Source organism: Periophthalmus magnuspinnatus, chromosome 6 (assembly GCF_009829125.3).
Source record: "Periophthalmus magnuspinnatus isolate fPerMag1 chromosome 6, fPerMag1.2.pri, whole genome shotgun sequence".
Classification (NCBI taxonomy): Eukaryota; Metazoa; Chordata; class Actinopteri; order Gobiiformes; family Gobiidae; genus Periophthalmus; species Periophthalmus magnuspinnatus.
This window is the reverse complement of record NC_047131.1, coordinates 31,766,053-31,832,816: the sequence shown is the minus strand read 5'-3', so window position 1 is coordinate 31,832,816 and position 66,764 is coordinate 31,766,053. Positions and strand designations below refer to the sequence as shown.

Here is a 66,764-nt window from a genome sequence, read left to right as displayed (position 1 = left end):
ACACCAAGAACACGTCAACACAACACACCAAGAACACGTCAACACAACACACCATGAACACGTCAACACAACACACCAAGAACACGTCAACACAACACACCAAGAACACGTCAACACAACAACACAACACACAACAACACAACACACCAAGAACACGTCAACACAACACACCATGAACACGTCAACACAACACACCAAGAACACGTCAACACAACACACCAAGAACACGTCAACACAACAACACAACACACAACAACACAACACACCAAGAACACGTCAACACAACAACACAACACACAACAACACAACACACCAAGAACACGTCAACACAACACACCATGAACACGTCAACACAACAACACAACACACAACAACACAACACACCAAGAACACGTCAACACAACACACCAAGAACACGTCAACACAACACACCATGAACACGTCAACACAACAACACAACACACAACAACACAACACACCAAGAACACGTCAACACAACACACCAAGAACACGTCAACACAACACACCAAGAACACGTCAACACAACAACACAACACACAACAACACAACACACCAAGAACACGTCAACACAACAACACAACACACCAAGAACACGTCAACACAACACACCAAGAACACAACAACACAACACACCAAGAACACAACAACACAACACACCAAGAACACAACAACACAACACACCAAGAACACAACAACACAACACACCAAGAACACGTCAACACAACAACACAACACCCCAAGAACACAACAACACAACACACCAAGAACACGTCAACACAACACACCAAGAACACAACAACACAACACACCAAGAACACGTCAACACAACACACCATGAACACAACAACACAACACACCAAGAACACAACAACACAACACACCAAGAACACGTCAACACAACAACACAACACCCCAAGAACACATCAACACAACAACACAACACATTTCCTGAACATATAGATAAAAATGTGAGCTTGTACTTTTTCATTTGTAATTTGAAGAAACAGGCTCTTACTTTTATTTTTAAACACAAAAGTAATAACGTTGCGTGTCCATCACAGAGGTAGTACTCAGCAGTAGTACTCAGCAGTAGTACACATATACCTTTACTTCTGTTTCATGAGTATATTTTACAGTGTAGCAGTACTCTTACAGAAGTAAAAGTTTTGGTTACTCTTCTCACTGTGAGTTTACACATGAACATAATCTGTTAAATACGAGTCATTTTTGTGTCTGTCCTTTGAAAATATCAGATTTTGTGCATTATTATGTTTCATGTTTTGTTTTTCCAAAAACATCAAGACAAGAAAAGTTTATCTGTAAAACACAATTTACACACAAAGTAATTCAAAGTGTTTAGTCCTGGTTTAGTCCTGGTTTAGTCCCAGTTTAGTCCCAGTTTAGTCCCAGTTTAGTCCCGGTTTAGTCCCGGTTTAGATCTGGTTTAGTCCTGTTTTTAGTCCTGGTTTAGTCCCGGTTTAGTCCCGGTTAAGTGCATGTTTAGTCCCGGTTTAGTCCTTGTTTAGTCCTTGTTTAGTCCTGGTTTAGTCCTGTTTTTAGTCCTGGTTTAGTCCTGGTTTAGTCCTGGTTTAGTCCTGGTTTAGTCCCAGTTTAGTCCCAGTTTAGTCCATATTTAGTCCATGTTTAGTTCTGACTCTGGGCACTAGCAGGAGTCCAGGACTAAACCAGGACTAAACCAGGTCTACATCCGGAGGCTGGTCCCTGAGGTGAGATGGTTCATGTTGCACTAACATCTCGGAGATAAAAAACATAATAATTCAAATAATGTTTCTTTGTAACAGTTTTACTTTCATGTTTTACTTTTGTGCCGTGACTTTTATGCTTCTTTTTTTCTTCCATTTGAGTCAAACTCGTCTGAAGTTCCGTCGCTGTTACTCGATAAATCCTCTGTCTGCTTCTCTCTCCTCTGTATCTGTATGAAGCACATTCTCAGCTCTAGACTCCGCTGTGATCAACCCCCCGTGTGGAAAAATGGTTTATCCCGTCCAGGGCCTCACCGCCGAGGCCCGAGCGTCTGCCAGACTTTCCTTAATTCAGCAAAATGAGGTTTAGACAAAGGAAAAACGTGACGGCTTCTGTTTCAGACTGAAAACAATCAGCCTGAACATACCGAGACTCTCAGACTTACATAACGGAATGAAAAGACTTTGACTCGGAGCTACATTTTATTATCGTTGCGTAATAATGTTTGTTTCCATGATTTGTTATTTTAGAAGAACGGAAACAACTCAGTATTTTATTAACAAAACAAACAGAACAGAACAGAACTCAGAAAAGGTTCATCTGAGTTTATTACTTCCACTTTGGCCTGACGGAAGCTTCCATTTTTGTCAAAGTGCTGATAAACTGGAGCGGCCATATTGCAAAAGTATAAAAAAAAATGCTAAAACGACTCACTTCCTGTTAGCATCATTAGCTTTTATATGTGTGTGACGACAGAGGGCGGAGACTTCGACATCAAAAATAGACTGGATCAAAACAGACCTAAACCAGGACTAAACCAGGACTAAACCAGGACTAAAACAGGACTAAACCAGGACTAAACCAGGACTAAACCAGGACTAAACCAGGAGTGAACCAGGACTAAAACAGGATTAAACCAGGAGTGAACCAGGACTAAACCAGGACAGAACCAGGACTAAACCAGGACTAAACCAGGAGTGAACCAGGACTAAACCAGGACAGAACCAGGACTAAACTAGGACTAAACCAGGAGTGAACCAGGACTAAACTAGGACTAAACCAGGACTAAACCAGGTCTAAAACAGGAATAAACCAGGACAGAACCAGGACTAAACCAGGACTAAACCAAGACTAAACCAGGACTCATCATTCTGGTCTTAAATGTTCGTATTAACCCTCTACATGATCCTGGGGTTTTTATTTCACTTTTGTGTCTGTAAATCAAGATATGAACATTAATAACAGACAAATCAGGTCCTTCTTTCCCCGAGGTCGCTCCCGTTAGCGTTAGCAACAGGTTTGATTGACAGCGTTGCTAAGCGCTCACTCCCTGCTAAACCAGTGGCGGGGGCGGGAAGGGGCGTTACCTTCAACATCCTCGCTCTGGATTGGCTCTTTGGTTGCTATGATACTCGTATTCAGAGTTCCTAATACGCGACTCGACTTCAGATTCGCCGCTCCACCTGCTCTGGCCTCGATGAGCTTCATTTGGAGCCGGACGTTGCGGGTGACGTCCAACTCGCTCAGTCCGTGTCGACCAAACTGTCCGAGGTTGCGTTGGAGTTTCAAATCATCTCCTCCTCACGGTCGCACTCAACCGCTTCACAAACAATCGTAACACCTCGTTTAAAAAAAACACCGCGTTTCTCCGTGACGTCACTCTTTTAACCTCGACCTAAACGCCACACCGCTTCTCCGAAAACTCAAAACACGAGTCTTGATATTTACTGCGACCCGTGACCCCTCTACCAGCTCGCTCCCGTGATTCAGCTGGAGCGGCCATCTTGGACACAGTAAAGACCGTTGTTTCACGCCGCGGCAGCCTCTCGCTCTCGCTGCCGGAGGTCGAGAGGTCAGCGGAGAGTGACCGTAAAAACCAGGCAGGATTTATCATCGACACTTAAGTTTGGACAGACGGCGACGCGGGTGAAGCAGAAGCACATGGGACCTCCACCTGCAGCTTATTACGGAGGAGCGTCCACAAACTTAACAACTCCACAAATGGTTTAGCTTAAAAGCGAACGATGCAGCTGCGACGGAGGAGCCGCCACCTGCTCGAAGTGATGTTGTTCAGCCTGGAAAGTTCCTCAGTATGGCTTTAAAAATGGTCTATCTCTCATGGAAGCTGTGGAACGTAATAAAGATTAAGTCGAATTTTTATGTATCTGCGCTTTACTTAAGTATATTTTACAGTGGTACTTTTTTACATTTACTCTACTACTTTTCAGAGCAGTATCTGTACTTTCTACTCCACTACATTTTTGAACTGCAAAGTAAAAGTATTTTTTGTTATAGTTTGAGTCCCGCTGAAAAGGCTGAGGGTTTATTTTTTTTAACACGTTTCGTAGTTTAAGCAAATAAAAACAAAATCACCACATTTGAATACAAAATACTTTTACTTTTTACTCTTTAAGTACATTTTTAACACTTTTACTTAAGTAGATTTTTTTCTCATGATACTTGCGATACTTTTACTTGTGTATTTTGTTGCTGTAGTATCTGTACTTTTACTTATGTCACAAATGCAGTACTTCTTCACCGCTGAAAACTACAATATTAGTTTAGTTGTGAATAAACAGGATTATTAGGTCATTATTCAGATTATTAGATTTACAAACTACATTTGAAGTATTATAGTACCTCAAGTTGTTGTGTACAGTATAACTACCTCTATGACTAATTCATTTTTAAGCATATCTTTTTTAAATCTTTTTTAACTTTATACATGCCCTTATTTGTATTTATAACAGCGATATTTCCATTTATTATTATTATTATTTTTTATATTATTATTTAGTGTTTTATGTTGCACTTTATCACCGAAGTAAGTTCCTAGTTTGTGACTGACAACGGCAATAAAAGTCAGAATACTTTTACTTTTTACTCTTTAAGTACATTTTTAAACAGGTACTTTAATACTTTTACTTAAGCCGTTTTTTTTTTTTCATGTGATACTTTCAGTTTTGAGTATTTTTTCGCTCTTGTATCCGCACTTTAGTACTTCTTCCACCTCCGTTCCATGGAGACACACAGACGACACCACCAGGCCACAAGTCACAGCTCAGATCTGTGGACTGGCGACCCCGATAAGCCACTAAAACATTCAAATTAAACAAAATCCATGTTAGAAAAGTTCAAAAAAGCTTTACTGTGGAACATTCCAGGTGAAGCGACAGCATCTCCCGCCCGCAGTTTAAAACGTTAGTACTTTTACCGTTGCTATGGAAACGCAGGCACACGCTGTGGTCGGAGTCGAGGTCTAATAGAAACGTAGCAGCTCGTTTGAACTCTGTCGGACGGAAGCGGACGCTCTTAATGGCGCCTTTTTAACGGAGCGTGTGCCTTGTGTTTTTAAAGGGGAGGAACAGGTTTTCAAACACGGATCCTGGGGTTTTGCAAGAGCTTTGATGTTTACGTTTACTGGGGTGACAGACAAACCGTCGTATTCTGTGTTAACCTCCTGAGACCCGGTGTCCTCATCTGTGGACAACACATTTGGGGATTTTTAGGCCACAGTGCAAATTTTTAGAAGAACAGCAACAAGAACATGTTCAATTTTGGATATTTCTAAGAGAATATGTATTTATTTTTTATTTTTATTTATTTGTATTTTATTTTTTAATTCAATTTAATTATTTTTTATTTTATTTTTTCAATTTTTTCAATAATTTTTTAGTGTATTTTATTTTATTTTATTTTTATTGTATTTTATTGTATTTTTATTTATTTATTTTTATTTAAAGGCGTCTTCCTGCTCCTGTCAGCAGCACAAATGAGACACATTGTTCCTAGAGGCACAATTGTTTCTCATTTTGTTTTGTTTTTTACACAAAATGTCTGTGTTCAAGCACCTAATAGTTTTTGTAAATAAAGTCCTGCAGGAGCTCGGGTCTCAGGAGGTTAAACGTGTTTTAAACTACAGTCGTTTACACATTTTACTGTTGGTGTCTGACGCTACGATTATAAAGAGGTTTAGCTGCACAATCTGGAAACCCAAATCATGCTTTTTATTGTTGCAAATAAAAGTAAAAATCTGTTTACTTTGTTTAGACGCAGACAGTGCTTTACGTTTTACCCAAATTCCACATCACGTTGTATTTCCTCCACTGCGTTTATCCAAAATTCATATGACCCACTTTTAAAACCATCAGCGAATTTAGTTTTTGGGATTTTTCAGAACCACAAAGTCGCACAAAAGCTGCCGCAAAAAAAATTCCATCGCGTTGTGAAATATTCCAGAGCGATCCGTCAAAGTTTTTAGTTTCATTTCGAATTTAGTTTGAAAGAAACAGTGTGAAATGAAACTTTTCTTTAAGCTCCGCGGGGGTAAAGCTCAGCGTGAGGTCGACGGTCGGATCAGCCATTTCTGCAGTAGATGCCGCCGCCGCCGTTGTATCGAACTGTCGAAAGGGAAAGCTCTCGATTTACAGGTCAGTTTACGTTCCAGCCCTCAGCTATGGTCATTTATTTATTTATCTTTATTTATACGGGGGGGCTCTCTTTTTCTTTTTCACGGGCGTCCTGTTTAAAATAACACAAACCGAAAAAACAAAACAAATAAGTGTGACCGGTGGACGCGCTGAGGAGCCACAAAACACCGCGGGAATTTTTGAATCGCCTTTAATCTGTTTCATAAAAAGTATAAAACTTTATCAACACGGTCCAGCCCAAACTATACAACAAAAGACAATAGAGAATATCAACAAACAAAAACAACGAAACGACACAGTAGATCAATATTAACTTAAATACAAATAAAATATAACCACAGATGTAAACAAAGATAAAGACGATTAAAAGAGGACACTTGGGATCACAATGAATGACTGAACTCTTCCCAATATTGGTTTGCAAAGGGAAGAGGCGGGAGCTCGGAGTACAGCCGCTGCTCCTCCACGTGCATCTGCATCTCCGTTTGCTTCTCAGACACTTCCCTGGAGAGATGTAGGAAGAACCAGGACAATCTGTAGGGACCGTATCTCTCGGCTGGTCTTGGAGCGTCCCACTAAAAGGAGCTGGAGGACGTGTCTGGGGTGAGGGAAAGTCTGGGAGTCTTTTGCTTTTGACTCCTGCCCCGGATAAACATAAGAAAATGGACGGTGATTAAAGCGTTTCAGCGAGAGGCTCCCTCCAGCTGTCTTCTGCTCGTATCTCACGACGGGTCAGTGGAGTTTGAACGTCGTTTTTCCTTATGTCTTCTATCGTTCTACTTTAATCCAGACGCTCAACACATCACAAATGGACCTGGAAGAGCCGTCCCACGAGACCGAGCGCGGTATGTGCGTCTTTACATGGCCCTTTTCCACAGAGGACCTTCAGAACAGAGTGTGGAGGCCAAAAGAATGAGCTCATGTAAACAGTCCCACAGACAGAAAATGGAACGCAGTTGTTGTTTTGGAGCTGTGCGACTTTAAACCGTCTTTTTATAACATTTAATCAACATCAAGATTATGTCGTTAACTGTCAGTGATGAGTTTGGCTCTTTCTAATGTCCATCTGAGTTGAATTGTGTATTTTGTGTTTAACTTAATGAAGTAGAAGACTCAATTTTTAGATGAGTATGTAAATTTAAGACAAAAATCCACAAATTTAAGACGAAAATCCACAACCTGCTCATTGATTTTAGGTTTATTGCTACGAATTGAACCCACAAACCCATTTTAATCCCATATTATCATCGTCCAAGGTCCTTTCGACAACAAAAACACCTTGAAAATGCCACAATTTTTTTAAATCGAGAGCTTCACGGTCAATCCTCTATCGGGAATTTAACTGTTTTTCGTGTTATTTATCAAATTCTGGTTGTTTTTCTTCGGAAAATTAATAATGCAGTACATTTTAGTTGTTTTTAATAAGATAAAATGAAATAAAACTTTAAAAAATCACGATCGAACACGAGACCCATGTGATAAAATATTGATTATTCTGTTGCCATGGCGCCCAGGCTGAATTAGAAGTAAATTATCTGTAATATCTATTTTAAAAACCTGCAAAAAGCCAGACAGAGTTAAAGATGAACACAAATTGGCTGCGTTTTCAAACAAGGATACAGAATAAAGTGATATTTTGCCGCTGCTGTGTTTCATTTTACAATCCGTTCTTTTTCTGGGGAATATTTGAACCTAAACCGAGACATTTACACGCGTCATTTAGCACAATAACGACGCCTCACTAAAGGTTCACTGTGCAACTTTTCAACTTTTCAGAGTGTTTTTCACCTGCTCGTATCTGTGTAGATGTTATTGCTTAGCTTGTGTACCTGTGTGTGGCATTAAACGTATGCATTACCATGGAAACAAACAGGTGACAGGTCAAGTCTGTGGAAACGCGACGCCGCTAACAGTAAGAATGTCTGTGTTTCAGTTTATTCTTGCGCAATAAAAACGAAAAGAAAGAGATAGACCCTGTAGATTTAATGTTAAATGTTTAATGTTATGTGTTATGTCTCAAACGCGTGGCCCGGGGGCAAATTGCGGCCCGCGAGACGATGTTTTGTGGCCCGCGGGACACTATGAAAGTTTAATGTTAGTGCGGCGTTATCGTGTTGCGCATAGAAGGTTCCGCCAAATCTGTAAACCCCAAACACTCGCTCCGTGTGCTCCCGTCACAAAAGATTCAACAAATAACGACGTGTATCCATAAAATCCACAAGAATTGGCGTATTTCCTCACGTTTGAGAAGCCCCACACGGTCTCTGCCTCCTGCGGACCTCGGATCATTTGAGTTCGAGACCTCTGTTCTACGCAAAGCAACAGCATCAGTGGATCCTCTACCCGAAAAAAGTTACAGAGCGTGTCTTTAAAGGTCCTATATTACACAAAATTGACTCTTGTGAGCTTTAAGTCGAGTTATAATACTGCTACCTCATCGAAAATCAGGTCTGAAATGATCCAAATGAGTTTAAAAGGAGTTTACAGACACAGTGGAGCACTTCCTGTATCACCACATGACATCACAAGGTGGAACAGAGTGGTTTTTTTTCAGTTTAAGAGAAGAACTCAGCGTAAATATGCAGCGTTTGTGTGAATGAAGCAAAAAAAACACAACTCCAGGTCTGTTTGTGATGAGGAAACATTATAAAATAGATCAGAAAATCGCGTAATATCATAAAATGTAAACATCTTTTTTCAGATATTGAGTTGTGTCATTATCCGTAGCCTGTTCTTAGCGTATTAGACCGTCCCCAGACCCTTTCATCCGCCCTCCGCCCTCCCGTCTGTGTACCCTATTACCCTCACCTCTTAGTCTGCTATCTGCCCTCTCTGCCTTATCATTACTTCTTCTTCTTCTTCTTCTGCAGAACCACCCAAGTCCTGTCTCTCCCTGGAGTTTGAAGGCGTGGAGAATCCCGGGAGCGTTCCATATGAGCCAGTGGAATTTCCTCTGCCCTCCGCTTCCCTCCCCTCGGACACGTGCAGCCAGGATACGGACCGCACAGATCGGACTTGAGATACGAGCGCCGCAGACACGTGGAGAAGAAGAAGAAGAAGAAGAGGATCTGTGGGTGTGAGCAGAAACATCAAGACTTTACAAAAACGTGACTTATATTTGTGTTGTTAATGTACAAATCTCAGCGCACAAATGCAAGAGTTTCTGTGATGCGTTAAACTACTTTGTACTAACTCCATAAATTTAAAAAAAAGTAATAGTAGTAGTAGAAGTTAAAAGTAGTTATCCAAAACAAATATTTGAACGTTTTTTCTCTCCAAATCTGCTTCAAAACGGCACAAAAAAATCACCCAACTTGACCTTTACATGAAAAAAGCCAGACATTTTTTGAGAATTTATTGTTTATTATACAAGCCTTAAAGCTGCACTGTGTAACTTTTTTGAACAAGGGTCCACTACCTTCTTTTGTTGATTTTATTTCTTTGCCTAAACTCCACCAAAGTATAACACTAAACATCTATTTTGAGTTCATTCTGTTCCATTTGAATTACTTTTATTGATCGAAAAAACTGAGCAGGCTTGCCTCACCACAGATCTGACCTGTAACTCAAGGCATGAGGCGTCGTCTGCTTCTGTCCACGGTGATGGAGAAGTGAAAGGAAGAACTGGCTTGAAAACTGAAGACATGAAGACACGGAATTAGGATCTACATGGAGACAAGCAGGAGGTGAACTCGCTCAAAACAAAAAGTAATGACCCAAAAACAACAATAACCCTAAATCACCCTGAACCCAACCCAGTCCTAACCATAACCCTAACCCAGTCCTAACCATAACCCAGTCCTAACCCAAGCCTAACCCAACTGTAACCCAACTGTAACCCAACTGTAACCCAGTCCTAACCCTAAATCATCCTGAACCCAAGCCTAACCCAGTTCTAACCATAACCCAACTCTAGCCCAGCACAACACAAAGGTCCATATTATTCTATTCTCTGTTCTGTTCTAATATTTTTTCCTCGTCACACACAGACCTGGAGTTGTGTTGTTTGTTTTTTTTGTTTCATTCTCACATGTTTAACACACAAACCTGCATGGCATTAAACGTACGCATTACCATGGAAACAAACAGGTGACAGGTCAAGTCTGTGGAAACGCGACTCCGCTAACAGTAAGAATGTCTGTGCTTCAGTTTATTCTTGCGTAATAAAAACGAAAAGAAAGAGATAAACCCTGTAGATTTAATGTTAAATGTTTAATGTTATGTGTTATGTCTCAAATGCGTGGCCCGGGGGCAAATTACAGCCCGCGAGACGATGTTTTGTGGCCCGCGGGACAATATGAAAGTTTAATGTTAGTGCGGCGTTATCGTGTTGCGCGTAGAAGGTTCCGCCAAATCTGTAAACCCCAAACATTCGCTCCGTGTGCTCCCGTCACAAAAGATTCAACAAATAACGACGTGTATCCATAAAATCCACAAGAATTGGCTGGTTGGTTTCATTCTCACATGTTTAACACACAAACCTGCAGATTTAGGCTCTCAAGGTTCTTCTCTCAAACTGAAAGAAAACACTCTGTTCCACCTTGTGATGTCATCATGTGGTGATACAGGAAGTGGCTCCACTGTGTTTTTAAACTTATACCATCAGAATTATTCGGATAATTTCAAACCTGGAATTGCCAATTTCTACAGAACAAAAAGCAGCAGTGGATGAAGTACTCTGAATACAGATACAGAGATAAAACGTTACTCAAGTAAAAGAATCTACTTCAGTAAAAGTATTTAAGTACCTGTTTAACAAATTAAAAACACTTGTGGGAAATGTTTTTACTTTTTACTCCAAAAGTACATTTTTAAATCATAAATGTAGAGATATTGATTAAAAATGTCACATATTTTGTTCAATAGTAACAATATGAACCAATTTATTCATTTTCTTATGAATTTTGTGTATTTATTACTCGAACATGGTAAAAATACTCCCTCAAATCAGATGAAAAGTACTTTTACTTTTCAGTCCTGTTCAAAAATGTAGTGGAGTAGAAAGTACAGATACTGCCTCTCAAATGTAATGAAGTAGAAGTAAAAAGTACACACTGTAAAATGTACTTAAGACAAGTACAGATACCAAAAAATTCTACTTAAGTGCAGTACTTTACTCCTTGTACTTCGTTATCTTCCACCACTGACAAAAGATAAAAGGTATTTGTGAACTTGAAAACTGCCACTTGATGACATCACAAGGTGGAACAGAGCGTTTTGAGCTTTGGAGATGTTACAGACTAATAATAAAGTGTGTGAATGAAACAAAACACAACTCCAGGTCTGTTTTTGATGAAATAACACGACTTAAAGCTACAAGAGCCCATTTTGTGTAGCACGGGACCTTTAACATACAGTATAAACCAGCGAATAAACACGGACACGGACTGTTTTCTCTCCCTTTTTGGTAAATCTCCCATCACTTTATCTCCCGTGAGCCTTTGCGTTTGTTTATTTGATCTCAGTAAGGACATGACACGCTGAAATATGCGTGGGATAAACAAACGCTAATTACGCTGCGGTCGGTCGCGGTTAAACTGGTGAGAAATAAAGGTCTTGTAATTGCCGCTACACCATTATCATTAGTTGAGAATTGTCAGCTGATTGGCCATTAGTCAGCTGCCTGCGATGTAAGACCCAACATGAAAGCCCTCCGAGCCTAAAGTTCAACGCCGGATACTAAAAAATCCAATTAGTTTTCCAGAACGTGAAGCCGTATCCCGCGGAGATCCACATCGACGGACCTCCCCGGTTACACGAGTGCTTGACCCGGGTCGCCGTGACAGTTGGGGCATTGTGGTTTTTGCGCCAAACTCCCTCTAATGTCAGTCTAAGTGTGTGTATTCGTGGTTTTTGTGTGTATGAACGCTTGGGGAAAAATGTTGTTTGAGTCCAAAGCGCTCCGAAAATAAACCGCAGGGTCAACAAACAAGCTCGAGGAGAAGAAACGGTTCGTCCATGCGCTGCCGTGTTGCGAAGACGAGGGGGATAAAATGTGCTTTTCTCGTCGTTTTTTTCCTGTCAGCGGAGAGAACTCGGTGACTCTTGAGTGAACTGTCCGAACGTCTCGGTTTGACCCGGGGAAGGAAGACGGTCCTCTGGGGAGTGACCCTTCGAGGAGTCAAGGAACTGGAGGTCGAGTCGAAGCGAGTCTGATAAACTCAACACCCACAAATAGGAACGAGGAGCATTTAAAGAAGAATGTACGAATATGTGAAGAAGAGAGAAGAGGAGGACGACTGATACGGCTCATGTGAACAGATAAATCACGTAAACAGCTGGGAGTTCAGTCGTGTTTCAGAGAACTACTGTTACGTAACTCATCCATCCTTTTTCGTGTTTTCTTCTGCTTATTCTGGGCCGGGACTCCCAGATTTCCCTCATCCAAGACCCGTCCTCCAGCTCCTCCGACGGGACTCCAAGGTGTTCTCATCGTCCCTCCAGCGATATCGATTAAAAATGTCACGTATTTTGTCCAGCGGTAACAACACAAATGAGTTTTTTAAAATTTAATGAATGAATTTTGCGTGTTTGCTTTTGTTTTGCTCAAAGTTGAAGCTTAAACTCGAAAACTTTAAGGATGTTTCCACGAACACGGTAAAAATAACCCCTCAAATCAGATGAAAAGTACTTTTACTTTTCAGTCCTGTTCAAAAATAAAAGTAGAGTAGAAAGTACAGATACTGCTCTAAGTAAAAGTATAAATTACACACTGTAAAATGTACTTAAGTGAAGTGCAGTACTTTACTACTTACTTTACCTTCCACCATTGACAAAAGATAAAATGTAGTCGTCTGTGCGATCGTTCAATCGTTCAGGTCTGACCCAAAGCAAAAGACGAAGTTCCGAAGAAGCGGCGAAACATCTTCACTCCTACGACGATTTGTCCAGTTGACAGATTTAAACTTCGTCTTTTGCCATAAAACATAGTTGTTAACTTGAAAACGACCACGACGTGACATCACAAGGTGGAACAGAGCATTTTGAGCTTTGTCTCCGGCGGCGTCCTGCAAACCTCCTCAGGACATCAGGACGACATCATCTGCAAAACACAAGAGATGAGATCCGGTGGTCGCCAAAATGGACGCCACCCCGGCCCCTGACCGCGGATAGAAATTCTGTAAATAAAAACAATGAACAGAACCAGTGACAAACGGTCCTGCTCCGGTCAAACAGGAACCGAAGAGTCCTTAGCAAAAGACCCTGGACCCGGTACTCCCTGAACAATCCCTAAAGGACACCACCAAAGGACACCACCAAAGGACACCACCAAAGGACACCACCAAAGGACACCATGAGGGACAAATGTTTTCTCCAGATCCATAAAACACAACTCCCATGAGCCTTTGTGCACCTGATGGAAAGTTGAGCTGGTCCAATGTTCCACAACCAGGACGAAAACTGCACCGCTCCTCCTGAATCCGTTGTCCATCTGTTCGGCCGGATTCTCCTCTCCAGTCCACAGAACAGACCTTACCGTTCCATAACGTTCTACCAAACTCTGAGCACGGTGTAGTATTTCGAGCTGAGAGTCCTCAACCTGTTAGTCTCCGAGGAAAATGTTATTCCTTTGTCTAGAACGTTCCACGGCACAGCTTAAACCTGTCGATAACAAAGGAGACAAGCGGGTTACAGCACTACGCTACGTTACAGCTCAGATCTGTGGAGAGATGCTGCTGTTCACAGAAGGAATTGTTGTATTTTTGAGCAATAGAAACACCCGGAATGACTAAAACGCTTGATGAATATGTTTAATGTTGCACCATGGGATATTCAAGGCAAAGCAATAACATCTCCACGGACAAATGTAGATCGCAGACCCTCCTCCAGAAAAGTTACGCAGTCCATCTTTAAAAATATCACTCCTCCTGATGCCAAACAGACTTTCATATCCACGTTTTTGAGCTGTGCTGGGTAAGTTCTTGTGAAACCCTAATTCCAAAGACCTGGAATCGTTCGAGCGCTGGTTTCAATCTGGTGTTTCTCAGAAAAGCACAGGTGGTATTTGGTGTGAAATATTTGAGTCACTGAAAACGCAGACTGACACGCAGAGTCCAGGTCAAGAAATAAAAACTTGACAAAATAAACTATTTCTCGCACCGATCCTTTTGAGCTCGTTTTTTTGTGGTTTGACCTTTGAATACCAGAAATGTGTATTATTATTGTCCATCAAATTAACTCCAATCAGGTGTTACATTCAGACAGTTACTTCTGCAGTAGTAGTTTTTTTACTCGAGTAATTTCCTGGACCACTACTTTGTATTTCTACTTTCTACTTACCCATTATTTATGTTTTGATTCATTGTATCATGGTTTTAATGTAAAGCACTTTGAGTTACTTTGTGGACCAGTTGTGCAGCTGTACAAATAAACTCGTCTTGTCTTGTGTACTTGAGTAAATTATTATGAAGTAATGTTTGTCTTACTTGAGTAGTAATTTCCTCAAATACTTTTACTCTTCCTGTCCTCAGCTGTGGTCATGAGCTCAGGGTCATGAGCCAAAAGGACAAGATGGCGGATACAAGCTGTCCAAATGAGTTTCCTCCTCCGGGTGGATGGGCGCTCCCTTAGAGACAGAATGAGGAGCTCGGAGTAGAGCCGCTGATCCTCCACGTCGAGAGGAGCGGCTGAGGTGGCTCCTGGACGACTCTCTGGGGGAGGTGTTTTGGACATGTCCCCAGACCCAGGACACAGTGGAGGGACTATATCTCTCGGCTGGACTGGGAACACCTTGTGGTCCCACCGGAGGAGCTGGAGGACGTGTCTGGGGTGAGGGAAGTCTGGGAGTCCCTGCTTAGACTGTGACACAACCAAGAACAACATGGATGGATGGACTTTTTACTCTTACTTGAGTGATTTCCTGGACCATTAGGCCTCCTTTGTACTTCTAGTTGAGTAAATTATTATGAAGTAACGTTACTCTTACTTAAGTTTTTGTCAAGATCCCAGTTTACGGTCTTACCTGGACTAAAGCAAACAACCCCGCTCTCAACTATCTGATCAATCTACCTTCATTCTCACATTTAAAAACTGTAAAAGCGAAGTTTCTTTCGATTCCATCACATTTCAAACTAGAACTGTCACGATAATCGACTTTGTTCAGTTTATGAAGCTGAAACTGTACATTTTTTGGGGTCAGTATTCATCACGTGCACATTTTCTTTGCACTACTGGGAAAATGTTTGTTATTTTTCAGCTTTATCATCAGATTTAAGCCAAACAAGATTGAATTAATAACTTTTATGACTCATTACAGACTCAAACTAACAACTAAAGTGTTTCTTCTGCTGTTTATTTATCGCAGCTCATGATTTTTTAACAACATTGTAGATTTATAATAGTTTTCGTGGTTTAAATCTGCCTGGATTGTTGCGTCAGTGTCATAAATTAGCTTCAATATTATCGTTTATCGTCTATATTTACTTCAGCGATATATCAAACTTCAAAATGTGATATCGTGACACAAATTTTCTGAAAACCAAGCCCTTTAACAGGAGCATAGATGTTTATATTGATCACATTCTCTTGAAAATGACATAAGATGGTTTGAATATGATCGTTTATCGTGATATTTCTCCGTGGCGATGTATCGTGACAGCCCCAATCGCAGTAGTGAGAATGATCCAGTGTTGTCCAGCGAGTGGTCGTAGGGCAGGGCTTCGGTTTCCTCGTCCGGGTCTCGAAAAACGGAGAAATACGGCAAAATAAACATCGTTAAACTATTCCCCGAGTTCTGTCTCTTCGGTTCCTCTGTCAGTCTTTACAACAGTTTGTTTTTTAGTTGTTGTTTTTTTTATGCCAAGTCAAAACAACACCATTTATCACTACTATTTTAGTTTAGATTAGCTCAGATCATGATCATAACGACTCAACGACACAGACTCGCTCTACAGAAGCGCAGAAGATCATTAGATTTGAGTGAGATTCGATGGTTTGGAAAGTGTCTTGCTGAAGAGAACCTCACCGTGGGGCACAGCAATGAAATTAAAATGATCTTGTGTGAATCAGAATGAAAATATGCCTCGCAGTGGTTAATATTAGAACAGTAAATCCGCTGTGCCCGGTGTGGAGTTATAACACAAACACAGTCAAACTTGAGTTATGTAAGCGCACGTTTTATGTGGTCAAATCAGGAAATTCCACACATCTTTAACGTTACTCCCTCGGACTAAGAATAACAAATTGTGGAATAATAACACGGGAATTCATAGAAGTCCATCTATTTTTCCTCTGTGCATTTTTGTGTGAAGTGTCTGAACCAGGAGGAACCACAGACAGAGTTGAATCTGTGCTGCCCCCTGGTGTTTGGGAGAGTAAACAACATCCAACACGCAAAAACACATCCAAAAGAGTCAAGTTTTATTCGCTGAAAACGTTTCGACACTTTACCAAAAATGTATAAAGGACGTAGAAATATAAACGTAGAAAAAACCTGAGTGGTTGTCGACATTCAAAACTGCCTTTGCTGGAAAAAATATTATTAATAAGGCAATGGGAGAAGAGTAAAGTCTCTAAAACACACGGAACACACATATAAACACAGGACAGACACACTGAGACCCCAAAAAGTACAAAAATATCACGCTAATGCCCCTTTTTAGTGTTGGCAGCCGTACAGCCAGGCCCGTCAACAGAAATTTGGAGGCCCGGGGCGAGAACCCTCACATCGGGCCCCCTCTGATAAAAACGTCTCCCCTGACAACAGTAAAAAGTGTGTTTTTTTTGCTTAATTAGTCCCAAATCTCTCTGCACAGCCACATGTGTAAGATACTGCACCTCCCTCCACTTCCTTACGTTTGTTTTGGTAACATTCTGGATTTAAAGTTCTTTTTTAGTGTTTTTTTTAACATAGTACCACAGTTGATCCTTAGTCGTTTTATCATTTTTCAAAGCGAAGTTTCTTTCGATTCCATCACGACAGGTTTGAACGTCAAGATCTCGGTAAAAGTGTGACCTGAAAACACAAAAGTATTTCAGTTTTAAGGCATTTCAAAGTAGAACTGTCACGATAATCGACTTTGTTCAGTTTATGAAGCTGGAATAGTAGATTTTTGGGGTCAGTATTCATCATGTGCACATTTTATTTGCACTACTGTGAAAATTTTTGTTATTTTTCAGCTTTATCATCAGATTTAAGCCAAAAAAAGATTTAATTAATAACTTTTATGACTCATTACAGACTCAAACTAACAACTAAAGTGTTTCTTCTGCTGTTTATTTATCGCAGCTCATGATTTTTAACAACATTTTAGATTTATAATAGTTTTCGTGGTTTAAATCTGCCTGGATTGTTGCGTCAGTGTCATAAATTAGCTTCAATATTATCGTTTATCGTCTATATTTACTTCAACGATATATCAAACTTCAAAATGTGACATCGTGACACAAATTTGCTGAAAATTAAGCACTTTAACAGGAGCATAGATGTTTATATTGATCACGTTCTCTTGAAAATGACATAAGATGGTTTGAATATTATCGTTTATCGTGATATTTCTCCGTGGCGATGTATCGTGACACAATGATCCAGTCTTACGTTTCCATTGCTCCACAGTGAGCTCGGTGTTGTCCAGCGAGTGGTCGTAGGGCAGGGCTTCGGTTTCCTCGTCCGGGTCTCGAAAAACGGAGAAATACGGCAGCGACAAGGCCTCCGCCGCCGTCACTCTGCTCTCAGGGTCCAACAGTAACATGCACTCGAGCACGCACACGGCTGCACGGACGAGACACACGGGAAGAAAGAAATAAAATACAAAAGTAAAAGTATCACATGAAAAAATCTACTCAAGTAAAAGTGTTAAAGTACCTGTTGTATTTCATAGATTTTGAGTCTTTAAAGCTTCAAATGTGGTGATTTTGATAAAGATTTTAACTGGATTTTGTTCAACAGAAACAACTGAATCAATGTTTGTTTTTTTTCTGTTTTATTTGTGTATTTTTATTCTGAACGTGTTAAAAATAAACCTTTTCAGCACAATAATAAAAATACTTAAACTTTTCAGCCCTGTTCAAAAATGTAGTGTTGTAGAAAGTACAGATACTGCTCTCAAATGTACTGAAGTAAAAGTGAAAAGTATCCTCTTTAAAATGTACTTAAGTAAAGAACAGATACCTAAAAATTCGACTTCAGTGCAGTACTTTAACTTAAGTACATTTCACAACTTCCATGAGAGACAGACAGGTTTTAAAGCCATACTGTGGAACGTTCAGGCCTCCTTAAAGACGAGCAGGTGATGGTAAAAATGTAAATGTACTTTGGTTAAGAACAGATACTTAATATGTATAATTAAGTACGTTACTTCATTACTTTTACTCCATGTTTGTTGAACATTGAGCTGGATGTGAGCGCTGTATCTAACTTTAGTAAAGCAGCTGTTTTGTCCTGGTTTACGGTTTATTTTGTTCTGGTTTAGGGTAATATATTTAAAAAAAAACTGGATTTAGAAAGTTCAAAATCTTCTCAACACAGATGAAATAAAGTGAAATTATCAGGTGAAACATGGAGCATTATTCAGTCACATTCACATGATGATGGTCACTTGAAAACACATTTACCCACAAGATAAAATGTGAAGTTTTGGACTTAATTCTGGACAAATATGATGTAATATAATTTGAAAAACAGTGGACGGCTCATAGAGTTATAGAGCAGTGATGTGAGCTTCATGAACAGTTGGATCTGGATCTCATTTTCCTTTTTTTCCCCCCAATTCGTTTGCATTTTCACACTGAACCAACACCAGATTCAGCACAGAAGTGAGAGCTTTCTGCACAAAAAAAGCACATTTGGCAACTTAATAAGAGCAAGTTTTAAATTATTATTATTATGGTAGTGAAACGTTTGAATTATGGATCATTTCGAAGGGTAAACACTGTCCCACTTTCACTTTGAGCCATTTTAAACAGACTGAGCCTTGGCTGTTTCTCTCTGTGTTAGTTTGGCTTCTGTCATGTAAATAAAAACAAAAATAGTTTGTCTTTTGAACGGCTCTTTGAGAAGACCCTGTCCAAAAGAGTCGGATCACGTGAAGGAGCTGAAAGTCTCATCACGTCTCACATTTAAAACTATTACAAAATCCAAAAACACATGTCGTTTTCCTGGGTTTTCTTACCTTGTGGATCACAGTCTGGAAACACCTTCGTCAGGTCTTTCTTCTCTATTGTATCGAGGCCTTGGATGTACGTTTTGGCCTGAAAAGCAAACAGGAATCACATTAAATCGATATTATTTGATAAAACATGTTGTAGCTGCTGAACTCACATCTTCAGATTCAAGTTTTGACACAAATTCTTGAGACGGCGTCCCGATGATCTTCATGATCTCTGTCAGCTGGTCCAGGTCTGAAGATACGAGTTAAGGTTCAAGGCAAATACTTGAATACTTGAATCTTTAGTGATACCGGGGGAGCACAAGGATACGGTCGCTGCCTTTAAACAGCGGTTTCCCCTGGAGCATCTCGGCCATGATGCAGCCCACAGACCAAATGTCCACTACAGGAAAAACAAGATGGAGTTTAAGCCGAGGTGTGTGAGTAATGACCAAGAGGAGCAGCAGATCAAGTGTGAGACAGAAATGAAGCAGCTCTTTAGTTTACATGGAAACACAGCTCCATCTAGAGGTTATGTAGAAGAACAACGTTGTGATAAAGTTTAGTTTTTACTTTTTATTTCAGTGAACTTTTGCTGAAAACAAACGGATAAATGAGGGAAGATGAGACTGGTGGGTTTGTGTGTGGAGTTTGCATGTTCTCAGTGTCTGCATGCCTGTTTTGTTTAATTTAAATTTTAATTTAATTTTAATTTAATTTTAATTTAATTTTAATTTAATTTTAATTTAATTTTAATTTAATTTTAATTTAATTTTAATTTAATTTTAATTTAATTTTAATTTAATTTTAATTTAATTTTATTTTTTATTTTTTTATTTAATTTGATTTCATATTCATGTATTTTTATTTTTATTTTTTCCTTTTTTTCCCCCCTTTACCACTAAAATAATTGATATTTACGCAAGATGCCATCCGCCTTTATCCCCCATCAGGACTAAACACAAGACCTGAGGGGGGCAGCACCTTCTCTGCTGCCCCTTCCCCCCGGACCTCACTGCCCTCTGGACCTCTCTTTCCTCTGGACCTCCCTTTCCTCTGGACCTCCCTTTCCTCTGGACCTCCTGCTCAAACACATCAGAGACTCCTCCACTCTCCCAATCTTCAAAAAACCCTGAAAACTCACCTTCAAATAACTCTATTTATACTCTCTTTATCTCTTTCTTTTACTTGTGTTTTTTTTATCTTGAAATGTGCGAAGCGTCTTTGAGTATCATGAACAGAGCTGTACAAATGTTATTTATTCTTAAGACTAATCATTCATCTGATCTACTTTTTGTTCTTGTATAACAACAAACACGAGAGAGAGAGAGAGACCGGTCAAACAGGATTGAAACCAGCATCTTCATATTTCAGTTACAGAAATGAACTGAACAAACTATTTCTGTAAAATCACACTAAATACACAAAGTTGGTCGTCACAGTTCTGTCTGTTTTCATGTTTTATCCTTAGTCCTGCTCTGTTTTCCAGCCTGTTCTGCTCCTTCTTTTGCTCCATCTCTGTTTTTCCTGAAGCTGCCGTTCATTTCCTAATCAGTGCAGCTTAAATACACAGACTGGACAAACAAAAAAGTCACACACTTTGATTACAGCATGTATTCGCTGTGGAATTGTTTAAATTTCTCTTCTCCAACGTCACAGATTTATTTCCATCCAGTGCTGCGTTCATTTTTCACCTGTTGCATTGATGATGGTGGAGTCTGACGCTGCTCAAAGCTTCTCCAGCTCAAAGATTCTCACTGGGGTTAAGGTCTGGACTCTGTGGTGGACGATCCATGTGTGAAAATGACGTCTCGTGCTCCTGATCCAACTCTGTCGCTATTTGAGCCCGATGAATCCTGGAATTGTCATCGTGGAATATGCCCAAAAATCCACTGATGGAATAACCTGGTCATTCAGTTTATTCAGGTGTCAGCTGACCTCATTCTGCTGAACCTAGACCGGACCAACTGCAGCAACGACAACCTATTTGCTTCGTTAAATCCAGTTGACGACTTTTTTTTTGGCCGGGTAGTGTATTTACTTGATGTAATTGACCCAGAAAGTCTCATAATATCTGACTTTTTACGTATATAAAGTTGTTTTTGACGGATAAGTAACAGCTACATGACACATTTGGATCAGTTTTGTCTTATTTATTTAAGTTTTGTGGAAATAAATGCTGTTTTCAGTCTCCGCTCTGGTTCTGGGAGTATCAGAATTGGAATCGAGACTGAAAAATCCGGATTCTTGCATCTCTGATAATGAACTAGGCACAAAATAGTAGGTTCTCTCCCAAACGTGTGGTAATAACTATTTGCTTTCTCGCTCCATTATCACAAATACTGTTGTCGCTTTACGAAAACTTCAAACTCAAGTCTGATACAAAGTTATTTTCAACACAAAATAATAGTCCTACTTTCTGTATTACCCTGTGGTCTTATACTAGTACTGTGTGGTCTTATATTAGTACTGACACTTGCTTAAAGAAGTATTTTGATTAGTATCTGATTGTCACAGACTATTGCTGACCCTAGACTTGACCAACTGCAGGAGCTCGGACCTGTTTGTTTAGTTAAATCCAGGTTCCAGGCAGTTTATAAGCCAATGTATCCTCCTTTTTTCAGTCAGTTGTTGTTATATTGATCAGTCGCGAGAAACACTACTGTCGTTTGCATTTGCGCATTTTAAATCTGCATTAATCCCCGTTTGATCGACCTGTTTCTGACTTTATTTTCACAGTTTCTTTCCCGTATTCATCTCCAAAGTGAAAGCGATTTTAGTTGGTATTTAGAAAAGTGCACATTAGTGTTCTTCTTCAGACAAATTTCGCCAAAACTGCTGCGTAAAAATGAGTAAAAGGAAGGTCAGGTTTCACTTATATTACTGTACAATCGTCTGCTCCTTCCATATTTGAATTGTTGCGTAGAATTCTGGGATAATACTTATAAATCTAATATAAAATCAGTTTTTCTACGCCAAAAAGGAGGTCGTTGGAATAGTTCACCGAGCAGACGATCTCGCACCAACAAATCCTGTTTTTGTCAAGTTAAAACTAGTAAAATTGTCTGATCTTGTTGATTTGTGAACAGTCGAAATGACGTATAAGGAAGATAATCATAAGCTCCTCTTTGTTTACAGATGTTACTCGAACAGAAAGAGTCAATATCATCTTAAACGAACAGGAATATTTAAAAAATTAAGACTAGAACCAGTGAAAAACGTCATTGCGTTTGTGTTCGAGGGGTTAGTGTGTGGAACAAACTGGATGATAAATAAGAAGCATTTAAAAAAGAGGTATAAAACATTACTTTTTTTTAAATTACAGGACTCAGGAGTGATTCGTGTGAACTGTCGTGGTTTGTAGTTTTTCTTTTGTTACATATCGAGTCAATTTTTGTAGAACTGATGCTGCTTTTCATGGAATTCTTGTGCTTTATTATTAAATATTAAATAGCTTTAGGCCTTTTAAGTCATTTTTACTTCAGCCTAAACACTTTCGCTCATGAATAACATTTGATTTTTGAATCTAATGACCTAATAAAACACTTCCTTCCTTCCTTACGACACTAAATAAGTTGTTCTTTGCCTGATTTGTCCATTTCACGGGCACTTTCTGTTGGATTTTCTTAAGATTTACGTTTGACTCTTTGCGTTTCCTTCACGTCGAGTTTACCTGCGTGACGTCGGGAGTCGATCTCGTCCCCGTGAAGGTTCGGTTCGTGTTTGGTTCACGTCTGCGCTTCTACTCACCCGTCTGCGTGTAGTGCATCCAGTTGAGAATGACCTCCGGGGCTCTGTACCAGCGCGTGACCACGTACCCGGTCATCTCGCTGTCCGCCTGCCGCGCCAACCCGAAGTCTATGATCTGACGGTAAAAACACGAAAAACCAGCTCAGAAAACATCACGTCTGTAGGTAAATATTACAGTTAAAGAAAATAATGTAATGAACAGATAAAGATAAGTGTTTACCTTGAGCTCACAGTCTTGGTTAATGGCGAGATTTCCTGGTTTAAGATCCTAAAAAAACGAGAAATATATTTATAACAGATACATAACATTTGATTTTAATTATTTGCATTAAATTTGGACTTACCCTGTGTATTATCCCAGCAGAATGAATGTACTAAAACACAAAAAGACCAAAAAATATGATTATATATCGAATTATCGTTCAGTTTATGAAGCTGGAATCTTTTTTTTTGTTATTTTTTGGCTGTATAAGTCCACAGATGAGGACACCTCCTGAGACCTGGTGTCCTCATCTGTGGACAACACATTTTGGGTTGTTTAGGCCACAGTGCAAATTTTTAGAAGAACAGCAACAAGAATATGTTCAATTTTGAATATTTCTAAGAGTTTAGAATATTTATTTATTTATTTATTTTAATTTATTTTTTTATTTGATTTGATTTTTTTTTACATTTTTTTTATTTGATTTGATTTTTTATTGTATTTTAATTTTTTTTTTTATTTAATTTTACTTTCATTTATTTTAATTTTATTTTTGTATTTTTGTACTTTATTTTATATTTTTGTATTTTTATTATTTTCTTTTTTATTTTCTTTTTTGTTGTATTTTAATTTATTTTATTTATTTATTTTTATTTATTTTATTTTTATTTAAAGGCATATATCTTCCTGCTCCTGTCAGCAGCACAAATGAGACACATTGTTCCTAGAGGCACAATTGTTTCTAATTTTGTTTTTTACAATATATGTGTTCAACTAATAGTTTTTGCAAATAAAGTCCTGCAAGAGCTCGGGTCTCAGGAGTTTAGTCATTAGTTTGTGTCTGTAATGAGGCATAAAAGTGAATTAAAGTGTTTAATTATGCTATTTATTTATCACACCTCAGGATTTTTAACAATATCGTCAATTTAGAATAGTTTTTGTGGTTTAAATCTGCTCTTGTGGCATACATAACTTTCAGTTTTATCGTTTATCGTCTGTATTTCCTTCAGCGATATATGGACAGCCCTATCAGAGAGTGAGGAGTTTTATGACATAATTCTGCTGTGAACACACCCACCTTCAGCCCTTTGAGCATCTGATAAACTAAATACTGGATCTTCTCTTCCGAAAGCCTCTGTAACTTCATGACTTTCCCGAGGTCTGTGCCCATGAACGGCATCACCAGGTAACTGCGGCAACACGTCACACTGAGGGTTTGGATCATGCGTATTTAAGAAAAAATGACAATGATCCAGACTTACAAATCAGTGAATCTGTCCAGAGACAAGTCTGCGGTGAAAACATCGAGGAGACCGATCACCTGCGAGACAGAAACACTCACAAACAGCTCTGACGTTAAAGATCATGCGATGTGGGGACCTACATTTTCGTGTTTCATGTGTTTGAGGAGCCGTAGTTCTCTATAGGCGCGTTTGGCAAATAGTTCTGACTGGAAAGGCCTGTACAGCTTCTTTATGGCGACTTTAGCTCCTGTTCTGGAGTCCAACGCCGAGCTGCGGAGCACAAACGTCACAGGGTTAAACGCAGGGCCGGCTTTAGCGTCCAGGGGGCCCTAAGCTGAGTTTGTCTCTGGGGGCCCCCTCCTGGTTCAGCTGTTGGTGATTCACATTTGACACATTCTGACTCTGCTCTCGTCACTTTGACCAGTTGTTTTTGTGTTTATCTGAACAACATCAGACTGAAAACATCCAGAACGACACAAGTACAACACTGGGGTGATCGGGCCTTGTCTGTGGCTCCTGCACCGTCACTGACTTTGGTCTTTTTAAATCCAGGCTTAAAACATATTAATTCAGACTGGATTTCAACACTTAGTAAAGTTCTGCCACATTATCATTATTTATATTTTGTTGTATTAATGTATTTTATTTTATTCTCCTGTTTTACTTTGATTTTAACGTGTTTTTAATTTGATTTTACTGGAAAGCACTTTGGTCCCGTTGAGTTTTGTAACGCGCTCTATAAATAAATGTTGATTGACGAGAACAGAACACAAACATATAAGGAGCGGGGTGAAGATTTTTAAACTTCTAGACATTTTTTTTTCCATTTCTGGTGGATTTTAATGTTTTCCAGTTGTGACAGTGTTTCTTACATTTACATTATGTCGGGTCCTTGCTCCGGTGTAAACACAGAGCTGCCCTCACCTCTGCCCGACTCAAAAACAAACACAGCAGCAGATATTTTAAACAAATGTAATAGTTTTAGAGGGATATTTAGTCTGCTGTAAACACACAAGCCCTGTGTCCAATAAAACTTGATATATTATATGATTTTCAAGATAAATGTATGAGCTCTTGGGGGCCCCCTGGTGACCTCGGGCCCCTAAGCAGCTGCTCTGTCTGATTAAAGGCTGGACCGGCCCTGGTTAAATGAAACATAGTATTGACACAACCAGGAAAAAGTGATTCTGCTCTGTCCAGTGAAAGACTCAAGGCTCATGGCACTGGCTCCTTCGGCTCATGGCACTGGCTCCTTTGGCTCATGGCACTGGCTCTTTTACCTTTTGTCCTGTATTAAGCTGTTTCAGAGTCAAATCACAGTCACTAAAGTGGAGTTAGGCATTTTCTCAGACACAGACACGTGTGTTAATTAGGAGAAAATGATGTTTTGAAAGGTCCTGTGTAAGTCTAATAAAGCCCAGAGCCACAGGGGCGGCTCAGGACGCACAGGGGGGGCTCGGGACGCACAGGGGGGGCTCAGGACGCACAGGTCTGACAGGAGGGAGTGGGGTGTTTGCTTTGTAAACTTTACTGTGCTATTCCAATATCAGGCCTTTTAAGGTCATGAATCTGTCAACATTAAACCCAAGGACACCGTAAACATCCCGGTATCGTCCCTGTGCGGGGGGAGAGGGGGGGGGCTCACGGACACCAGCCCCACGCGCGCGCACTCTGGACTGAACAGAGGTCCATGTCAGGTCCATGTCAGGTCCATGTCAGGTCCATGTGACCCGTGCAGCTCAGGTACAGTGTGGGGATCATGTCTGTGTCACATCAGGAAGTAAAAAAGCAGCGCGTTTCTCCTCGTGACGCGCGGCTCCTTTTGTTTGGCACAAAGCGCGTGTCCCGTGGCACCGTGGCATTATGTCACGCTGCTCTTTGTTACGCAGCTACACGCAGACTGAATGTGGATTTACACTAAAAAAACAAACACTTAGAAGGACTCACCACACTGTCCCGTACGCCCCGGTCCCCACCTGCCGCAGCTCACGGTACCGATCCGGGACGTCCCAAGTGGTTTTGTTCACGTCCTGCCGACAGTATCCAGGTCTGACGCGCTTAGACATCCTCCTCAACGAAATAAAGGAGAAGAGACACGATTCTGTGCAGCCTTTGTCGCTCCTGTTGTCACACAGCCATTGTCCCGGATCCTCTGAGTTCACCCAGGCTCCTGTGCGCCTCTGTGCGGCTCTGTGCGGCTCTGTGTCCCGGATCCTTTGAATTCAGGCTCTGCGCAGCTCTGAACAGCTCTGTGTGTCCCGGATCCTGTAACTTAAGGCTCTGTGCGGCTCTGTGTGGCTCTGTGTGTCCCTAATCCTTTGAGTTCAGGCTCTGCGCCGCTCTCTTTGGTTCCCTTTGGCTCTGTGCGCCTCTGTGTGGCTCTGTGCGCTCCTGTGTGGCTCTGTGTGGCTCTGTGCGCCTCTGTGGCCGCTCGGGGCGCACCCAGAGGTTACCAAAAGCCACTCCCGAATCTGATGCTTAGAGTGAACGTGAAACACAAGGTGGAATGTCAATAAAAGACACGAACAGAGAAAATATATAACCTATTTCAAACACAGCGCGCGCTCCTCAGTTTCCCTCAGACTGAGCTCAGGAGGGACTCTGCTGCTCCTTTAGCTGCTCCTCTGGCTGCTCCTCTTCTTGGCTCATTACAGGGAACAAAAATACTTGGAACTTGTGGAGACATGACTCAGCTCCAGGCTTCAGCAGAATAAAGACACAAAGATATGCAGCTAAAACAGCAGCTGGGAGATAAATGAGGCTGTTGAGTTTTGGCAGCTGCTTTGTTTATTCTATTATAGATTTACACATGAACATCAGTGCAATGGAAAAGCTAAAAACTGAGTAAAACACAATCGTATTTGGTGAAATATATGTGCTACATTTAGGCGGTAAAGACAAATGTTTAAAGTTGGAGGAAATGATATTGTGCGTTTGTTTAAAGAAAAGTATTTAGTCGTGTTCTATCGTTTAGGACTCCACCTGACGTTTGTCTCTTTCTCTTATAAACTCGGTGACACAAACAGCTCAAACGTCAGAATCAGACTGGTTCACTTCAGGATTTTGTGCCTGACTCATCATTTACAGCTGGTCAATACCAAACAGACACAGATTAGTCGAGGAGAAAACATTCCTCACATACGTGGCCCATTACCCACAGGCCAACACACAAAACCAGTCAAAAGTCCGGACACGCCCTCTTATTCAGTGGTTTTCTCTTCATTTTTTACTACTTTATACATTTATATTCACACAGAAGACGTCAAATATATGAAGTACGATATAATGGATTATGTAGCAAAGAAAAAATGTTAATTAACTTTACTAAATAAAAAAAAATATATTGTATTTTCATATGTTCAAAGTAGCCGCCCTTTGCTGTGTCGAAAGTGTATTCAATTTATTTATTCTTCCGTATATTTAATGTCTTCTGTGTGAAATGTCTGTGTCCCTCAGTCGTCGAGGTTTGATCCACAGTAAAAGAAAAAGAAAACTTCAGGAACATTATTTTGCAGATAAACAATAAATAAATGAATGAAAAAAAAATAAAATAAAAAAAAGCCTCAGGTAAAGTACGATATACACAAATAAAAATATCTACTTCTATTTAAAAAAAAAAAAAAAAAAATCTGTAACTGGACAAAAAGTTGTGTAAAAAGTTAAAGTTTCGCCGCTTTTTCAGTTCCTCAGAGCTTTTCTTTCTTTTCTTTTATCATGTTTGTAGAAAATGTAGAAAAAATAAAGGAAAAAGGAAAAAAAACCCTATAAATGAATGAGGCGTGTCCAGACTTTTAACCTTTAGGACGAGTTTAAACCACGTCAGCTAAAAGTCTGGACACACCCGTCTATTCAGTGTTTTTTTTTTCCTTTATTTTTGCTGCTGTCCACATTTATAAACAAACAAGAGACATCAGATAAAAGCAAAATATATGAAATTATGTAGTAAAAAAAAGTTAAATAACTACTCAAATATATTTAAAAAGTAGTTATTTACTTGTTTTTTGCAACATAATTCCATTTTACATCATATATTTGATCTATAAAAATGTAAAAAAAATAAAAATAAAATAAAATAAAAATAGCAAAAATAAAACTTAAAAAAAAATAATTAATTAAATGAATGAGGGGTGTGTCTAAACCTTTGTCTGGTGTTGTAGTGTAAATAATAATGTTTAATTCTGGCAGTGTTTCTTGCCGTACCACTCGACTCCTAGTCTGCTTTGTATCAGGCTTTGTTTGGGCTGTTCTGAGTCAAAATGACGTTCTCGAGGTTCACTGCCAAAGACGCATAAATGTCGTCACTTTTAGCAGCTCGGCAACCGTCAAGAACGTCATTACGAAGATCATGTGACACAGATCTGCTGTGCCCACGCGGGGGGTTTGCTGTCGTAGGGCAAAGCGCTTCTGACGGTGGATGTTGACGCCGTCGGTTCTTCTTCTGCTTCCTCCCTCTCTCCTTCTGCTTCCTCCCTCTCTCCTTCTGCTTCCTCCCTCTCTCCTTCTGCTTCCTCCCTCTCTCCTTCCTCGGTGGTTCCGTGTTTGCCGACCCATGTTGGAAGTTCTAGGCCCGGCTGAGCAGTGAAGGGCTTTTCCAGAACCTTAAGAACTCTCTGGACCTGTAAGAGCGAAAGAAAAAATACTCAAAGTTCATTCTGAATCTCCTATTGTCCATTTTTTCTAGTATTTTGTTTGTTGGTTTGGCAAAAGTTTCTGTTTCCTCGGATTGAAAAAACAAAAAAAACAGTCAGTTTGGGAGCATAGGCCTTCTTCAAGAGACAATGATATTTGACGATTATTAACACAATTTTCAGTGATGATTTTGATTGAATAAAACATGAAACAACAAAAAAATGGCAAAAAAAAAAATTAAAAATAGTAGGTAAATGGTCAGTCTTTTTTTCTTGTGTAGATATAGATTATTTTAGTGGTTAGGGGTAAAAAAAAACAAAAACATAAATAAAGAAAATAAATACATAAAAATAAAAAAATAAACGAAATAAAAATGCATAAAAATAAAATAAAATAAAACAAAACACAAAACAAGTATGCAGATATATCGATACAATTTTCAGTGATGAATTTGGTTAATTTAAATATACTAGCAATCATAAAAATGGTAAATGGTCACATTTTTATACAGCGCTTTTCCACTTTCAAGGCTCTCAAAGCTCGTTACATCAAGGAACCATTCAGCCATTCACACACACATTCACACACACATTCACACACACATTCACACACTGAGGTTGAGCTGGGTTAAGTGTCTTGCCCAAGGACACAATGACGTTCATCTGAGGGAGCTGGAATCGCACCGCCAACCTGTGGGTCAGTGGATCTGACCGCTCAACCAGTGATGTTTATATTGAAGCTTCAGATCAGTGGACACTCTACCAACTGAGCCACTGTCGCCCTGATCTAAAACATTCTGGATTAAAATATAATTAACAGTATTTTCCGTACCTCAGAAAAATCTCCGTTCTCTGCCGCCTCAATTGCATTTTGAGCGATATAGTTCCTCAGAACCACACGTGGGTTGGTGCTATTCATCACCTTCACCCGCTCATCCTGGACAGCTGTCACAGTATCACTCTGGCCTTCCAGTTCTCTCCCCAGACGCTTCCTGCAGCAGTGATAACATGCATCATTCCGTCACACAGTTCAGGCAACGGAACAACCTCCCATTTCCTTTCACATTTTGTCCATCCTGATAAGCCCCACCCACTCACTTCGTTGAACTGTTGAAGCTGTTCTCTTGACCCCACCCCTCACCTGTAGCGTGTGATCCACACAGTCCAGTCCTCCCCCTGCTTCACCTTTAGCTGTTCTTCGCTGGACTCCATCAGGTCTTTAAGTTTGCTGAGCTTATCTAATTGTCTGGCTATTGTCGCTCTGTCCGATATCATCTGGAACAGAGCGGGATTGGTCTGGGCCAGCGACAGCAGCATTGCCAGCTCCCTGTCAGGAGCAGACAAAAACAAAGCTTTCAATGTGAGAGATAAATCCAGACAGGGGATATGAGGTAAGGCAACGGACACGGCCTCAGGTCTGACTTAATACATTTATTACAAGACAATAAAGATAAAGACAAGGTAAAACATGATTGTGTCTTAGATCATTTCTTTGTGTTCAAGGTCTAAATATTTGTTGGGGACAGTTCTTAGTTTATCATGAAGTGAAGTAAGTAAAAGAAATACATTTTATCAGTGTATGAGCAATAAAAAAAACTTTTTAAATTACAATGGTGTAAGAGGGTAAGAAAAAAGGTCTGCAGGGGATTATCACTGTGCAGAAGTGATCATGTGATCAGAGCCGTACCGTGGGTCCATTGTGGGTTTATTGGCCGCCTTTAATTCCTCTAAAGAAGCACACTGCTCGAGCAGAAGCTGTGTGGCCTGTCGGACAACATCCACCTCATTTTCACCCTCAGTGGGACAGGAGATTTGGCTCAAACTGCGAAATGTGTTGGTAAAGTCGGCACCTGTAAGAGTTGTCAGTCAGTACTGTATATAAAAAGTGTTTTTTACACATTTTGAGCTGATTACTACCTGTGTTATGCATAGTCTGTAGGAGCTCAGTGATCAGCATCTCATCTTCTGGCTCCTCCTTCTTGATTAAACCGAGCTTTCTCCTCATATTCTCCAGGTAGAAGCGGTTATACACATCCATGTATTCATCGATGATTCCCTTTGCTCTTTCAGGAGGCAGATCAGGAGCTAGAGCCTCTGCCAGCTTCACTATGTTCCACCTGCAGACGGCCGGCTGGGCCTGGTATGAGTAACGACCAGAGTTGTCTGAGGCGTTACAAATAAAATCCGGGTCGAATCTGAGCAGAACAAAGCAGCCATTTGATTCTTTTCATAAACACCTTAAAACACATTAATAAATAGAAATGAACTCCTAATACAGTTATAACTGTCACAATAACCATCATAGCATAAATAAAAACAAATGAAAAATAATCAAACACAGTAAATGCATTAGAAGCACATCAAACACTGAAATGTATTAACCAAATCAAATGGAGGATTTGTTTTTTTTTCTTCCACCGTTTTACATTTATTGACATATTTTACCTGTCCATGAACCCATATGGGCCATAGTCCAGGGTGAGTCCCAGGATACTCATGTTGTCTGTGTTTAAAACTCCATGGCAGAATCCTACACACTGCCACTGGGCCACGAGTCGAGCGGTGCGGTGCACGACCTACAGGAGGGAACACGAGGGCGACTTTTATGGTCTGTTAAACCTGCTGATACTGTGAGCTGTGGCCATTAAGTGTAGAGTTTTGTCTACTATTCATCTACAACACTGGATAAAAACGTTCCAAAGGCTGAACTGACCTGACTTCATTTAACTTTAGTCAATAATGAGACAGAAGTTCTCAAACCTCTCTGAAGAAAGCCACATTTCTCTCCACACGGTCTGGGAAATTCTTCAGTATTTCAGGATAAAACATCTCAATGACATAATCCATCATCTGTCCTCTGATCTCATCACGTCCGTAGCTCGGCCCCTGTCGCCCTGTGAACTCATCCGCCTGTTTAAAGATCTCAAAAGATCCAAACCTGTAAAACAAAATGGTATTAGTTTGGCTTTTAAATGAATAGTAATGAGGGAAATAGCTGATGAATTCACCTGAGAAAAGTGGGAGCGATACGCAGGACCACAGAGCACCTCTCATGACGAGGACGGCCGCTGTAGTAAATATCTCTCAGGACCATGCTGTCAGAGGTGACCACAGACCCGGCTCTGGTGGTGGGCACTCCCAGGAAGAACATGGCCTCACTGCACAAGAACTCTCTTATACTGGAGCGGAGAACCTTACGACCATCAGCTTGTCTATGAGAGACACAGTAAAACTAAACATGAAAGCTGTTATATTGAGATGATCCGCCTTTACAAAGGGGTGTCCAACGTGAGGCCCACAGGACAAACTTGGCCCTCCAGTGGGTCTAATTTGGCTGTGGAGAGGTGTTGACATTTGTATGCATTAGATTTTGGGCTGAAAACATTGTCAGTAGTAGCAGAGAAGAGCAAACCATCCATCCATCCATTTTCTTCCGCTTATCCGGGGCCGGGTCGGGGGGGCAGCAGTCTAAGCAGGGACTCCCAGACTTCCCTCACCCCGGACACGTCCTCCAGCTCCTCCGGTGGGACCCCAAGGCGTTCCCAGGCCAGCCGAGAGACATAGTCCCTCCAGCGTGTCTTGGGTCTTCCCCGGGGCCTCCTCCCGGTGGGACATGCCCAGAACACCTCCCTAGGGAGGCGTCCAGGAGGCATCCTGAGCAGATGCCCGAGCCACCTCAGCTGGTTCCTCTCAACGTGTAGGAGCAGCGGCTCTACTCCGAGCTCCTCCCGTGTGACCGAGCTCCTCACCCTATCCCTAAGGGAGCGCTCGGCCACTCTGCGGAGGAAGCCCATTTCAGCTGCTTGTATCCGCAACCTTGTCCTTTCGGTCATTACCCAGAGCTCATGACCATAGGTGAGGGTAGGAACGTAGATTGACCGGTAAATAGAGAGCTTCGCCTTCCGGCTCAGCTCCTTCTTTACCACAACGGACCGATACAGCGACCGCATCACTGCAGACGCTGCACCGATCCGCCTGTCAATCTCACGCTCCATCCTTCCCTCACTCGTGAACAAGACCCCGAGATACTTGAACTCCTCCACTTGGGGCAGAGACTCTCCACCCACCCGGAGAGAGCAAACCACCTTTTTCTGGTCGAGAACCATGGCCTCGGATTTGGAGGAGCTGATTCTCATCCCAGCCGCTTCACACTCGGCTGCAAACCGCCCCAGTGCTGCAGGTCCTGGCTCGAAGAAGCATCAGGACAACATCATCTGCAAACAGCAGAGATGAAATCCTGTGGTTCCCAAACCAGGCCCCCTCCGGCCCCTGAACCAGACCCCCTCCGGCCCCTGAACCAGGCCCCCTCCGGCCCCTGAACCAGACCCCCTCCGGCCCCTGGCTGCGCCTAGAAATTCTATTCATAAATATAATGAACAGAACCGGTGACAAAGGGCAGCCCTGGCGGAGTCCAACATGCACTGGGAACAGGTCTGACTTACTGCCGGCAATGAACACAGCTCCTGCTCCGGTCATACAGGGACCGGACAGCCCTTAGCAAAGAGCCCCGGACCCCATACTCCCAGAGCACCCCCCAAAGGACACCACGAGGGACACGGTCGAATGCCTTCTTCAGATCCACAAAACACATGTGGACTGGTTGGGCAAACTCCCATGAGCCCTCGAGGACCCGATGAAGAGTATAGAGCTGGTCCAGTGTTCCACGACCAGGACGAAAACCACACTGCTCCTCCTGAATCCGAGGTTCGACTATCGGTCGGATTCTCCTCTCCAGTACCCTGGAATAGAATTTACCGGGAAGGCTGAGGAGTGTGATTCCCCTGTAATTGGAACACACCCTCCGGTCCCCCTTCTTATACAGAGGGACCACCACCCCGGTCTGCCATTCCACAGGTACTGTCCCCGACCGCCACGCGATGTTGCAGAGACGTGTCAGCCAAGACAGTCCCACAACATCCAGATCTCGTCCATCCTCGGAGCCTTGCCACCGAGGAGCTTTCCAACCACCTCGGTGACTTCAGCCAGAGTGATGGACGAGTCCGCCTCTGGGTCCCCAGTTTCTGCTTCCTCCTCAGAAGACGTGACAGTGGGATTGAGGAGATCCTCAAAGTATTCCTTCCACCGCCCGACAAACCAGACCAAACCAGTCTATCTCTATAAAAACAATTAAAAAGAAGTGATTCTAAATCTCTCTGCTGTAGGTATGGCACAAAAATTAAATTAGCTGTCATGATTATCATGGCCAAAATAACTCCTATTAACAGTTAAATAACAATAATTATTAAAGTTGTTGACAGTTAAAAAATGTTATGAATATAAATAATGAATCTATATTGTGAACAGATTCCATATTTAAACAAGAAGAGAACATCAGGGAAAAGTATTTTTTTCTGCACTTTCTGGTGATATAATGTTGATCTTTGTGGGTGATTATCACGATTAACACTAACGGTTACGGTCTACCCTTTTTATGATAAATGATATTATTGTTTATTGTCCCATCCCTACTGTAGGAGCCATTTGTTTATTTTTATTTGTTTCAAGATTAGTTCATAACTTTTGGTTCTTAGGAAAGTAGTTTGCCAGTTTATTTCTTTGGGTTAATTTTCATATTTAATACATATATTTTTGCTATGTTCATATTTTGTATGTTTTGCTAGTCTAATTTAGTTTGTTTTTTGTTTTTTTTACCTCAGCACCTTTACCGTTTCTGGTTTAGTCGGTGGGGCACCTGGGGGATATAGGTGGGTGGCACACATAGACCAGAATGCACCTGGGTGGGCCTGTGGTTTTTAACCACCTGGCAAGAGAGACAGTAAGTAGACCTGAACAAAGGTAGATTTCAAAAACATGCAGAACAAAATAAAGTACAGTAATATGGGCCGATTCACCTGGAGCCAGAGGGCCACATTTGTTTGGACATGCCTGAACCAGACTGATCTAAAATGTACTTTTTCAAATTGCTAGTAAATTATATAAATCTACAGACAGTATTTGCTTTATTATATTAGTATTTCTGTTTTGATTTGTTCTATTGTGATTTTAAAGTCTTTCTTATTCTCTAAAGTACTTTGAATTATTACCAAATAGTCAACAACAGTCATACTTTACAGACCAGCTCCTTAAATGTGCCTCACAGCCAAATACTGACCTGGAGTAAGGAGTGAGTCCGGCTCCTTTCACCTGGATCTCCCATCTGCCACTGGGGTTTTCCAATAAAAGGTCAGGGTTTTGTCCTGGTGGAACTTTCACTTCCCCCAAATAACAAGCAGCCCCGTCCCCCAGCTGTCCAGCGAACTGTCCAAACTGATGTCCACAGTAGCAGTGAGCAGCAGGCTCTGACCCGGGCATGACTCTGGACCCGCTGAGGTACTCTGCTCCACGGGGCTCCTGCAGCACCTCGTCCCCGCTGAGCCCCAGAAGAACCAGCGCCTGATGTGAGACCGCCACAAACCGAGGTCTGACCAGGGGCTGCGGCTTAACCAGGGAGAAACAAGCCCCTTTCACCTGCCTCACCCCCGGGTCCTCACACGAGTCCAGGGGGAGTCTTTTCAGAGCGATGTTGTCGAAGGGGAGTCGCTCCAAACAGGACTGACTTAAAGCTAGCCCCATGTCCTCCATCCTGACCGAACAAAAGCGCCTAAACACGGACACACCCGGGAGCAAACAGCGCGGAGAGCCGAGCCGCGGGCCTATGTGAGCCATCCACCTCCGGCCATCTGAGTTCAGTGTCGCACTTTCAGAAAAGTTCGCTCAAGTCACGCTTTCATAATTTCCTAATCCGGATGTTTACTCGCTGTGGTGTTACGTTATAATATGTCGTGCCGGAAACAAAGGCGCGCCGATGATTGGTTCCGCTTCATGACAATATACAGTTTACCACAGCAAGGCGAGTTTATCTGTAAGGAATAATACGTACACAAGGTAATTCACAGTGCTTTACAGAATAATTAAGACATTTATTATTATTTTATTATTTATTTATGTTTTGATTGTTGTATTGTGTTAGGGTTATCAGTCCATGTTTAGTCCTGGTTTAGTCCTCCTCATGTGAGATGGTTCTTGTGGCTCATGTGGGAGATGTTCTTTGGTGCTGGTTTATGGAGAGACTTGTTCACACTGAGCTGCTTTAAAATCTCTGAGCCACAGGAGCCAGAGACCTGAGCCACAAGACACATGTGTGAAGTACTTCCTGGTTCTAGACCTGAGCACAGGACTTAACAGATCCATGCTGCCCTGCATTTTTTCATTTTCTTTTAAAACATTGCACTTTTTTTGGCTTTATATGCACTTTTAGGCTAATGTATAATTTTCATGAAAACATAACTCAGAAGATACTGATACTGTGGAGGGTCCGCCACCTGATTGTCTCCATGGAAATGTTATTGCTTTGTCTAGAATGTTCCACAGTATAGATTAAACCCGTCTACAACAAGGAAGAGGAGCAGGTTACAGCACTATATTACATTACGATTCGGATCTGTGGAGAGACGCCCCTATTCACAGAAGGAATCGGTGTATTTTTGAGCAACAGAAACAACCATAATGAATAAATGCTAGATAAATATGTTTAATGTTACACCATGGAACATTCAAGGCAAAGTAATAACATCTCCATGGAGACAAGTAGGTAGCAGACCCTCCAGGAGAAAGGTTGCGCAGTGCACCTTTAAATATTAATTGAGTGTCTGGTAATTACTGATTCTTACAGCTAAATTATAACACATTTTTGTAATTTATACTGAAACTCGTGCTACTAATTAATTTAAATCTGACATACTGTGATAAGGTGAAGTTTATTCAATCTTCTCGTCCAATGTTGTAACATGTTGATCAAAGTAAAATAAGTTAATAGAAATATTCCCAAACACAATATAAAAATGACCAAAAAACACCATCAGTTGACATCTGTATCAACACATTAAAAAAAACAACTTCACAGTAAAGTTTTCTTAAATAAAACTGCTCTGGGGAATTTATTGCATATTTGATACAATTATTATACATAATCTCATTGTATTTCTTATTAAAATACTCAGATGGCTTTTAGCTCATAGTCAATGCATATAACAAGTGTTTATCTTTGTAACTACATGACCAGAAACCCAGAACCAGTTTATAAAAGTCCAACTTAACAAGCGCAGAGAAAATGTGACAGAAACGCATTTTAACCTGAGGCACATTTACTGTAGGTCCTGCATAAAGTCTGGATCTGACAGTGACCGAGTACAAAACCATGGAACTGCTATGGTCCCATTTAAATCAATAAAATGATTACGACAGAGCGAACGCCGTGTTGTAGAAACAGGCATTGTTCCATATAAAGATTCTCTTGCACAGCCCTTACAGCTAAATCAGGCACTTGTTGTTGATAAGACCAACAAGTGGGTCAACATTAACAGTAAATGTTGTATCTTTTTTTATATTATATTTAAAATGTACATAATTTACTCATCATCATATACAAATAAGGTTAGCTTCAGAGCTGTAATGGACTGAAACAGCACCAGGGTTTTTACGGGCACTGAGTAAAGATGAGAAACCCTAGTTATGGCTCACAAATAGTAGGTATAATGTTTAAAAGGCTCCTGATATGAAAGCTAAAGTAAACGAAATGGGTTTTAGTAAAAAAATATATAACAATGTTTTGGCAAAATGCTCTAAGTACTGTTACTGTTTATTTGGCAGTACTGCTCTGTTTACAAGAGCGTCAGAGGTAGGAGAATCTAACCTCCTGAGGTCCACTGCAGCGACTGGTCAAACCCTCCAGCCACACGTCCAAGTAAGGCTATTGGTGATAGATGCATTTTTAGTATAGATTTGTCATTAATGGCTAGAAAAACCTTTGGGATCAAGCGCGGGATAGTCTCAGATTTTCCACTATTCCTTTGACGGCTGGTAAAGACAACAGTGTTCTGCCTAGAGTCCCTCCGGCTCGATAGCAGGCGTATCCCACAATGCCCATTAGGACGCCTTTAAAGACGGTCTGCAACACCCAGCCGAACCTAGAGGGCGGCGCCACACTGAGGAGGAGATGCAGGGTAATAAAATCAGTCACATTTCATCATCGCGAGTATTAAAACAGTTACAATCCTTACCTCATGATTTCATTAATGTTGAGCTCTTTCTCCCAGTTCTTTTCTATTCCAGGGACATGGCCCATCCCCACGACTCCCACGACGACACCAGGGACTTCTAAACAGCAAAAAGTACTATCTTACATTATGTACAATGCAAAAATTAAATAACACATGATCAGTGTTTCCCATTGAGAAAGGAGACGATGGTGGACGGCCATGATATAGTTTTTGTAACGGTAATTTTTTGAGAAAGACTGAACAAAAACACCCCTGAAAGAAAATGGTATTCTGCCGAGTCTGAAGATTTCACTGGATTTAGTGATTTGGACTGAGATCCAGAGTAATATTGTTAATTAAGGCATAAAAAAAACAAGCTATCTAATTAACTGTTAGTATCTTATGTTAACAAACCAGACACGTGTTCAGTTCATGTTCAGTTCCTTTAAAGATAAAATGTCTGTTCTTGGTCTCGGATTTGGTAAAAATAAATTTACCCAAAAAATGTGACGTATAGTCCAGAGCAACTTATGTTTTTTTCTTCATTATTATGCATTTTTTGGCTGGTGAAACTTGTACTCCAGAGTGACATACTGAGTAACGGGTGACATTTATACTCCATAAATTGTATTAAATAAATGTTTCAAATTTGTGTTGCCATAGTCTCTCTATAAACCTACAGGAAATACCCATTACTGTACGTAAACGGAGAAAAAAAACAATTTTACTACAAAAATGCATACATACTCTGGCCATTAGGGGGCGCCTCCACACAGCGTGTAGCCTGCCTGAGTGTGTGAGTGAGGTAAATGTCTCTCTCAGCCACAATGGTCTGGTGGAGAGCTGGAAATTCCCCAATCATCTCTGACATGGTCTGTTCAAGCAGATCTTTCTGTTTGCATTTCTCTACATCTTCTTTGCTAAAAATAAAATGTTCAGATGAGCGTTAGAAACTGGTGATCCATTCTGAATGTGACAAAATGCACAAAAATATCTATACCTAATGGGGTCAGAAAGAAAACAAAGGCCCCATGCCAGTCTCGCCTTCTGCCAGAAACTAAGAGCAGCAATCGCTCTTTTAAACGTCACAGGGATGGGTCTGTCCCCGAGGTGGAATTTACAGAACGGAATCCTCCCGGCCTGAGAGTGAAGAAAAACACATCAAAACGACATGCATCCATTTTGGTTCTAGCTTTTTGGTTTACATTGTACCTCTTTAAACGCCTCCCGAAACTCTCCTCCAGGAGCCATGCCCAGCTGTTCTGTAATGTGAGCTGAAACTTTGAGTAGAAGAATCTGCATCAGACCAGACATCAGCCCATTCTGTCAAAACAAACACAGGATGAAAGTTAATAAATGTATCAAAAATGATTGACAGACACTATGTTTATTCAATACAATTCAAAAACAAAACCTGTTTAATGGCCTGTTGAACTTTTTCTAGGTTGATGTCTTTGGCTTCCTTCAGCAGCGTGTTCTCATCCATCTTTAGCATAGACACTCTGTACTGGCACAGCTCCACCACCACCACGTCTGGCTGAACAGCTCGGATTGTCTGCGATGTAAATAAAGTGTGAGACAAATGGATGATAAACTGATTAGACAAATACATGGAGTTTCATTTAAAATTAAAATAAAACAGGTCAACTAATCTGCAGGTGTGTCTACTGTGAGTCGTCTTTGTGGTGTTGAAGATCACATGGTAATTCCAGACGCACCGATCGATCTGATCTCACTCATACTTCCTACTTCACATCATTAATTTTAAGTACATCATTACAAACCGCACTGCACTCACTGTGGCCACATCCTTTTTACTGCTGTCACTGAAATGGGCAGTGCCCACCAAGTACAAAGTGCTGCCATCAGGGGCAGTGAGACAGGAGACCGTCTCTGGGAGCTCTGGGGACGACTGGCGCCGACGAGAACGCAACTTCCAAAGGAGCTCCATGGCCTCGCCATCAGCTACAAAATGTTTTCAAAATGTGAGAAAATAATTAATATATAGATCATTATATCAGCAAGAACGTTTCATTAGTGAGTACAACAAGAAGGCTCAGGGTTGTGCGCTCACAGTTGTGCGCTCACAGTTGTGCGCTCACAGTTGTGCGCTCACAGTTGTGCGCTCACAGTTGTGCGCTCACAGTTGTGCGCTCAGATTTGTGTGCTCAGTGTTGTGCGCTCAGTGTTGTGACATTGTTAAGTCTTTCTAAAGACCTGGAAGATTATCTGAGGATCATCTTGAGCATTGCATAAGAACAACCCAAAGTATAAAGAAAAATACAGAACAAACACTTTAACAGCAATTTACCACGAAACAAATGACTAATTTTTTACATGTATAAAACAGCACAAAATGATACAAAGTGAGTGTCTCACAGAGGCCTGGGGGAAGACAAGGCAGTTCCTCTTCTGAAGCATCCTCTGGGCCCACAGACTCCTCCTGTCAACACAAAAACACTGTTTAAACCAGGTTTTTACAAACTCTACACTGCACTGACCTTTAACAAACTAAAGTATCAGTCACACACCTCTGAATTATTGTCTGGGTCCATGATCTAAACCTGGAACCTACAAAACAAATCAAACATATGTTTAGAGACACACAGAGCTCAGGCTTCAGCTGCTTCAGACTGAAACTCACTGACACTAAAGAGGCTGAAACTGTGACAAACCAAACAAACCTGTAGTTTATAGATGTTTTAAAGAGGCTGATGTGTAATAAGACCCTGTCTGTGTGGACTGTCCTGAGACTCTGTCCACAGTAAACACGCCTCAGGTTTAGCTAGCACTGAGCTAACAGAGCTAACATGAACAAACATGAACAAACAGAGACATAAAGAGTCACAAAACCACCCGAGACGAGACTATTCTGTGTAAAACTCACAGCAGAGCCTCAAACAGCTGTCCCCGAACACGAGACATACTTACAGCAGCAGCTCCTCTGTCAAATGAGCCAAAAGAGCCAGAAACAGCAGCGCAAACCGCACTGCACCATGGGAAATGTAGTCACTCCACACACGCAGCTTTTCTGTACTTTATTTGTGAATAAAACTGTAATAATATCTATTACAATTGTGACTACGTTCTATCATTTTGTGGGGCTAAATATATATGTGATTTATATATATATATGTGATTTATATATATATATATATATATATATATATATATATATATATATATATATATATATATATATATATATATATATATATATATATATATATATATATATATATATATATATATATTCCCCTGCCCCAAAAAGAAGGATACATTCTTTATCCTGATACTGTACTTAATTCTGTACCTTGGCAGGGTTCAGGGCTTGGGGTTTGACACTGTGTCGTTGCACTGACTCAAGCATCATGGGTAATCTCATTGTAGCTCAGATCAATGTACAAAACCCACAGGTCTAAGCACTTCAGACTCAGGCCTACAGTGCTTCACATCCATTGTCTGTTGTAGATTAAGAATCACTGGTGTTTTTGTGCTGTTCAGATTCAGATGTGCCGTTTAGTAAAAGTATTCACACATTATAAAGCCCCAGGTCCTGCATACAGCCTAATCCTAAAAACACTAGTGTCTAAATAGCATTTAGTGAAATAAGATACTGTGTAAGCGCATTCATTATTGCCACAAATATATTGTGATCTTTTGCATAATGCTTGTGCAGAGTGAGTGTATTGCGTTGAGCTCCATTTCTACTGTGGGATAAAGGGACTCACTCACCATGACGTGTGCTAAGTGCATTGTTACTGAACACATAGTGAAATGTGGGTGCCTGACCCTGCATGTTAGCACCCTGTTTCATGAGGACTGCTGGTATTATAGAAAAGTGATAATCAGAACAGTCATCCTGAGACATGTGACAGTATCTCCCACAGACTAAACACACACTAAACACACATCTGTGCCATTAATGCCACCACATCATGTGCTCGTCACGCCCTGGTGTTGTGCGGCAAACATCTCTTACACAGCAGCATTTTCATTATTCACAACCATCTGTCAGGTGCTATAAAAGAGAGTCCATCAAAAGGTAGAGGTGATAGAAGACCAAGGTCGTCAAGTGTGCTAGGACAGAGCTTTGTAAAAGTCAGTCTTGTTTTAACATTCGCCTGCTGCAATGAGTTCCCCAGGTCTCTCTGCAAGTCTCCTGCGGTTCTCTTCATCCTCGTCTTCCTCAAACAGATTATGATGAATACTTAATAGCTGGTGTGCAGGAGCGATGGTCAGAGACGGAGACAGACACTCGATGTTTGCAGCCTGAGGAAGAGGATCCCGTTGAGAAGGAGAGGATTTAGGGCTGAGGGCGTCTTCACTGGACGGTGGGTTTGGACTCAAACCGTTTACATAAGTGTTGGTGGGAAGGGTCACTGCAGAAAAGGCAGTAGTGGTGGATTCTGGAGAGCAAATCTTTGTCTCTGAAAAAGAAATAATGAAAACAGAAACTACCTTTGAAAAAGTACAACTGTGTGATCAGTTTAGAAGAAGAAAATCCCACCTGTCATTCCACTGGACACGTGCACGATCGTGTGTGTGCCTTCAAGAAACACCTCATCAATGCTGTGCTCGGAGGGAACGGGGACAGTCGCCGTGGTCCCGACCTTCGGTTTACGAATCGTGAGCATGTACGGATGGACGTCCAGAGAGAAGTTACGAGCGTGTTTCTTTTCCATTCCACTTAGATCTGGAAAAACATAATACAGTATTTTATCACCATCAAATACTCTCTGAGCCCAAACTGTCATTCATAAAAAAGCCACAACCTTTTGTCGGAGTGTTGTGTGTGCTTTTGTTATCGAGGAGTGGAGCAATGAGGCTGTCGGCAACTGTTTTTCTTCTCAGAGGTTTAGGTTTTTCAGGCTTTGCAGCTTCTAAACGCGTCACCGCGATGGGCTCCTGCAAAAGAACGACAAGAACAAGAGAATAGAGGAAAACTGATAGTGCACACACACACACATACACACCCCCACACATATACACACACACACACACCTTGAATGTATGAGGCAGTGGATTTGAAGATGGAATCCACTTGATTTTTTTGCGAGGTCGTTTGATGACCAGAGGCTCTGCGCCCAGCTCTCCCACTCCCAGGTCACTCGGGTCCAGATTAGGGTCCAGAGTCTGAATCCCAGACTCCCTCACGGTGGGAGTAGAGTCGTGGTTGGACTGTGCGAGTGCGGCTAACAGTTGCCGGACCACATTGTCATACATCAGGTCACTCTCATTAGTGATGAAGTCAAGTCGGTTCAGTGACTTGATGTGGTCCCTGTTTTCATTGCAAAACATGGCCAAAATATTAATATCACAAAACTGAGATTTCTGCCAGCTCTTCCGAGTCTTGATACCTACTTTATGTAGTTTGTCAAACACAAAGTTCGATTTCCGAACTACAAATAAGTTTAATAGATTCAACAGAATAATGAAGTTGACAGAGCAGAGCAGAGCGATGTCCACAGCCGCCATGATGCGCTGCAGCTGCACCGCGGGGAGTTTACAGTTTACCTTGAGCTTCAGCTCAGGATAGCTGCTTATGTCTGGGGGCTCACCCAGAGCACACGTGAACTCATTCTGTCTCTGCCGGGAGTAGTAGGCGCTCAGGTAGGAGATGGGGATGGAGCTGAGGCAGATGATCGCCAAATGACGAGCGAAATAAAGTTTAGCCAGAAAGTTACTTTGACCTCGTCTTTCCAAATACTTTTCAAACAGGTTCTGCTCTGGACTCTTCTCTTTCTCTGCATTCTCAATGATCTCCCGCCTCTCTCTTTCTGTTATACCAGGTCCTTTGGATTGGATTTGTTTCTCGATCTTTGGTGCTCTGCCCTCAGCAGCTCGGTGATAGCAGTTATCAATCTCCTGAAGTAGGAAATTGAGCTCTGAAGTGAGTCGTGTGGAGGCAAGAAACTCCCATCCCAGTACAGGGATGTACATGATCCCTGCAAACGCCAGCAGCGCGTAGGGCAGAAACTTGTGCTCGAACAGCGAAGGCCACAGAGGAGGCTCCACTCCAGGCACGGCGTCGCGCAGCTCCGTCCAGCAGTAGCCTCTGGCGTACAGTGCTTGGTCTCGGGTGAAGTTGTGGGGGGTGTAACAGTAGATGGACTCCTCTAAACACAAAGAAAGACAAAGAAAGAAGCTGTTTGTGTTTTGATGTTTTTCAGTAATAAACTGTTCACATGACTCCCACATCTTACTGCTGTTAAGCCTCGTCACAGTTGGAGCTACATCTGCTGCAGAGTCTGACTCAGCAAAGCATCGGATCCTCTCCTCCCAAAACAATTCCTCCATATCAGATTAATAATTCATTAAGAAAATGATTATTTTATTGCTTTTCAAAAATCATCCAGGGCTGTTAATTTATTCTGGAAACAATATGTTTCTCCAGCCTGTTTGTTTTGTCCAAATTATGATTGTGTTGTGCTGTGTGTGTGTGTGTGTGTGTGTGTGTGTGTGTGTGTGTGTGTGTGTAGCACCTGCTGGTCAGGACTTGAGCGCTCTCTAGTGGCCGACCTCCTCACCTGCAAAGTTCCTTGTGAAGACGAGGGTGACGAGGAGGATGGGGATGATGACTGTGCCTATGGTGACGACTCGGTCAAACGGCAGCTCCAGTTTCAGCTGCACCATGAGTCCCGCCAGCGCCCCTCCCTTCTCGTCCTGAGAGGAGCCCGGCAGGATCAGCTCCTTCAGCTTCTCTCCTGCGAGCAGAGCCGTGGCCATGTCTAAGTTCTGATCGAGAAGGTTCTGCATCCGGAATCCAGCCCCCTGAGCCTGACCCCGCTGTCGGTGAACTCTGAGGCGTCACACGGGACACTCAGCTCCGGCCTTCACATGTGAACGCCACGAGAGACATCCTCAGAGATCCAAGGCGCCATGGAGGAACTAAAAACCTTCTCGTTCTGTGTTTTAGCGCTGCTTTGTTTGGGAGGTGTCCTTGTGTTCTCCGGGGAAGTGATTGCTGCTGAGGAGTAATAACACAGGTCTCATTTGAGTTCAAGTCTGGGTCGTCCTGTTCTGAAATACAAAAGAATATCCTTGATTAAAATTGTAGATTCAGATCAGAATAAACAAGGAAGAACAAATAAACAGAGTCCCAACTGAAACATGTGCCAAAAACACGTGCTCAGAACACTTTGAGTAACTATTCTGGTACAGTTACTTTCTCTTTTGGGGGTTTTTCTGAAGAGAGTTACTTTTTAAAATCAAAGGAACACATCATGGTCTTACATCATGTAGTTTAGGCTTCAAACTGCATCGAATAACTGAGAAAAAGATAAATAAAACACAGCTTTTAAGGTGAAGCAGGTGCGATTTTTCCTTTTCCAATTAGAGATCAACAAAAGTACAGTGAAACACAAAGCTGTTTTTAATCCTATGTTGTGTTTTTCCAAGTTGTAATTTTAATTTGACGATGATTAATTATGTTTTGATTTGTTGTATTGTGGTTTTAATGTGTTTCTTATCCTGTAAAACACTTTGGATGACTTTGTGGAGCAATTGCACTGTTCAAATAAACATGTTTTGCCAAATATTCTTCCATTTACTGCTGTTAACCTTATTCAAACGACTGAAACTGTTTAAAAAAAATCACGCTGTTGTTTTAAAGCAGTAAACCGTGTTATCTCTGATCCACACGGCGCATATCTCTGACCAGAGCCGCGTCCTCTGGAAAACCCACACTGAATAAAGAGGCAGGACAGAATAAAGCGACATGATTAATCGCATTAGCTCCTGTTCAAACCTGTATCTTTGATGATCTTCCGTAAACATTAATTAGGTGTTTTAAGCTCCCCATGAAACTGTCAGAAGGTTTCATGGACGTGCACCGAGCGGAGACGTGTCCACTGTAAATGAGACGAACTGATGTTGTTGTAGAGAATCAGTGTCCAACCTTTACAAAACAAATGTGTCAGAGAGCGACTCATTTCAGCGTCTGCAAGAAACTGAGGAAATAAAAGAGGCGCAGAAAGCTTCAGACGGGCACAGTTAGATGTCTATAAAACATAAACCTTTACCCATTTGTTAGTGCACAAAGTTAGGCATCAAAAAGACACATTTACACTGAGAATTGGCGTTTAATTAACCACATTCAGGGGCTCGGTGAGCTACAAGGAGAGATACACGTTGGAGATGCCTCTTATAAAGTCATAGCTCCATCTGCAAAAAGTTATGTCAAGATCAAACCTTTTTCTAACCTTCTGTCATGATCCTGCATTTTCTGGCTCCCTGTGTGCTTTCCCCTCCCTCACCTGTCTGAGCCTGGAGCTGGGCGGAGTTCCTGGCTCCTCCCACGCACCTGGAGCGCATCAGGGCAATTACCTCCACCTGCTGCGGAGCATAAGTGGAGCCAGGACCAGACACTCGGCGCGAGATCGTTGTCGTTTCTTCACCCTGTTCTGTGCTGGATTATCTGCGTTTCCACATCCTGTTCGGTCCTACGCGTGTCTTCACCCCGCTTGCTGGACCGTCCCTGCTCCGACCCTGCTTCTACCCTGCTTCCCAGCCCTGGTACTGTCTTGGCTTTTCTCTGCACTCCACGTCCCTGCCCTGGTGCTGCCCGCATCGTTGTCTCCGCTGCACTCTATGCTCCGCTCCTGGATCCTGGCCCGCACCTGGCTCCCTGCTCACCATCAGATCTACCCTCATTTCTGTAATACTATTTCACAATCTGTAAATAAACACTGTAAATCTGCCCCGAGTCTGCACTCTTTGGTCCGCACCTGCACTAGCCGTTACGACACCTTCACAACTCCATATTTCTTCTTTATATTATTGTGAGTTGTGCAAATGAGGTTTAGAAATGAGAAGATCTGCGTGTTCATTATAGGATGATTTTTATTATGATTTATGTAGCAAAAGACGTAGTTTAAATCTGTCAACTGGACAAAAAGTTCAGCAGCTAAACATCTTCGTTCCTACAAGACGCTTCTTCAGTTCAGGCCTGCTTTGAACCCGGTTTGGACCTGGTTTAGACCCGGTTTGGACCTGGTTTGGACCTGGTTTAGACCTGGTTTGGACCTGGCTTAGACGTTCTCCAGACCTTGAACGGTTTAGTCCTGTTTCACTGCATTGACATTTTCTTAATTTTCTACTCTGCTAAAACCAAAATGTCTTAACGCACCACATTCGAAATATAAATCAGTCTCGAAGTATTAGTCAGAATCTTTTTTTAGGATAGAGTTGTAGATCAGTCTCAGGTTTCCGTTCCTGTTTTAAGGATTGTCTTTCCTCACAAAAATAGCTTCTTTAAGTCTCCTCTCAAATCATTTCTTTTCTCTGGCTCAGATCTGAACCTCACCATCTTCAAACGAGTGGTTAGTGTCTTTGAGATGGAGACGTACAGCAGACTGTGGTCCTGAGCTGCTCTCTCTGTGTTGGTTCATTCTTTTATGAAGTGTCTGTTTAGTTTCTCCAATGTAACGCTCACTGCACTCTTATTTTGTTTATAACTCAAGGTTTTGTCCTTTGGGTGAACCAGGTTTTATCTTAAAGTGTTTGTAGGTTTGAAAAAGACCGGAATCTCGTAGCGTCTGAAGATTCTCTGAAGTTTTTCCGACTCACACACCCTTCCTTCTAGGTTCAGATGTAGTTAGCTCCTCCCTTTGGACAAATATAAGCCAGTGTCCAGCAGGAATCTGACCAGAACTGAAGATGAGCAGCCAATTTGTCCAGTTGACAGATTTAAACTTCGTCTTTTGCTGTGGATCAGACCTGGATGACTGAGGGACACACCGACATTACGCTTTATATTTCGAGTCTTATAAACTTATGTCAGGTTTAAGCAGACTCAGAGAACTAACTTTAAATAATTATTACCCAATTACAAACTATTTCCTAAACCTTTATAGTAAAAAACTCTGACTGGACCCTACAATCCCTGACTCCTGCACTGGAATGATTCATGCAGAAGACACCTCCAAAAATACAGTTCCTTCATTCATCTTTAATTAGCAAAGGGCTGGACTCATCTCTCCGCTCACATTTTTAAATCATTCACTCGTTTTTATGTAACACATTTTATAAAAGGGACAAACTTCACGTGGATCTCTGCCTCTGATTTGCCTCTGGAGCTAAAAGTAAACTCGCACCTGGGTCCACAGAGCTGCAGAAAGGTGCAGTTAAACGTGTTTGCACAATCATTTCAGGAGTCTAAATTAATGCCATTTAATGAAGGGTTAGTTTGCTGTGCACGTGAGGAAACTACAGACTAATCCAGCCCGTGCATGCATGAATATTCTGGTGTTTACTGGGCTGTGAACAGGTTGTCAGTCAGTGCGAGCTCATGACACCGCGTCAAGAGGAGCCGATTCTTTCTGCTGCAGCTCACAGTCCGAGTCTTCCGAGCTTTTTTCAGCACCACAGCGGCGGACAGCTCCAGAGAAACCCACAGAAAATGATGTTCCAGCAGCTTGAATATGTGAGGCTGAGGACGGAACGACGCGTAAAAGCTCCTCCACAGCCCTGCGGATCTGCCACTCAGCGCGGATCTGTCCATTTTCAGCCGCTCAGACGCAGGGGAGCCGCTCTTTTGCGTCTCTAAAACACGTGCATGCGGCGAGAAAAGGAGTCAAAGTGCACTCACCAGCTGTGTTTCCAGAGGCTGCATCCCCGGCGCGTCAAGAGTTAATCTGCAGTGCGCGTTTGGAGCTCACCGGGACCGGTTTGTTCCGCCTTTCTCCCCGCTCCTCCCGCCTCACCCTCTCTGCAGCTCATCTCACACAACTATGAGCTCATGCAGGCTGCACCTCTGCACATCTGACCCGCCGCGTGCACCTCAGGCTCAAAGAATCATGGGAGTGTGTCTGACCCGCCGCTCCTGGACCTGCCCCACGCGCGAGGACAAAGGCGCGTTTCCTGTTTGTTTGCAGCAAAATGTAATAATCAATCAGCAATTTACCCACTGGATGAAACCAGACTGAGCCAGACCAACACACACTGTGCGCTCCGAGGTTTACAATAAATGTGTTTAATTCAAACAATAAGCTACATTTAATACAATTATTCAGCTGAGGCAAAAATAAACATCATTAGGACAAAAGTCTAGAGAATTAAAGTCTAAACATTTGGACAAGTATCAAAATGAACCTGTGTCTACGTGAATGTGTGTGTGTGTGTGTGTGTGTAGATGTGTGTGTGTGTGTGGGGGGGGTGTACCTGTGTGTGTATGTGTGCTCTGTGTGTGTGTGTATATGTGTGCGCTCTGTGCTCGGGGTCGTCCGTCTCCTCCTCCAGGTGCTGTTGAATATTGAGATGGATGTTGTTCCTCGTGCTGTTCCTCGTGCTGTTCCTCGTGTTGTTCTCCTCGTGTTGTTCTTCTCATGTTGTTTTTCTCGAGTTGTCCTTCATGTTGTTCCTCGTGTTGTTCCTCGTGTTGTTCTTCTCGTGTTGTTTTTCTCGTGTTGTTCCTCGTGTTGTTCCTTGTGTTGTTCCTCATGTTGTTTTCCTCATGTTCTTCTCGTGTTGTTCCTCATGTTGTTCCTCGTGTTGTTCCTCGTGTTGTTCCTCGTGCTGTTCCTCGTGCTGTTCCTCGTGCTGTTCCTCGTGCTGTTCCTCGTGTTGTTCTCCTCGTGTTGTTCTTCTCATGTTGTTTTTCTCGAGTTGTCCTTCATGTTGTTCCTCGTGTTGTTCTTCTCGTGTTGTTTTTCTCGTGTTGTTCCTCGTGTTGTTCCTTGTGTTGTTCCTCGTGTTGTTCTTCTCGTGTTGTTTTTCTCGTGTTGTTCCTCATGTTGTTTTCCTCATGTTCTTCTCGTGTTGTTCCTCATGTTGTTCCTTCTGTTGTCCTTCGTGTTGTTCCTCGTGTTGTTCCTCGTGTTGTTTTTCTCGTGTTGTTCCTCATGTTGTTCCTTCTGTTGTCCTTCGTGTTGTTCCTCGTGTTGTTCCTCGTGTTGTTTTTCTCGTGTTGTTCCTCATGTTGTTCCTCATGCTGTTCCTCATGTTCTTCTCGTGTTGTTCCTCCTGTTGTTCCTCATGTTGTTCCTCATGTTCTTCTCGTGTTGTTCTTCTCGTGTTGTTCCTCGTGTTGTTCCTCCTGTTGTTCCTCATGTTGTTCCTTCTGTTGTTCCTCGTGTTGTTCTTCTTGTGTTGTTCTTCTCATGTTGTCCTTCGTGTTGTTCCTCCTGTTGTTCCTCATGTTGTTCCTTCTGTTGTCCCTCGTGTTGTCCCTCGTGTTGTTCCTCGTGTCGAGCTCAGAGCTCAGTGAGCCATTTGGACGACCACCGCCTTCCAGGCTCTGTCCTTGTCAAAATCCTGCAGTGGCCCGTTGGACGCCGGCTGCTGGGACGGGAGCCAGACGAGATAAAGACCAGGGGGAGAGAGAAAAAAGACGAGACATGAAGAACAGAACGAGCCAAAAACAACAACACAACAAAATGAAGGTAAATGAGGAATGAAATGAACCACACGAGTCGGTTTGGACCTGGTGTGAGTCCAGTTTAGGCCTGATACACTTGGGTTGGTCATGTTCTGGTTTAGTCCTGGTCTAGTTCAGGTTTAGTTCCTTTTCTACACTTAGATGATATTGTTACGCTCCAATGAATAACTTAAAAAAACAGATGTTAACTTTACTGTGTCTCAATATGATTAGAAAATAAATGAGAAAACGTAAATAAACAGTGATCACGTTCTGTCTCTGCTCACAGTGACACGGCGTTACAGAATTTTGGGTGTTTTGAGATTATGGAAATATAAATTGTCACTTATAATTTAAATATTTTCAGTGTTAGAATAATAAAAATGCAGTTCTGACATAGAAAGAAGAAAGTCTACCAGAGTCTACCAACCCAGGCCCAGGTCCAGAACAAACTGACTGAAGCTCCAAGTTTCAAAAATACAATAAAAACAATAAATACTCCTCTATTAAGTCTCATTATTTTATCTGACTAAACAAAACACTTTTATATGAGGTTGTAATGCAGCGTTTTGCTCTATTTCACACATTTATCTGCAGTGGTGGAAGGTAATGAAGTAAAAGTAGTAGTAGTAGTACTGTACTTAAGTAAAAATGGTGGTATCTACACTTTGAATTACATTTTACAGTGGATATTTTTTTACTTCACTACATTTGAGAGCAGTATCTGTACTTTCTACTCCACAACGTCTTTTAACAGGACCAAAAATTAAAAGTATTCAAAACTGCTGAAAAGGCTGACAAAACAAAAATCTATAAATAAAAACAGTGGTTGATTCAATTGTTTCAACTATACAAAATTCCTCTCAAATATATATATCAAAATCATCACATTTGAAGCTTTATAAGACTCAAAATCTGCACGAAATACTTTTTACTCTTTAAGTACATTTCTCAGTATCTGTACTTTTACTGTATACTTCTTCCACCACTCCTCATCTGCCTCTAGAGCCAGTAGTAGTCATTAGTACCTCACAGTACTGCGTGGTGTCGTGCTCGTCCTCGTTCTCCTCTGGCCTCCTGCGTAACTCGCTCTTGTACGAGGCACAGTGCACCACAGTGGCCGAGGTCAGAACTGCCTGGACCAACAGCAGCACCATCAGAATGAGCAGCAGGATGTCGTACGACTGCTGTAAAATAAAAAAGAGGCCTTCAGCTAATTCATTATTATTATTATTATTATTATTTTAAATTTATTTATTTATTTATTTTTTTTTTTTTTTTACTATTATACATTTTATTATTAATCTATTTTAATAATGAATGTTTTGTATTATTTATTTTCCCCATATACATTATTATTATTATTATTATTGTTATTATTATTATTATTATTATTATTATTATTATTATTTACTAATTTATTTATTTTTATGCTTATTTTTTTATATAAAGTGTATTATTATTCAATTTTATTTATTTATGTTTTGTATTATTTATTTTTCCCTGTCTATATTATTATTATTATTATTATTATTATTATTATTATTATTAATTTATTTATTTTTTACTATTATACATTTTATTATTAATCTATTTTAATAATTTATGTTTTGTATTATTTATTTTCCCTATCTACATTATTATTATTATTATTATTATTATTATTATTATTATTATTATTATTATTATTATTATTATTATTATTATTATTTACTAATGTATTTATTTTTATGCTTATTTTTTATATAAAGTTCAATTTCATTTATTTATGTTTTGTATAATTTATTTTTCCCTGTCTATATTATTATTATTATTATTATTATTATTATTATTATTATTATTATTATTCATTTATTTTTATTCAAACTTTATTTAATTTTTGGTATTTATTTCTTTTTTCCCCCATCTACATTCTCTACATCTTCTTTTCTCACTTACAAATTAGTAGCACTAGCGCCCTCCTCTGCTGTTTACACCTTACCCACTCTAAACTCACGGAAACATCACACACGTCACACACGCACTCACACACACTCTCTCTCACACACACACACCCACACCCACACACACACACACACACACCCCACACACACACATACAATTGTAAATAGCTTGTACGTTTACAGACCATGTTATGTCTTGGATTGTCTGTTTGTCTGACTTGCATTAAATAAAAAATAAAAATAAAAAGTTGAATGTGTGACCTTCTGAACATCAGTTATAGGTGTTATATCTGTGTCCCTCAGTCGTCCAGGTCTGATCCATCACAAAAGAAAAATATAAAATCTGTCAACTGGACAAAACGTTAGAAGTGAAGACGTTTCTCTGCTCCTCCAAGTCTCTTCTTCTTCAGCTCCGGTCAGATTAAAGCTGGACACTGACTTATATCTGTCTGAAGGAGGCGCTAACGACACTGAAACTCAAAACACCAACCGTTTACAGTTTCTGTTTGTGCACTGTACCTGAGTCCTACTTAGCATAGTCATTCAAACCCCTAATGAGTGATTTCACACCTATTAGCATCCTGGCTAGCACTTTACTTTGTCAGAAACATATTTAGCAGAGTTATTTCACTTTTTTAGCTTTATTTATAGTAAAAGAACTATTCAAGAGTCCTGTGTCTTAATTAGCATAGTCATACAAGCCTCTAACAAGTGATTTCACACCTATTAGCATCCTGGCTAGCACTTTACTTTGTCAGAAACATATTTAGCAGAGTTATTTCACTTTTTTTTTAGCTTTATTTATAGTAAAAGAACTATTCAAGAGCCCTGTGTGTTACTTAGCATAGTCATACAAGCCTCTAACAAGTGATTTCACACCTATTAGCATCCTGGCTAGCACTTTACTTTGTGGGAAACATATTTAGTAGAGCTATTTGACTTTTTTTTTCTTTATTTATAGTAAAATAAATATTCAAGAGTCCTGAGTCCTACTTATTATAGCCATTCAAGCCCCTAATGAGTGATTTCACACCTATTAGCATCCTGGCTAGCACTTTACTTTGTGGGAAACATATTTAGTAGAGCTATTTGACTTTTTTTTTCTTTATTTATAGTAAAATAAATATTCAAGAGTCCTGAGTCCTACTTATTATAGCCATTCAAGCCCCTAATGAGTGATTTCACACCTATTAGCATCCTGGCTAGCACTTTACTTTGTCGGAAACATATTTAGCAGAGTTATTTCACTTTTTTAGCTTTATTTATAGTAAAAGAACTATTCAAGCGTCCTGTGTCTTACTTAGCATAGTCATACAAGCCTCTAATGAGTGATTTCACACCTATTAGCATCCTGGCTAGTCCTTTACTTTGTTGGAAACATATTTAGTAGAGTTATTTGACTTTTTTTTTTCTTTATTTATATTAAAAGAGATATTCAAGAGTCCTGAGTCCTACGTAGCAGAGTCATTCAAGCCCCTAGACCGATCCAACAAACAGAAACTGTAAACAAACAAGTGTGTTAGCTCCAGTGTCGTTAGCTCCTCCCTTCAGCCAGATATAAGTCAGTGTCCAGCTTTAATCTGACCACAACTGAAGAAGCGGCTTGGACGACCAGCCAAACGTCTTTACTCGTACCACGTTTTGTCCGGTTGACAGATTTAATCTTTCGCTTGGAGATGTTACATTGAAAATCTCTGTAATCTCGTCTCGGCAAAGGTCACGTCTTAACAGATAACGCTGAAATACCGGGTTTGATCGTTAAAATCACCTTGGCCGTGGGCACATCAAACAAGAAAATCTCAATGACGCTGATCACGCTGCACGACAGGAAGCCCGAGGCGGAGAACAGCAGGGGGGACGTGACGGAGCTGATGGCGATCAACACCTCCACCTGTGCAACGCCAGATTAAATCAAGGATGTTCAAGTTTGAAATACAGTGAAAATTCGTATCCTTAAAGGTGTCTCATGTAACTTTTCAGGTTGAGGGTTTGTTAGCCCCACAAATATAATAATCCCCACTGATATAATGATCCCTACAAACGTAATAAACCCACAAATGTAATAACAATCCTCCACCATAAATGTAATGACCAAATTTGGCACAAAAAAAAAAAAAAAAACTGCTTGTCTTTCTAGAGTTGCTGCGTTGCCCAGAATGTTCCACAGTGTTTATTTAAGTAGTTTTATTGCTCAAAAAAACTTAAAACATCCTTATTGTAAACAGGCACCTCTTAGCAACTGTCAATCAAACCTGTTGCTAACGCTAACAGGAAAGAAGGCGCCTGATTTGTCTGTTATTAATGTTCATATTTTGATTTACAGACACAATAGTGAAATAAAAACGTAACCTTCTCATCTCCATGGACACAGGTTTAATGCCCTACACTGGTCCCTCGTTTATCTTCGGGGGTTACGTTCTAAAAATAACCCGCAATAGACGAAATCTGTGAAGTATCCGCTTTAATTTTTACATTATTCTCTCTGTTTTTGTCTGTAAAACCCCTCACCACACACTTTATACACTTTTCTCACACAGGCGTTAACATTTTCTCACATTTCTCTCTCGTTTAAACTCTCTCAAAGTTCAAACCTTCGTAGGCGTCTTTGTCGGTGCAGAACGTTTCATCGACATTGTGGGTTTTGTCGGGGAGAAAACAAATTGCAAACGTACAGCACTTCAGAGTCACACTGAGATCCAACGTTTATGTAAATTTGTCTGAACACATTCTGTACTGGACAGGAGACACGGCACGGAGGAGACTGATGGACAATGGTCTACAGTCCAACAGCCAATCAGGACGCACGACACAATGGTCTACAGTCCAACAGCCAATCAGGACGCACGACACAATGGTCTACAGTCCAACAGCCAATCAGGACACAGAACACAATGCACTTTCATACTCTGTAAAAAACATGTAAAATTGTACTAAAATATCTGCGAAACAGCAAAACCACAAAAGGTGAACGGCGATATAGCGAGGGACAACTGTACTGTGGAACATTCTAGGCAATGCTGACAGAAAAGTGACATAGTGCACCTTTAAATTTGAGTGGGGGACGTTCTCGCATCTTACCAGACATTTATTGGGATATTCAGAGACAACGTGGCTGGCGATGGCGCTGGGAAAACACTGTCAAATGTCAAAGCAGAGAATGAGACACGCATCAGGCCACAGTGTCGGGTTTGTGACAGAATAAAGCGACACTCACGGCGACGAGGATCCAAAAGAACGTGACGGACAGGTACGGCCCGGGCAGCAGAGCGTCCATGTTCAGAGCGATGATCCCTCCAAAAACTGCAGAGATTCCCACGATCACTTCAATCACCTGGTGCATAAGGAAAGACGAAATAAGTTCAACCAAAGCGTTTTACGTCAAGGAAAACACAATGAAAACACACGTGGGAAGTGGAATCGCAATAATCGAACCACAAACCTTCAGATCAGTGGACAAACGCTCGACCAACTGAGCCACTATCGCCCCAAAACGTGAGCTGCAGTTTATACAACGACTGAGTTAATGTTTTTTTTCCTAAATTAAGATCAAACAGCTAAGTGAATTATCTTAACTTTACAAAATACAAATGGAGGTGGAGACAGGACGTCGTAAAAGTAGAAAATTACTAAACTAAAAGGTTCTATATGACACAAAACTGACTCTTGTGAGGTTTAAGTCGTGTTAGAACGTAGTTAGCGCATCAAAAACAGACCTGGAGTTGTTTTTTTTTCATTCACATGTTTGAGTCACATTTTATTATCAGTCTGTAACATCTACAAAGCTCAAAATGCTCTGTTCCACCTTATGATGTCATTAAGTGGTAGTTTTCAAGTCAAACAGCTCCTTTTACCTTTAGTTCAGTCGAGATAAGTGGCAATTCCAGAGCTGAAATGATCCAAATGATTCTAGAAATGAAGGTGTGTGGAGTTTAAAAACACAGTGGAGCACTTCCTGTATTACCACATGATGACATCACAAGGTGGAACGGAGTGTTTTCAGTGTTTTGAGAGAAGAACTCAGCCGCACCAGCTGAATTTAAAAAGAAAATACATTTTGTAGAAATATAAGATGCACCTGAATATAAGCCACATGTTACAAATACAAATATAAATGTTGTAATGTGAGATATTTACACAGAAAAATGGAACATTGAAGTTTTTTTATTTTAATTCAAGACACGCTTAAATAAAAAATCTGCATCAACACGGGATGAACACACCTGCAGGTTTTAGAAAATAAAACAGCACCAACACGGGCCGTCTGCTTTTATTTCCCCTTCTTTAATGCTCAAACTTACGTGCAGTGGCTCTATTTCCTTCTTTGACTCATTTCTTTGTGTGTTTTTCATGATGAGGCTGTGACTTGATCAAAACTAGTGTATTCTTCAGTGTTTTGAGAGAAGAACTCAGCCTAAATCTGCAGGTTTGTGTGTTAAACATGTGAAAATGAAACAAAAAACACAAGTCCAGGTCTGTTTGTGACGAGGAAATGACATTAAAACATACTTTTTACTTTTACTTCAGTACATTTGAGAGCAGCAGTATCTGTACTTTCTACTTCACTACAGTTTGGAACTGGACTGAAAAGTAAGTTGTTTTTTTTGGGGGGGGGGGTTTTTTGAGACCTGCTGAAAAGGTTGAGGGATTATTTTAACACGTTCAGATTTTTATTTTATTTTTTTTTTATTTGAGCAAAACTAAAATATACAAATAAAAACAGCTGGAAAAAAACAAACAAAAACTCTTAATTTAGCTCAAAATTCAGTTCAGAATCACTACATCTGACGCCTTATAAGATCTCAAAATCAGCTTTAAATACTTTGACTTTTTACTCTTTACGTATGTTTTTAAATGAGTACTTTAATACTTTTACGTAAGTAGATTTTTTCATTTAGAGTTGAGTATTTTTTGCTGTGGTATCTGTACATAATGGAGTACTTCACTTACAGAGTAGGCTTTGAGGAGTCTCCGGGGAAATCTCGCAGGTTTGCCCCTAAATCTGTCACAGGCCCCGGACTAGAGGAAGAAAAAGAAAAAGTGAATTTGTGTTAATCTGAACAAAGACTGAACACAGAACATAATGAACATAACGCGTCCGTCAGCCTCGTACTCGCCTTCCTGTGACAGCAGCAGTCGTCCGCAGAGCGAGCAGACAAGATCACTGTGCTGGCCATCAACACCTCCAGAACAATCATCAGGATCAGGTTAAAGTTGATCTAAGAACGGCAAAGGAAAGAAAATGAGTTTATCTGTTTGTTTTTCAGATCGAATCAGTGAAACAACTTCATTTTTACGCTATTTTCCATGTTCTAATGTCATTTCCTCGTCAAAAACAGACCTGGAGTTGTGTTTTTTTTGTTTCATTTTCACATGTTTAACACAAACGCTGCAGATTTAGGCTGAGTTCTTCTCTCAAAACACTCAGTTCCACCTTGTGATGTCATCGTGTGGTAATACAGGAAGTGCTCCGCTGTGTTTTCAAACTCCACACACCTTCATTTCTAGAATCGTTTGGCTCATTTCAGCTTCTGGATTTGCCGATCTTTACTGAACTAAAGGTAAAAGGAGCTGGACATATCTTGGCGGACGACGATGACGATATTTAAAGACGACGCAGGATGTTGTTGCTCAAGATAAAACGCTTATGTTCAAGTTTGGTTCTTGTTCTGATGATGTAAAGTTAATGCTGTTTGTTTAATCATATTGTGCATCGCTATACACTGCCCCCTTCTGGCCTCATTATAAAAACTCTCCAAAGGCTCCAGGTGGACTATAAAGACGCTTTCCGGGTGCTCTTTCCGGGTGCTCTTTGTGGGTGCTCTTTGTGGGTGCTCTTTGTGGGTGCTCTTGAGGCGACCGCGATGGACCAGTGTGACCGACGTGTTTGTCACTGCTCCACTGAACTCTCCGCTGTACGAAGAACTTTAATCTAGTTTTATTTGCAGCTGAATGAGTCAAAAAAGAAATAATAATGTTCAGTCCAATCCAGTTCAGTCAGGGCCGGCTCCAGCTTTCAGGGGGCCCTAAGCTGAATTTGTCTCTGGGGCCCCCTCCTGGTTCAGCTCTTGGTGATTCACATTTGACACATTCTGACTCTGCTCTCGTCACTTTGACCAGTTGTTTTTGTGTTTCTCTGATCACAAGAACAGAACACAAACATATAAGAGGGGGGGCTTAAGATTTTTAAAATTCTAGACATTTTTTCTTAATTGCTGGTGGATTTTAATGTTTTCCAGTTGTGACAGTGTTTCTTACATTTACATTATGTGGGGTCCTTGCTCCGGTGTAAACACAGAGCTGCCCTCACCTCTGCCCGACTCAAAAACAAACGTAGCAGCAGCAGAGATTTTAAACAAATGCAATAGTTTTAGAGGGATATTTAGTCTGCTGTAAACACACAAGCCCCGTGTCCAATAAAACGTGATATATTATATGATTTTCAATATAAATGTGTGGACTCTTGGGGGCCCCCTGGTGGCCTTGGGTCCCTAAGCAGCTGCTCATTCTGCTTATAGGCTGAACCGGCCCTGGCTTCAGTCCAAAATGTGGAGACACTGGTCTGGTTCTTTTTAAAACGTAAATGTTATTTTTGTTTTGTCACTGTCCTCGTCTATTTTTAAAATGGACCATGAAACAAAACACAACTCCAGGTCTGTTTTTGAGGAGGAAACAGCGTTAGAACATGGATTAAAGCTACGAGAGGCAGGTTTGTGTGATACAGGGTGGGTTTGACAGGACAGATACAGACTGAGATGGTTAAAACAGACTGACGTGAGCTGAAGTGGATATTTATGGATAAAGTCAAATGTGGGGAACAAGGATTGATAGTTTGATGTTTACGTTCACGGCCGAAGGGTTGAGGACGAGTTTACATCCAAACCAAACCAGACACGTGGTCGTCACTGCAAACGTTGAAACATAGACCACCTGGAAATCTGAAACCTGGAAGAAAAATGAAAAAAAAAAATCAGATTTATATTTTTTAAAATACACACTACCAGTGAAAAGTTTGGACGCACTCGCTCTTTTACTGATTTAAATATGTGAAATAAAATATCTGGGTTTATGTAGCAAAGAAAAAAGTGAAATAACTCAACTACGGTAAATATTTTTTATATTTTTTTATTCAGATATCGCATAGTTGCCCTTTAACCCTTTGCTTTGTCGACAGCTGCAAACCCTCGGCCTTTTCTCAATGAACTTCACGGTGAATTCACATGAGATGGTTTTGATTTCACAGCTGAGAATCGGGGTCAAAATGACAAAAGGACAGAGCAGCGGTTAAAGCAAAGAGTAAAGTCAAATTTTACATGTTTTACCGTAAATGTCAGACTATTGAGCACCGGAATATAAGCCACATGTTACAAATACAAATATAAATGTTGTAACGTGAGATATTTACACAGAAAGATGGAACTTGGACGTTTTTTGAGTTTTAATTTAAGACACGCTTAAATTAAAATCTGCATCAACACGGGATGAACACACCTGCAGGTTTAGAAAATAAAACAGCACCAACACAGGCCGTCTGCTTTTATTTACTATGAAAGTTTTTGTCGTCTTTTTACATCGACTAAGTTCTTCCCGCTGCCGCCTCCAACGTCGCACCATCGATTCCTTAATGCCAAACTTACGTGCAGTGGCTCTATTTCCTTCTTTAATGGTCAAACGTACGTGCAGTGGCTCTATTTCCTTCTTTAATGGTCAAACGTACGTGCAGTGGCTCTATTTCCTTCTTTAATGGTCAAACGTACGTGCAGTGGCTCTATTTCCTTCTTTAATGGCCAAACTTACGTGCAGTGGCTCTATTTCCTTCTTTAATGCTCAAACTTACGTGCAGTGGCTCTATTTCCTTCTTTGACTCATTTCTTCCTGTGTTTTTCATGATGAGGCTGTGTCGGTGGACGTTAGCCAGTAAAAATCTATAAAATAGCCGCTGTGTTGTACAGGCCGCAGTGTTCAAAGTGTCGGGAAAAAAGTAGCGGCTTATAGTCCAAACAAATTCTGGATTATCTTGAGTTTATTTTATATTTTCTACATTCCACACGTGTCATTCATAGTTTTGATGCGTCAGTGAGAATCTACGATGTAAATAATCACGGAAACAGAGAAATAAATTCAAATAAATATGACTTACTGCCACATATCTGTTCTTTGCGATGGCGAAACTGACCACAGCGGCCGGCAAACCCTGAGAACAACACAAAGAGAAAGAAAAAGCACGAAATCATCACAGTTATTTTAAACCTTATTCCAGTGTTATTTTATAAAGGTCTCATTGTGATTTGTGTTTTGTTGTGACTTACAGAACCTGCCGCACAGCGAAGGTAGTCCATAGCAACAGGAAAGACGTTTCCGAGGTACAGAGAGAAGCCCGACGTGATGAGCAAACTGCCCTGGAACGAGCAAAACGCACAAGAAAAACACATCAACACAGCAAAATAATCAGGTTTTTTAAATTATAGGTACAAAATATAGAGTTTCTTTTATTGACATTACAGGTTTGGACATCGTAAACCAAAAGATAATAGGAAAAGTCTAAACACTCCCTCATTCAATGTTTTTTTTTATTTATTTTTACGATTTTCTACATTTTATACACGCACAGAAGACTCTTATATAAAGCAACATATTTGGAATTATGTAGCAAAGAAAAAAAACTAAATGACTATTAGTTTTTTTGTATTTTTTTGTATTTTTTTCCTCTTTATTTGTCTGGGACTGTTCACAAATTCATGAATCTCACACAATAAACAATGATTTGCACCAGATTTAGCTCCTGCTGCTTTCCACGCACAGGTGAACACACATTAAAACACACATTTCATTATAATTACATTAAAACACAAACAGTTTATCGTTAACATAAGCAGGAAAATACAATAAAATGTCTCCATGTCCAGTAGATGATGTTTCCTTCAGTCCAAACCAATTTAAAAATCATTCTATGCAGGTTTTTACAATGAGACAAATGAACCAGACTCATGTGATGTTTGATTATCTAAAATGTACAAATGTTTAGTAAAATTACTCAAATCTACATAAAATTTGAGACTGTCTGGAGCTGATTCCACTGTCTGATGTTTCGAAACTGAGAAAAGGCCAAAGGTCTTTTAATAGTAGTTTGGAACAAAGTTTAATAATAATACATTTTTATGCTTTCTATATTTTATAACCACACAGAAGAATCAAATATATGAAGCAAAATATATGGAAGTATGTAGCAAAGGAAAAAAATAAAATGAATAAATAATAAATAAATAAAATAATAATAATAATAATAATAATAATAATAATAATAATAATAATAATAATAATAATAATAATAAAAATAATAAAATATAAATAACAATAACAATAATAATAATAATAAAATATAAATAATAATAATAATAATAATAATAATAATAATAATAATAATAATAATAAAAATATACACAAATAATAATAATAATAATAATAATAATAATAATAATAATAATAAAATATACATAAATAAAAATAATAATTATATTCACAAGCTCAAAGTTCTTGCCCTTTGCTTTGTTAAAAAATATTTAGTAGAGTTATCTTTTTCATTACTACATAGTTCCACATGTGTTACTTTATATATCTAACGTCTTCTGTGTGTGGATCAAAAACAAAAAAAACTCCCGCTCTCTGTTTTTCTTGTAAAAAGTGAGATTTATTTATCACCAACGCTCCTGGATTCAGAAATATGATGTGCAAAGCCTCCTCTTTATCTTTATCTTTATCTTTCTGTGTGTTTATAAAATGCAGAAAGTAATAAAAATAAAGGAAAAACATTGTATGAGAGGGTGTGTCCAAACGTCTGTCGGTGTGTGTGTGTGTGCGTGTGTGTGTGGGGGTGCGTGTGTGTGTGTGTGCGTGTGTGTGTGTTATAAACTCTTTTCCCATTGGTTGCCACTGGAATGTGCTGCATCAAATTAAGGTCAGATTCTCCGTCACGTTTTAGTCGCTGAAACAATGGAGGCCTCTTCCTGTGTCACATCAGATCACTGTCCTACTTCAGCCTTAAACGTGTATTTTTTATAAACAGCGCACGTTTACTCACATTTATTTAGAGCGGACGGAGTGTGTGAGGAGGGCTGGGTCTCACAGCGCCCCCCACAGGTCAGAACGAGGCACAACACGGAGCCCAGAGTTTCACGAGTTTGTAATAATCTATATTTTGCCCATTTATTTTTTAGATTCCCCCCCTTTTTTCCAGATCAAAGTTTAGTTTGTTTCATCCCCGACCCTTTGGACTGCTCACTAGCGCCTCAGAGTGGTCACATGATGTTGCTGTGACGAGGTTTTGGGACTATAAACCGGGACGAGGGGGGTGTTTTTACTCTCACACACCTGGGATACTCTCCTTAAGAAGTCGGGCTGCAGATGGCGCCAAAACCTGTTTAAAGCTGACCGGACACGCCGCAGTAACACCACCTGACCACTCTGAGGCGCTGGTGAGCACAAACGGTCAGGCGTGAAAAACAAACGGCAGCCGTTCTCACCCCGATGACGATGCTGTAGAGCCAGGCGCGGCAGGTGAGGCAGGGGTGCTTCAGAGGCTGCGGCTGGGACAGCTGCAGGTCACTGGCTCTGACCTCCACCGTGTAACTGTCATGGTCCAGTCTGTCCCCTCTGTCCAGCCTCCTGTCCAGGGTCCTGTCCAGCGTCCTCTCCAGGGACCTGTCCCCGCGGCGTCCCAGGCTCCCTCGTTCCCTCTCCAGAGTGGACATGTGGCTGTAGGTGAACTCCTCTCTGAGCGACAGGTCCTCACGGGGCATCATGGTACTTGGGACTGTGTTTGAAGGAGAAAATATATTGAAAAGGATTAAAGCTGCACTATGGAACCTTTCTGCACCTGCTGGTCTCCATGGAGATGCCTGAAATGTTACACAGAATGGAATTAAAACTATCGATTTTATTCAATCCATCCATTTTGCATGTATGTTTGTACTGAAACTACTTTGAGAAACATTATTGTGAGTGGGGTCGCCTCTTCACAGATCTGACCTATAAACTGCTACGTGTAAAGTGGTGGCTTCATCTGCTCGTCTCCATGGAGTTGTTACTGCACTGCCTGGAATGTTCCGCAGTATGGCATTAAATCTATCTATTTTTTTTTATCTATTTCACTTTTATTCAGTTGCTGCAGGTGTTTGTTTTGCTAAATCTACTTGTTTTGGGGGTCGCCTCTTCCCAGATCTGACGTGTAAACTGGTAGCATCACCTGCCCATCTCCATGGAGTTGCCTGGAATGTTCCACAGTATAGCATTAAAACTGTCTGTGTTGCTTTTATTCAGTTGTCGCAGGTGTTTGTGTTGCTGAAACTGCTTTGAGAAACATTATTGTGAGTGGAGTCGCCTCTTCACAGATCTGACCTGTAAATTGGTGACATCATCTGCTCGTCTCCATGGAGTCGTTACAGCGTTGCCTGGAATGTTCCCCAGTACGACATTAAAACAGTCTGTTTTGCATTTATTCAGCTGCAGGTGTTTGTGTTGCTAAAACTACTTTGAGAAACATCCATTACTTAGAGTGGGGTCGCCTCTTCACAGATCTGACCTGTAAACTGGTGGCATCATCTGCTCGTCTCCGTGGAGATGTTACTACTTCGCATGGAATGTTCTGCAGTATGGCATTAAATCTATCTTCTTCTTTTTTCTATCTATTTCACTTTTACTCAGTTGCTGCAGGTGTTTGTTTTGCTAAATCTACTTGTTTTGGGAGTCGCCTCTTCACAGATCTGACCTGTAAACTGGTGACATCATCTGCTCGTTTCCATGGTTTCAGTTAGATTCAGCTCTTTACGGTGCGACGAAATGGAGCTGAGCATCAGACTGGACTAGAACGAGGGACTAGATCAAAACCTGCACATAACTACAATAAGAAGCTCCGGGCGTAACACTCCAGACAGAGCATTAACATCTCCATGGAGACGAGCAGGCGACACAACCTCAGCCAGAAAAGTTACATAGTGCAGCTTTAGAAGTGGGTTACAAAAGGATACAGGAACAGAACAACAACCCGATACTGGACTCATTAGTTTTGTAACAGCAGCGACTCGTTTGAAAAACCTCAGAGACGTTTAGTTTTACAAAAGTGAAGGAAAAATACTGCAGTAAAACGTCAGAGTACTGTGTTCTGAGTACTTTGAATACTTTTATACTGAGGTGCATTTAGATTATAGAGTAAAAACACAGAACCTGCCACAACAAGAACTGAGTTTAGATTTAGACTAAACCAGGACTAAACCAGGACTAAACCAGGACTAAACCAGGACTAAACCAGGACTAAACCAGGATTAAACCAGGATTAAACTTGGACTAAACCAGGATTAAACTTGGACTAAACCAGGACTAAACTTGGACTAAACCAGGACTAAACCAGGACTAAACCAGGATTTAACCAGGACTAAACATGGACTAAACCAGGACTAAACCAGGACTAAACTTGGACTAAACCAGGACTAAACCAGGATTAAACCAGGACTAAACTTGGACTAAACCAGGACTAAACCAGGATTAAACCAGAACTAAACTTGGACTAAACCAGGACTAAACTTGGACTAAACCAGGACTAAACTTGGACCAAACCAGGACTAAACCAGGACTAAACCAGGACTAAACCAGGACTAAACATGGACTAAACCAGGACTAAACCAGGACTAAACCAGGACTAAACCAGGACTGAACATGGACTAAACCAGGACTAAACCAGGACTAAACCAGGACTAAACCAGGACTAAACATGGACTAAACCAGGACTAAACCAGGACTAAACCGACTTTTTTTTCTGCACTTTTCTCCTTTTCACATTTTGATTTGTCACATTATGATTTTAACGTCTTTCTTATTCCATAAACTTCTCTGAGTTGCAGATAAACCGGCCTCACATTTATTCAGTTTCTCTGAGTCTCAGCACAAACACGACGCCTCTCACTGTATTTTTCTTGTTGTTCTCGTTCAAAGTTGTTCACGTACCTGATTTTCCCCTCGGTCTGAAGCAGGACTCTCCCCAGAAAGAAGGAGGATAAATCAGAGCTCTTAAAGTTCGAGAGGATCACACTGAACCCCTCTTGTTTTCTCCTTGTGCTTGTTCAGCCCCATGTCTCTGTCTCTTACACTTGCACTGAGTTTCAACCCTGCTGCTTTTTTACTCTTTCTTTCTCCCCTCCCTTTCCTAGAAAAAAAAAAAAAGAAAAAAAAAGAAAAAGTTCTGGAGTCCTTCAAAGCGTGGAGCTCAAACACATGGCCTGTGTGTTGCCAGGCTGTTTTGTGCCGGAGGGGACGACCCGTGCATGACAACAAGGGGCCGGGGGGCTCGGGCTGGGGGCAGTTACCGGGGCAAACCGTGGGCAAACTCCCCTTTAGCCCCTGATTACTTGTGCATGCCATGACGCACGCACTCTCCAAAAGTACACAAAAGAGTTTAGGAACGCAAGAAAATGTCCAGACAACACTGATTTATACTGGAACAAGTGCACAGATTTATCAAGTAAAAGTACTGAGGCAATAATAAAGAAATACTCAAGTAAAAGTATCAGCTGAAGAAAAAATACTTAACTGAAATGACAGATACTGAGGCTTAAAAAAAAATAAAAAATAAAAAAATAAACTTGTATCACCTGGAAAAAAAACAACTACTTCAGTAAAAGTATAGTTACTGGGGGGAAAAAATTAAATACTCGAGTAAAGTATCACCTCAAAAAATAAAAAAATAAAAAACTTAAGTAAAGGTACAGATACTGAGGCAATAATAAAGAAATACTCAAGTAAAAGTATCAGCTGAAGAAAAAATACTTAACTGAAACTACAGATACTGAGGCTTAAAAAAAAAAAAAAAAAAAAAAAAAACTCGTATCACCTGGAAAAAACAACAACTACTTAAGTAAAAGTATAGTTACCGGGGGAAAAAAATAAATACTCGAGTAAAGTATCACCTCAAAAAATAAAAAAATTAAAACCTTAAGTAAAAGTACAGATACTGAGGCAAAAAAATAACAGTACAGTTACTTGACCCTTTTGCAGATGTGACCCAGATGTGCTTCAGCTCTGCTTCAGTCTGCTTCAGTCTGATTCAGCTCCGCTTCAGTCTGATTCAGCTCTGCTTCAGCTTTACTTCAGTCTGCTTCGGTCTGATTCAGCTCCGCTTCAGTCTGATTCAGCTCTGCTTCAGTCTGCTTCAGTCTGCTTCAGCTTTGCTTCAGTCTGCTTCAGCTCTACTTCAGTCTGCTTCAGTCTGCTTCAGTCTGCTTCAGCTTTGCTTCAGTCTGATTCAGCTCTACTTCAGCTCTGCTTCAGTCTGCTTCAGTCTGCTTCAGCTTTGCTTCAGTCTGTTTCAGCTCTGCC

At 40.8% G+C, this 66,764-nt stretch overlaps 5 protein-coding genes across 6 annotated transcripts; all 5 read right to left on the bottom strand.

The window, feature by feature from the left end:
• Positions 1-16,255: 16,255 nt before the first annotated feature.
• Positions 16,256-27,063, bottom strand: mapk12a (mitogen-activated protein kinase 12a). The gene is made up of 12 exons (XM_033968131.2): positions 26,384-27,063; positions 24,577-24,706; positions 24,455-24,513; positions 24,271-24,382; positions 23,335-23,364; positions 23,211-23,258; positions 22,991-23,105; positions 19,572-19,643; positions 19,414-19,493; positions 19,265-19,343; positions 17,692-17,865; positions 16,256-17,109 (listed from the first exon to the last, which is right to left on the bottom strand). Exons 1-12 carry the CDS (start codon positions 26,500-26,502, stop codon positions 17,042-17,044), a joined length of 1,086 nt encoding a protein of 361 aa, XP_033824022.1. The 5' UTR covers positions 26,503-27,063; the 3' UTR covers positions 16,256-17,041.
• A 106-nt stretch (positions 27,064-27,169) lies between these two features.
• selenoo1 (selenoprotein O1) lies at positions 27,170-35,816 on the bottom strand. 2 transcript variants are annotated; one of them, XM_055222317.1, is made up of 9 exons: positions 35,177-35,816; positions 32,073-32,276; positions 31,825-32,002; positions 31,510-31,640; positions 30,982-31,259; positions 30,752-30,914; positions 30,206-30,391; positions 29,897-30,056; positions 27,170-29,052 (listed from the first exon to the last, which is right to left on the bottom strand). In XM_055222317.1, the coding sequence occupies exons 1-9, from the start codon at positions 35,728-35,730 to the stop codon at positions 28,771-28,773; spliced, it is 2,136 nt and encodes a 711-aa protein (XP_055078292.1). In that variant the 5' UTR covers positions 35,731-35,816; the 3' UTR covers positions 27,170-28,770. The 2 variants fall into 2 exon arrangements, with proteins under 2 accessions (XP_055078292.1, XP_033823974.1); XM_033968083.2 differs by having other exon boundaries at positions 28,780-29,052; positions 35,177-35,764.
• Positions 35,817-36,803: 987 nt separating this feature from the next.
• trabd (TraB domain containing) lies at positions 36,804-41,104 on the bottom strand. The gene is made up of 10 exons (XM_033968439.2): positions 41,034-41,104; positions 40,634-40,673; positions 40,482-40,545; positions 39,901-40,067; positions 39,517-39,657; positions 39,315-39,425; positions 39,103-39,242; positions 38,850-39,022; positions 38,124-38,220; positions 36,804-38,048 (listed from the first exon to the last, which is right to left on the bottom strand). Exons 2-10 carry the CDS (start codon positions 40,655-40,657, stop codon positions 37,877-37,879), a joined length of 1,089 nt encoding a protein of 362 aa, XP_033824330.1. The 5' UTR covers positions 40,658-40,673; positions 41,034-41,104; the 3' UTR covers positions 36,804-37,876.
• Positions 41,105-42,050: 946 nt separating this feature from the next.
• panx2 (pannexin 2) lies at positions 42,051-44,861 on the bottom strand. The gene is made up of 5 exons (XM_033968184.2): positions 44,633-44,861; positions 43,107-44,221; positions 42,878-43,010; positions 42,613-42,798; positions 42,051-42,532 (listed from the first exon to the last, which is right to left on the bottom strand). The coding sequence occupies exons 1-5, from the start codon at positions 44,859-44,861 to the stop codon at positions 42,216-42,218; spliced, it is 1,980 nt and encodes a 659-aa protein (XP_033824075.1). The 3' UTR covers positions 42,051-42,215.
• A 4,196-nt stretch (positions 44,862-49,057) lies between these two features.
• On the bottom strand, positions 49,058-65,512 carry mlc1 (modulator of VRAC current 1). Its single transcript, XM_055222445.1, has 12 exons — positions 65,393-65,512; positions 62,921-63,210; positions 60,710-60,799; positions 60,541-60,594; positions 59,244-59,345; positions 57,518-57,619; positions 57,351-57,419; positions 55,618-55,734; positions 55,482-55,538; positions 54,172-54,294; positions 51,489-51,647; positions 49,058-50,384 (listed from the first exon to the last, which is right to left on the bottom strand). The coding sequence occupies exons 2-12, from the start codon at positions 63,197-63,199 to the stop codon at positions 50,304-50,306; spliced, it is 1,233 nt and encodes a 410-aa protein (XP_055078420.1). The 5' UTR covers positions 63,200-63,210; positions 65,393-65,512; the 3' UTR covers positions 49,058-50,303.
• Between the last annotated feature and the right edge of the window lie 1,252 nt (positions 65,513-66,764).

What these genes read in the sequence shown, in the direction of transcription:
- selenoo1 (XM_033968083.2), bottom strand. Translation starts at nt 35,730, where the DNA reads ATGGCTCACATAGGCCCGCGGCTCGGCTCTCCGCGCTGTTTGCTCCCG. An exon ending in ATCGCTCCCACTTTTCTCAG is followed by an intron (nt 32,003 to 32,072) that starts GTGAATTCATCA and finishes TTTGTTTTACAG; the next exon opens with GTTTGGATCTTTTGAGATCT. An exon ending in AGAACGGAGATTTTTCTGAG is followed by an intron (nt 29,053 to 29,896) that starts GTACGGAAAATA and finishes TCGCTCTTACAG; the next exon opens with GTCCAGAGAGTTCTTAAGGT.
- panx2 (XM_033968184.2), bottom strand. Translation starts at nt 44,861, where the DNA reads ATGCAGAACCTTCTCGATCAGAACTTAGACATGGCCACGGCTCTGCTC. An exon ending in CTTCACAAGGAACTTTGCAG is followed by an intron (nt 44,222 to 44,632) that starts GTGAGGAGGTCG and finishes CTTTGTGTTTAG; the next exon opens with AGGAGTCCATCTACTGTTAC. An exon ending in CGTGTCCAGTGGAATGACAG is followed by an intron (nt 42,533 to 42,612) that starts GTGGGATTTTCT and finishes TTTCTTTTTCAG; the next exon opens with AGACAAAGATTTGCTCTCCA.
- mapk12a (XM_033968131.2), bottom strand. Translation starts at nt 26,502, where the DNA reads ATGTCTAAGCGCGTCAGACCTGGATACTGTCGGCAGGACGTGAACAAA. An exon ending in AACACATGAAACACGAAAAT is followed by an intron (nt 24,514 to 24,576) that starts GTAGGTCCCCAC and finishes TCTGTCTCGCAG; the next exon opens with GTGATCGGTCTCCTCGATGT. An exon ending in ACCAAGACTGTGAGCTCAAG is followed by an intron (nt 23,106 to 23,210) that starts GTAAACACTTAT and finishes TTTTACCGTCAG; the next exon opens with ATCATAGACTTCGGGTTGGC.
- trabd (XM_033968439.2), bottom strand. Translation starts at nt 40,657, where the DNA reads ATGGACCCAGACAATAATTCAGAG. An exon ending in TTGTCTTCCCCCAGGCCTCT is followed by an intron (nt 40,068 to 40,481) that starts GTGAGACACTCA and finishes AACATTTTGTAG; the next exon opens with CTGATGGCGAGGCCATGGAG. An exon ending in AACATTAATGAAATCATGAG is followed by an intron (nt 38,049 to 38,123) that starts GTAAGGATTGTA and finishes TCTCCTCCTCAG; the next exon opens with TGTGGCGCCGCCCTCTAGGT.
- mlc1 (XM_055222445.1), bottom strand. Translation starts at nt 63,199, where the DNA reads ATGATGCCCCGTGAGGACCTGTCGCTCAGAGAGGAGTTCACCTACAGC. An exon ending in CAAAGAACAGATATGTGGCA is followed by an intron (nt 59,346 to 60,540) that starts GTAAGTCATATT and finishes TTTTTCTTCCAG; the next exon opens with GTTTCAGATTTCCAGGTGGT. An exon ending in TCTTTTGGATCCTCGTCGCC is followed by an intron (nt 55,539 to 55,617) that starts GTGAGTGTCGCT and finishes GACATTTGACAG; the next exon opens with TGTTTTCCCAGCGCCATCGC.